Here is a 72089-nt window from a genome sequence, read left to right on the forward strand (position 1 = left end):
ACCAAAAACGTGGCACCATACCAAGGAAAAAGGTGGTAACTGCAGATTCTCCAAAAACTATTTTGCCACAACTTGGGCTCTGGGTGTGTTATACACTGTATTTGAAATAATTGGAACCATTTGTTTTCCTGAACATGGATATACCAAACCCAAACTAATTTGACCATTTTAGGTCAATATTTTCCACCCAGAAGCTGTTCTGATGCTGAAACGGCTGCTTAAAGTCTCACATTGCTAAGCTGTGTCAAGGCCCAAATTGGGAAAATTTATTTTGAATAGGACCACATGCTTTTCTAGTTATTGAATATTTTTCCACCACTGGTTGGATTATAACTTTGTGACATGAACAACAAAATGATGACATGGCATCGGCGATGATGTGAAGTTACAGAGGATAAAGTTACAGCTAGCAGCAGGGAGGATCAGGGGCAGGTAAGCAAAGCTATTTAAAACATCGCCTGTCAATTAGCATAATGCTATCTGAATGGACCTCTGAGAGGAAGTCCCGCCCCTGGCGGCTGACAGGTGTTTATATTGTGATAGCCTAGCCTCTAAATGTTTAATCTGTCACTGTTACCATTCTCCGGGTATTTTCTTTTCAATGCCATTTCGACCATCTTCTTTCCCCGGCTTTGTGCCATCTCAAACAAAATTTGTGTGAAGTTAGAAGTGTGAAATCGCAAATGTTAAAACCATCCCGTGAGGATGCCGCGAAGTCAGCTGTGTGTGTTCACCATGGAAACAGTAACTTCACTGCGCAGCAACACGGTTATTTTTTGTTAGGTAAAACATAACAAGAATACAGTAATGGATGTTACTGTACTCTTGCATTGTTTCACTAGGGCTTTTTGCAGTTACTGTACAAATGACTACCATTTTTCTCCAAAACGACACACATTTGAGATAAGATGTTTTGTCACATAACAAAGGATACCTTGAATGTCATGAAAATGATAATAACTCATTTTTGACCAAAAATGCAGTTACTGCCTTTTTGTTTTGTAGGGCAGTATAGGCCTACACACACACACACACACAAGTTCATATGCAGTACGTTTGCATATGAACTTGTGTGTGTGTGTGTGTGTGTATATATATATATTATATATCGTCACCTTCCTAAAATAATTGCCTAAGTCATTTTTTCACTTTTCTCAGAAAACACAAAAAACTGAACCAATAATTGAATATATGATATTTATTGATAAATAAATCGTTTCTAGATGTTTGATTACAATATGTAAGCCTATTCAAATCTTTCTTAATTAGATCATGTAATGTGGAAAAAATTAGACAAAAACTAGATGAAATATTGTTTAAAAATACAGAAAAGAGTTAACAGAAAGCCTAATGCTAGCTTGACTTAGCTATTTTTCTTGACTAAAATGCTGACTAAAAAGACTAAATAAAAAGACAAAAACACAAAATTTTTATGCAATATTTATAGTCTATATTATAGTAAACCTCATCACTTACCAGTAGGGGTAAAAAACTTGTAAAATTGTCTCATTGCCTTTTGACTTAGGCAAAATAAAACGGCCTAAGTCACACACTTGACATAGGCCATTATACTATAGGGGTAGAATTGCATGATCTGTTCAACTGAGGATGTGGGCGATTTTACCAAAGGTGGCCAGCATCATGAGGAGATGACTTATGCAAAAAAATCATTTTTGTCAAAAAATGACTTAGGCAATTATTTTAGGAAGGTGACGATATATATATATATACACATGAATTTACCTTTACTTAATGGAATTATATATCATACCTTCATGAATTCACCATCATCATCAATGTGACCCAGGATGTATGTATAGCATTTGTCACCAAACATTTTACATACTCCTCCTCCATCTTTAGCCAAGAGGTAATACAAACATTTAATAAGTCTTGGCTGTCCAACACTGTCTAGATATACTTCAGGGTCACATGAGGCATCACCTTCTATGTACCTTCGTTTCCTATATTACCATAAAACATAAACCATCATACATTATTTCTAGGAATTGGAATTACACTTGTGCCTCCTTGCTGTTGTGTTGATACTGAACGGGCATAGGCAAGCACGACCGCCTGCCATATGCAGAGTGTCAGAAGGAATGTCTTCATGTTGACTGTTCCGGGTCCCTCCTCAGGTCCTCCTAATTCGCAGATTCCCGGTTGGGCACTGGCGCTGCGTGTTCAGCTCCTCCAGTGCTTTCACCGTTCACCTTGAATAAGTAAGGCCCTCTTCTGGAGCAACCATCATGCGGCTTGCATGGATTCACTGTGGTTAAAGGTCAGTTAGCACCCCTGTTCTGGTCACCGCCAGTACAGTAGTTGGGCCCACTTTGTTTCACCTAACTTTGTTGGTTTCAGACACTTCACCAGAACCTGCTGATTTGGAACAAATGGATGAGTAGGGCTTTCTGCAGGCAGAGGGAGACAGAGAGATATCATCATTTATGCCATTTAATATTTTAATGAGGGAATCCACATATTCTGCAATCACCACCTCCTTGTCACCTATGGAGAGAAAGCCAGCGCGGCCTTTGACCCAAGGGGTCTGGAAAGGCTTACCATTAGTATTTCAAATGGAGAGATTAACAACAGAGGATGGTGACATTCTGAGCTCAGTCAGCCGAATCGCTGTATTATTTATTTTACCAAATTTTCATAATTTTACCTCACACACAGGAAAGCCTCTGTCTGTTTAAACGGCAGTTCCGGGTGTGGTAATGAGTCGTGATTCGTAGGCTATCTGTTGTTCTGTGCGCATATTAGACATGAGTCCAGGATACATTTTACTGCATTTTGCCTGTAACAATTTAATGTCAGTGTTTTTTACCAGTGTTGATTGTATCATGGAAAAAGTCTCTTCAGCTTGATTCAGCTCTGGGCTTACCATAACTTCCCTTGCAGCCCAATTTGCTACCTCATCAGCATACTTCGAGTCTGTGTATATATCTATTGATTTAACTTTAGCCAAATGGCATGCCCTGATCAGTGCAAACAACTCAGCAGCTTGTGCATATTTATATGGGTGAATAAGCTTCAATAATTATATTCGGGAGTTCCGTTACAGCATACCCAAACCAGTATATGGAATCATGTGGCTTGGAACAGGACCATCAACCATCAACGTACCAATGGTTCCCCTCCTCCAGGGCGGATGATGAAACATCCGGCCTGCATAAAGTACCTGTTTTTAGGCGATCGAAGCAATCATGTGTGTCATTAGAAAATTCACCTTGAGTCAGCAATTTGTGTAATTATAATGTCGGGCCATGTACAGTGGAAGTTGGTTTAATGGTCAGATAAGCAGTAGCCAATAAAATAACTTCATACCCCGATCAATGTTGTGCTGTCATGTGGTAATGTTGTGCATGATTGTTCCTACCTGGTGAGAGGTGTGCACAACTAATGGACGTGAGAGAACAATACGTTCTGCATGCTGTACCATCAACGCCGCAGCAGTCACTGCTCACAAACATGCAGGTAGGCCTTTGGCGACTGCCACTGAAATTTTGACAAGTACACCACTGGTCTATATGTTCCGCAATGGGACTGAGCAAGGATCGCTGCTGCTGTGCCTGCCGCCTCATGCACGTACATAAGAAAGGGTTCATCATGATTTGGTAGCAATGTCCATTTCAGCAGTCCACTTGATAGGTCTTCAGCCCTTGAGAGTGTTGCTTCTCTCAGGATGTTGTCATATAACGAGCAGTTTGGCACCCATGCTCGACAAAATTTCACTAAACCAAATAGGCTTTGCATTTGAGCCTTTGTTTTAGGGTATTGGAAGGTATTAATCATCTTCACTCTGTCTGTGGAGAGACGTACTGTTCCTTTCTGTATTTCATGACCCAGATTGATAGTTCAGTTCACCCATTGCATCTTTTCTTTTGATGTCTTGAAGCCAGCCTTCGCTAATACATTGCACACAGTAGTTGAAGTGGCTGTGCATGACTTGATGTCCAGGCCGGAAAGCAGAATTGCAATAGACAGGTGGCAGCTTGGTGTCCTTCAAAGTAGCGTGCACTACAGCAGAGAACACAGCAGGCGAGTCTCTAAATTCCTGGGGCATTCTGTTACTATTGGCCTCCATATGTGAATGCGAACAGCGGCTGCATATCAGCCATGACTGACACTGAAGAATGCAGAACACAAATTAATAATAGTAAAATGAGTGTGGTCTGCTTGAATTTAGTTAATAGTAGTGCATATATCCGGCACCACTGGTGACAATGGCATTAATTTTTTCAACTCTTGCGTTAATCGCCATGTATTATTAGCTTAGGATTAATTGGTGAATTATGTATTCAGAATAAAAACTTTAAAGCCTGCAAAACGTCTAGGATACGAATGTAACCTCCGTTCCCTGATGGAGGGAACGAGATGTTGTGTCGGAGAAGCGACACTAGGGGTCTCTCTTGAGCACCGAATATACCTCTGATCTATGAAAAAAGGCCAATGAAAAGTTGGCAGTCAGTATTTGCATACCCCACCCCCGGACATACGGGTACAAAGGCGAGGCAAATACTAGAGTTCATTCAGGATTTTTCTGAGGAGCCGGAAATGGTTCTGGCCACTACAGCGGTTCGGCTCAGCGACGTGGCCGGGAAGACACAACGTCTCGTTCCCTCCATCAGGGAACTTCAAACTGAATTGCGTAACCGAGTCCGGGCCAGCCAGCGAGTCGGGTTGGGAAGTGAGAGACACGCATCCAATCTCCGTGCTAGGGGCACCAAAGGGACGAGTATTTTTGACGTACCCGGCGGGGCTTCGCAGCGGGGCGGAGCAGGTAGTACGCCGTCGGGAGGCGAGGACGCATCCCGAGGCTCTGGTGCTGAGAAAAGACTCGAAGCACTTACCTTGCTCCGCTCACCCGGCAGGGGGCGGGTTAGTGACTGAGGAGGAGGTCTTGTAATTGCGTCCTCTTGACTCGTCAGAACCGGCAGGTTCGGAGGACAGTCGTGGGGCTGAAGGCGGGTCTGGGGCCGCGTCCAGCGTGCCAGGACTGTTGAGATCTGGTGGCAGAGTGCCGTGAGAATGGCATTTGCGGGCCAGATGACCCAGAGACAAAAGGAAATAGCTCTTATATTGAGAATTTGTGTATTGCTACCCCGGTTAAGGGGAGCGGCAAATTAAATAAATTCAAAAAAAGATTCTCCTCCCGGCCCTCCACCGGGGAACGGAGTGGTCTTACCATCTCTGGAGCTAACGTCTTGGGCTCATCCCGAGCTCGGACAGAAGCCAGCAAGCGTGCCGGGGAGGCGGGTGGTTCGCGGGGATTTACCCGGCGAACACAGCCCGTCATTGTCCCCAAATCGCCTTCATCGCGCGCGCCGCCTGCCCCAATTCCGTGGGAAAGAGGTGAGGCGCGGAGGGCGGCTGAAGTGGCTTTCTCTCATGACAAAAGAAAACCTGCGACCGCAATGCTGTCATGGCTATGTTCTCGCCCTGAAAACATAGACCATTCATAAAAACGGGAAGGAGATGGGGAGAAATCAACCGCATCCAGAAACTACACAGAGGCTGAAACACGTCTTTAAAAAGACGCGTCCTGAAAAGGACTTTCAACGCCGCTGTGTATAGCTCTTTTAGAGAAAATAACTCTTAGAACTCTCTTAGAGTCTGGGTTTCTGCACTGTCGAAGCGCCCAGGGGCTATTTGCACTGCCGTGCAAGAAGGAGAAATTGCCGCTGTAATGCGCCATCAATCCAACAGCATGCAGAGCGTCAGAGGAATACTGGAACTGGTGTGATTTCACACGAACAGCATGCACAACCATCGGCTCTGAATAAATTTTCTGAATGAACTCTAGTATTTGCCTCGCCTTTGTACCGTATGTCCGGGGGTGGGGTATGCAAATACTGACTGCCAACTTCTCATTGGCCTTTTTTCATAGATCAGAGGTATATTCGGTGCTCAAAAGAGACCCCTAGTGTCGCTTCTCCGACACAACGTCGAAGAGAGCGACTGATGGGGAACATATGTTTGAAAATGTCTACTGATATCTTACCTCAGTTTCTTAAACTTGTTTCTATTGAGGTAACGTTCGCCGCTGAACATAACGCTGCTGCAATAAAGAGTAACATAACACACTCCGACTTAGAATAAGCAGGGGGGGGGGAAATTAGAGTCCAAATAAATAAGTAATTACATATTTAGGAAGATTGCAATGTGATTCAGTATATGCAGACTTACAATTTTTTTTTAATGTGACTGTATAGGTAAAAATTACTCACCAAAACAGACGATTTCCCACTGAGACCCATAGGAATACAGAATGTTAGGGAATACCAAGATGGCGGCACAGTAGCTTCACTGTTGTGACGTCATGAGCAATCCAATTATATGAATAGATCAGTGGGATGAATACACAGGGGGAATGGAGGAAAATGACGTTTACTTGGTGGAGTGGCGCCAAGGCGTCAAAGAGCCGAAAGGGGGTTGGGTAGCCGGCCTATGAGGCCTCCATCATCAAGATAGCAGTTGCCTATTTTTATTATCCTATTTCCAATATAATACTCTTAGATTATCCTCTATTATTCTGTTTACCGCTTGTAGATTTATAAAAAGATGTCATTAAAATCCTTTTTTATTTTTTTTTTTAGTTAACATCAGGATCGTATGTAATTGTGACGTACTACAACTATTAGCCTTTTTTCTTAGCATTATTCTACCTCCTCAGAAAGGGAAATAACTGGCTGCAGAGATGAGAGAGGAACCAACTTGACATTCCTGATTGTTCTTGTACACTGCATCTGAACAAGGAATAGTCTGCTTTGTAAATGTTTATCTGATGTACAGTATTAAGTGACTTGTTTCTAAAATATGAATTTCTCTCTTACAGATGTCAAAGATTCCATCTCATGTTCCCATCTCACATGCTCCTAAAATTAGCTGCTTTTTATGTAATGTCTGTGCCACATGCTATTATGTCACATACGAAGCATAACAATTAAAATAATGATCATCGTTTTCTTGAGATCATTAGATAAACTTATTCTGTAACAACAATTGTCCAGTACTATTGCTAACATATATCCATTTACTGTATTAATTTTAGCCTTTCAAATGCATATTTCCTTGATTTAAGTTGTGCATTTTTAACTATTGTTTTTATTTTATGTTTTTAACATTCAAATATACTTGTACAAGTTAGGAACATTATTCATAGCATCTTAGTGATTTGAACATGACTGTGGTAGATAAAGAATAGTTCACCTAAATTAGATATTCTCATCATTTACTCACCCTTGTGTTGTTTCAAGTTTGTATGACTTTTGGATATATGGTGAGTACCGTAATTTCCGGACTATTGAGCGCACCTGAATATAAGCCGCACCCACTGATTTTTAAATAAAATATCATTTTAAACATAAATAAGCCGCACCTGTCTATAAGCCGCAGGTGCCTACCGGTACATTGAAACAAATGAACTTTACTCAGGCTTTAACGAAACACGGCTTATAACAAAAATAAATAGGCTTTAACGAAACACGGTGTGGCAGCGGGTGCGTGGTCAAGCGCCCGTCCGGGAGAGAAAAGTGGTAAGGGCGCTTACACCTTAGCTAAATTATGTCTAACACCGGTGTCTAATTTCAGTAAGGATGGGGACAGCGGCTTAAAAAGGCAGCAGCCACAGAGCTGAGAGAGTGACACACGTCAGTCTAGTGTTGGCGCATAGAAGAATTGAGAAACTTTATAAAATTGATTGTAAACATTGCTGTGGCCATTAAAAGCCTTACCTGGAACGTCAAGTGCCCTGCTGAAAACTGTCACACTGGTGCCCGTGTGACAGTTTTCCCAAGGACACGTGAAGCAGGGCACTTGAAATTAGACACCGGTGTTAGACATAATTTAGCGCAGGTGTAAGCGCCCTTACAGCTTTTCTCTCCCGGACGGGCGCTTGACCACGCCCCCGCTGCCACACACGGCTTGTAATAAAACATTTGCAGTAAATAGTAGCCTACCAAGAAAGTAATTGGTCACTATCTTCCTCGTCCTGGGCACTGAAACCACTGAAGTCATCTCCTTCGGTGTCGGAGTTGAATAGCCTCAGATTTTGTATTTTTGCACTGAGTCAATTCATCAAGCTGCTGTTTCCAACGTCTTATCATCGACTCATTAAGCCCAAGCTCCCGTGCAACAGCCAGATCAATCGCCTTCAACTTGAAAGCAGCATCATATGCGTTTCTCCATGTCTTTGCCATGGTGAGGGTGACAAAATTACTACCGTAATCAGAATGATGGGAAGTTTGAGCGCGCTCGATTTAATCTAAACAGTAGGCTAAACAAAAAAAGTTGTTTTGACCTTAACCCGTTCGGCAATTTCATTGGTCTAATGAAAGCTTCACGCTGCCGAAAAACTGAGCACGTCACAGAATATTTTTATTTGTATTTTTTTTTTATAACATTTGAAAGCGGGAAAAATCCATATATTAGCCGCGTCATTGTATAAGCCGCGAGGTTCAATGCGTGGGAAAAAAGTTGCGGCTTATAGTCCGGAAATTACGGTATATGCATATACAGTGCATCTGGAAAGTATTCACAGTGCTTCGCTTTTTCCACATTTTGTTACGTTACAGCCTTATTCCAAAATGGATGAAATTAATAATTTTCCTCAATTATACAAACAATACGCCATAATGACAACGTGAAAGAAGTCTGTTTGAAATCTTTGCAAATTTACTAAATATAAAAAACGACAAAATCACATGTACATAAGTATTCACAGTCTTTGCTCAATACTTTGTTGAAGCAGCCTCAAGTCTTTTTGAGTATGATGCTACAAGCTTGGCACACCTATTTTGGGGCAGTTTCTTCCATTCTTCTTTGCAGGACCCCTCAAGCTCCATCAGGTTTGATGGGGAGCGTCGGTGAACAGCCATTTTCAGATCTCTCCAGAGATGTTCAATCGGGTTCAAATCTGGGCTCTGGCTGGGCCACTCAAGGACATTCAAAGAGTTGTCCCGTAGCCACTCCTTTGTTATCTTGGCTATGTGCCTAGCGTCGTTGTCCTGACAAGCAGTAATGTTTAGATAGTTGTGATATTCTGATACTTCTACAAAGATTTTATGATGCTCAGTGTTATGTGTATTGTTTTTAATCTATCAATCTGCCAAAGGCTCCATCCAAGGTCTGGTTCTGTCAAAGTATGTATGTTGTTTTCAACTTGCAAAAATACATGGTGCAGTTACATTAGTGTCATTGCTTTGTTAATTCTTAATAAAGTGTGTAAATTGTAGGTAAGCTCTTCCTTTCCATTATAATTTACCAGCAACAGTCTGCCTGTAATAACATTGTTGACTTTTTTTTTTACATTTTATTTGTACTTTTATTAGTGTTCCAGTGATGCCAATTATGTAAGTACTTTTTGCTGAGGATTTAGGTCTGTACATACCGATTTGTTATGCATTTCTGTGATGGGTGAAATGGCTGAATAAAAACTTAAATGAGTTTTAATTAATTTAGTTGAAAATAATGTATATTGTAAATCTCTTTTTATGTGATCACAACCACAGGTGGAGTTAGCACATGACACAGGCATAACAATTCTAAAGCATCAATGGACTTCTGCCCTGCAGACCCAAACAGCCACTTCAATGGTACATGTTCTTTTAATGGCCTCCTTCCCACTGGAGATTCTGATCCACAGCAATTTGAAAGGTAAACAGATTCGAAGGCCAGGTCATATTCTTAGATATTAATCTGAGTAGTTTAAAAAAGGCTAATTCTACCTCTCCTTCATTATTTTCTTTACTGTCCAAAACATACCCATAAAAATATCTTTCAAATCCAGCATACCTATAGTTCATGTATCGTGTATTGTCTTTTGTAGGAGGAATGAGTTAAACTGACTGTGGTTCAGAGAGAAGGAATGCCCTTGACAAGGACACCATGGCAGCGATTTATGGTAAGTTAAGAGTTGCTGTATGTCCGAAATCGCATACTGTTTGAGTAGGTACTACATTTGTATTTGAATTTACTTCACAACCATTAAAAAAGTATGTTCTATATGAATGAATTTTTTTTAAATTTATTTTTATTTTTTCAAATACTATGAATTCGGAAATACTACCATGTTGGTATACTGTTTTTCGAATACTGTATAGTTAGAGAAGTATTTGATTTTGGATACAGAGTTTGTGAAAGGAAAATTTACTAGAAAATTCAGTTAAAGGGTTAGTTCAACCAAAAAATGAAAACAATTTCATAATTTACTCACTCTCATGTTGTTCCAAACCTATAAGACTTTAGTTCATCTTCGAAAACACAAATGAAGATTTTTTTTTAATAATTTTTTTATGAATTATTTTTTGAAGAGTTAAATTGGTAGTTAAATTGGCATGGACTGTCAATGGAGGGACAAAAATCTCTCAAATTTAATTAAAATATCTTAATTTGTGTTTCGAAGATGAACGAAAGTTTTATGGGTTTGGAACAACATGAGGACGAGTAATTAATGACAGAATTTTCATTTCTGGGTGAACCATCCAGATTTTTTGTCTCTTACAATGGCAGTGAAGAAGTTGTTTACCAATGTGTCCAGAGGAGCTTTGGGTTTTGCAGTGAATTATAATGTGGGGTAACAGATGGCTTGAAAAAAATGTGAATAATAATAATTTTTAGAAATGTAAAGGATGTTCCTTGCTAGATTTTTATTCAAATATAAAGATTTTCTTAAAATGTTACGTGTGTGTATTTTCTTGTATTGAAATATATGGAGGGCAAAATATATTTTTAAATGCTTTTAAAATATATTTTCTTGTATTGAAATATATGGAGGGCAAAATATATATTTTTAAATGCTTTTAAAATATATTTTCAAAAATGTATTTATGTAAATGAGTAGAGGACGTTGTTCTGACCAAAACTATAAGAGAGATACCCCAACCAGAAACCATGGGTTAACGGCGATGTTCGCGCGGCACTCACTGCGCAGACCTCCACTTTTAATTCTTCTAACACGGAGGAGCGTAAACGAGCCAGTTATGCCCTCCGTAAAACTATCAGTACAGCCAAACGCCAGTACAGGCACAAACTTGAAGGTCAGTTCAACACCACTGACTCCAGAAGTATGTGGCAGGGAATTAACACAATCACGGACTACAAACGGAGTAAAGTCTCCGCCATGAACACCGCTGCATCTCTCCCGGACGAACTTAATACATTTTATGCTCGTTTCGAGGACAACACAACCGCCCTCACAGAGAGAGTATTCGTGGCTTACGCTACAGAGGTTGATTCACTCTCCGTCTCTGTTGCGGATGTAACCCGATCCTCAGACGTCATCAGAGCGTGCGCGAATCAACTGGCTGGTGTTTTTACGGACATTTTCAATCTGTCCCTCTCCCTGTCTGTAGTCCCCACATGCTTTAAAACATCAACCATTGTGCCTGTTCCGAAGCAAGCTATAATCACTTGCTTAAATGACTGGCGTCCTGTTACTCTGACCCTCATCATCAGCAAATGCTTCGAGAGGTTAATCAGAGATAACTCTGATTCAGAGATCTGCTCTGTTCTGCCCCCCTCTTTGGACCCATTGCAGTTTGCCTACCGCAACAACCGCTCCACCGATGATGCCATTGCATCTACAATACACACTGCTCTCTCCCATCTGGAAAAAAGGAACACATATGTGAGAATGCTGTTTGTAGACTACAGCTCAGCATTCAACACCATAGTGCCCTCCAAGCTTGATGAGAAACTCCGGGCTCTGGGCTTAAACAGCTCGCTGTGCAGCTGGATCCTGGATTTCCTGTCAGGCAGACATCAGGTGGTTAGAATGGGCAGCAACACCTCCTCATCACTGACCCTCAACACTGGAGCCCCGCAGGGCTGTGTTCTCAGCCCACTCCTGTATTCACTATACACACATGACTGTGTGGCAACACATAGCTCCAATCCCATCATTAAGTTTGCTGATGATATGACGGTGGTAGGTCTGATCACTGACAATGATGAAAGAGCCTACAGAGAGGAGGTGCACACTCTGACACGCTGGTGTCAAGAGCACAACCTCTCCCTCAACGTCAGTAAAACCAAGGAGCTTGTTGTGGACTTCAGGAAGAAAGACGGAGAACACAGCCCCATCACCATCAATGGAGCACCGGTGGAGAGAGTCAGCAGCTTCAAGTTCCTCGGTGTCCACATTACTGAGGAACTCGCATGGTCCGTCCACACTGAGGCCGTTGTGAAGAAGGCTCACCAGCGCCTCTTCTTCCTGAGACGGCTGAGGAAGTTTGGAATGAACCACCACATCCTCACACGGTTCTACACCAGCACTGTAGAGAGCATCCTGACTGGCTGCATCACCGCCTGGTACGGCAATAGCACCGCAAGCACAACTGCAAAGCCCTGCAAAGGGTGGTGCGAACTGCCAGAAACATCATCGGAGGTGAGCTTCCCTCCCTCCAGGACATATATACCAGGCGGTGTGTGAAAAAAGCTCGGAGGATCATCAGAGACTCCAGCCACCCTAGTCATGGTCTGTTCTCACTGCTACCATCAGGCAGGCGGTATCGCAGCATCAGGACCCGCACCAGCCGACTACATGATAGCTTTTTCCCCCAAGAAATCAGACTGTTGAACACTTGATCTATCAGGATCAATAATTAGCACTGCACTTTATTAATCTATAATCTCACACTGGACTGTCAACATATTCTCCTCAATATACTACTTCATATATATATATATATATATAATTTCATATACTCCTTACTTATTGTATTGTATATTGTGTATTCTATATTGTGTGTATTGTATATAATTATCGTGTTGTGTATGTGTACATTTGATATGTAAATTGTGTTGTGTAAGTATGTTGTTTATTGTAATTGGTATATGTCTCGTCACTGTCATGACTGCTATGTTGCTCGGAACTGCACACAAGAATTTCACCTACTGTTGCACTTGTGTACATGGTAGTGTGACAATAAAGTGATTTGATTTGATTTGAAATGTATTTTGACAAATATTTTAGCAAATATATTATTTGACCATTTTTTGTATATTTTGAAAAAGCCTCTACAATAGTTTTGGGCAAATGAGTACAGAAATTAGATTGGTACTGCAAGTCCGCCCATAGAATATTAATTAAGATTAAAATGACCAACTGGTTACCAACACACAACGTCTAGATTACGTATGTAACCTCCGTTCCCCGATGGAGGGAATGAGACATTGTGTCGGAGAAGCGACACTAGGAGTCTCTCTTGAGCGCCGAAATATGCCGTTCAACGTGGAGAGAGCGACAGAAGGGGAACTATTGATTCACGACGTTGCCATAACGTTGCGACGACAAACAGGCATCGTCACAAAGTTATGTTGTGGTGACGAATCCAGGAATTTCACTTTTCCGGTTGTCACGACGAAAGATTCGTAATGTGATTATGTTACTGTTACGTAATAGTCACGTAATTTGGCTAGCTGGGATGTCTCTTGTTTTGGTTTTTGGTATGAACAATTCTCTGATTTCATCGAAGTTCATTCCTATCATGAAGAGTGAATCTGGCAGTGAAACTCCTAGTGGGATCCTCCGCACTTCATCCACAGGACTGGCCCTTTTAACAGTCTTCAACAACAAAGATCCTCACCTCACGTGAGATTTTTGTGAATTATCGTTCTGCGACTAGTGACACACCTGCAGTTGTGTCACAGACGGATCCAGACCATCCCAGAGATACAAGGAGTTTAACTGGAATTGTTCGTTCTAAGACTAGTGACGCACCCGCAGCTGTGTCACAGACAGATCCAGACCATCCCAGAGATACAAGGAGTTAGGGATGGGCATCGTTAAGAAATTATCGATATCGATGCCATTGTCGAGTCTGCTTATCGATGCGATTCCTTATCGATTCCAATATCGATTCCTGTACCATTTGCTGTACACTTACAGGGTGGCTTTGAGAGTTGTTGGCTTTGAATGTCTAATTTAAAGTGGTTTTAGAGAATGAAAACCAAGTGTGCAATATCAATACAGAAGTTGAATGCATTGAAATTTCTAAAAAAAAAAAGTAAACATTTCTAAAACAAAGCTTTGTATTGTAATCACACTTAGTCGACTCGTGTGTGCTAAACTATAAAAGAGTAAACAACGCATCATGGTTTACATTTTAACTTTTATTGTGTGTTCACAAAAACTTCATCAATTAATCATTTTAATTTTTTTTTTTTATTATTTTTTTTTACCTTTATTTAATCAGGAGCAGTGGCGGATACAGACTGTCATTAATAGGTGGGCCTGGTGAATATATGGAGGGGCCTCGGGTTTTTAAGCTTATTCACGCCTGATAAATATGTCAGCTATAGCAGATCGGAAGTGAATTTAAATACGCCTATTCCTTGTACTCATGTCAGTCAGCCCTCCCGCCTGCTTTAAACCATAAGGTCATCTATCTGTCATTACACGCAACTCGCATGGCGCATGTAGACTATCACAAAGGTAAGTCAGTGCGCGCACGGAGAGCGTGCTGTGGCTGACTCGTGCAGAAAAAAATTCACAGGAGAACGAGCTGACTCAGTATTTAAAAGGAATCATGACAGAAAAAACAGGTATGCTATGGAAATATACTCAGCTTTATTTCGAGAAACAGAGCCAGAAGTGCATTCACCAAACGTAACAAATGCCAAAGCAGGAGACGACAGTGAACATTACAACACAAAAAGTGGGCCGCCCCCGCAGAATAACACCGATAACAGCATGGCAGATGATGCCCCACATAAAATAATAAACAGCAACAGATCTAACATTGCATAAAACTCGTTAAAAGAGTTGCTACACCCAAACTAAACGTGAATAGGCTTTGTTTTAATAGCCTAGTATCAGAATCAGATCATCCTTTCAGAAAAAGCAGTAATGCCACGGCGGGCCAGCATAAAAAAAACACAGTGCTGTACAGCAGCCTACCTGAGCTCTAAACCAGGCGGAGTCTCCTGGGCTTTGAGTTGAAAACGTTGATTATGTCATCATAATCCGAACTGTCAATAAGTTCTCTTTCAAACGACAGAAGTGCCAAGTTGTTCAGGCGTCCTGTCAGCATTGATGATCTCAGGCGCGTTTGGATCCTGTTTGTTGCGGAGAAAAGTCTCTCTACGCTGCAGGATGTTAAAGGCAGTGTTATGATGGCAATCAACAAACGATTGATGTTGGGGAAAATGTCGGCAGGGCAGCTATCCAGTACTTCCATTAATGTGGGGAAGTTCTCCTTATCCATTTTCCATCTGATGAGCACCTCAACAAAGTCACCCTTCGAATCCTCTCGGAAAGTTGCATATGTAGCTTTAAGTGTTTCAATAAGTGAAATACAGTCCATCACACATAGCGTTGAGCTCTGCAGCCCCTTGGTGGCAAAATCGCTGTTTTCAAACAATTTGCAAAACGTTAAAAGCATGAAAACAAACTTTTTCGTTTGCACCTGCTGCAACAGCTGGTCTGCTTCGATTTTACTTTGTCCACTAGTTTCGGAAAATCCAGCCAGAGTCTCCAGTAGTACATCGAGCAACTGCAAAATCTTATGCACTGACCCTGATTTTGAGCTCCATCTGGTATCACACGAACGCTCCAGCTCCATAACCTGGCGGTTGGGATGCATCTCCTTTTGTACCTCCACCAAACGAGAGTGGCGATGGGCTCCGGTAAAGTAGCTGTGTATTTGATTCACAGTGTCAAAAGTACTTACATGTCCGGACACTTTAGCGGCGGTGCAAAGCACCAAGTTTAGCCAATGAGAGTTGCAATGCACATAGATGGCTTTAGGAAATGTTTCTTTCAAAATAAACTGTACCCCTCCCTTGTGCCCCGACATGACCGATGCTCCATCGAAACAGAACCCAACGAAGAGAGCAGGATCCAGTTCGAGTGGTTGAAGGACCTCCAGGAGTTTCTTTGATATCCCTTGCGCTGACAGATCTGCGGCCTCAACAAAGCCCACCGCCCGCTCTTTGATGATCCCTCCATGTATGAATCGCACACACACTGCAACCAGCTCACGTTTAGCTAAATCCTTATACTCATCCGCAAGTATGGCAAAATATTGCCCATGAAGTTCAGTCTTTATTTTACGGAGTAGGATCGATGCTGCAGCTTCAAGCAACTCATCCTGGATGTGGTGGCTCATGAAGGTGGCATTTCTGGGCAGCTTGTTCAGTCTATTTTCAATTTCTGGAGCATATTTTGACATGAACTTGAAGAGCTCTAAGAAGTTACCTTTATTAAGTGCATACTCGGTTTCTCTGTGGCCTCGGAGTGGGATTTCCAGCTTGGCACACAACATGGCAATGTCCAACAGAACTTTAACATGCTCCCTGTTTCACTCCACAAATGTCGGGGCGTCACTGTGCAGCTGGTTCAAAACTGTCCCGCGGCTTTGCGGTGCATGACTGACCATGTACGATTTTTTCTTAGTTAGCGCCATAGCATGGGGCTTGCTTGCTTCATGTTTGTCGCAGGCTTCTCCGAGACGTTTCCGGTTCTTGTAGCCATCTTTAATAAAAGTAAACTCTGTGTGCATCTCCGGAAAATGTTTACAAGCCTTGCAAAACACTGCATCCCGTTCTTTGCTGTATTCAATCCATTTGAATTTCTCATACCAGTTGCTGTTGAATGAGCGTGGTTTTCCACTTATAACAGTAGCTGGAAATGTTGACAGCTTTGGCTGAGTGGCAGGTTCCTCCAATGCCGATAGATCCGATGGCATCGCGGTTGTCTCTTTGGACACTGGTGGCGGTCTGTGTCGGTGGAGTGCAGCGTCAACCTTCATGTTAACATTAACGCTAGCATGACTTGATAAAAATGCGGCAGTTTCACCGGCATTCCCAGAGCCATTAAGTGTCTCACGACCATCCTCCTCCTCAGGTATGACATGGTCCAAAAGTATGTCATCATCTAGACGTGGTTTTTTTAAAAACAGTGTCAATGATAGCTGTTTAGCCATAGCTTAGGTAGGTTCCCGCTACTTTCTAAAGGTGCACGTAACTGCCAACTGTCGGTGCTAACGTTGCGTGATAGCGTAACTGGACTGACACATGATATGCCGACATATCAACTTTTGTAGCTATTTTTCACAGCAACTGTACATATTTTAAAATTTAAACGTCCTCAAGAAACTATTATAATTAAATAAATAATGAATTAATTAATTATTATTAAAAATTAAAAAAAAAATTGAATCTGAATTCTAAAATTTTAAATCTGATTGGGTGGGCCACCTGTCAATCTGGGTGGGCATGTGCCCACCCAGGCCCACCCAGAAGTCCGCGCCTGATCAGGAGAAGGCTTGTTTAACATTGCATACGGAGAAAACCGGCGTGTTTTGTTCAGCATGCCTCTTTTGGGTGAAAAAGGACTGCTGCTCTAGTTCTATCATTTTCGGGACAATTTGGACGAATTCGGAAGTCGGAACATTGGCTCTCGGCTCTCGGGGTCGGGGCTGTCCGATTTTTTTCAGGACGTACTGGTCACCCGTACAGACTACTTGATAACAATATTGTAAGCATTTCTCCCACCTACCGAAATTCGACCTGCTCTACTGTCATGAAAGGGTGCAAACCTTTCACAACGAACCTCACAACCTTGTGATGACATTCGTTCACCCTTTCCTCTGTCATCTTGGCTCCCTGAGCAGCTAGCGTGAAAGGGGTCTCTCTCTCGCTACTCTCACCAGGCTGTCTGTCACTGTCACCATCTACAATGAATTAAACGAGCGAATATTTGCACATAATTTGACTATTTAGTTAGAAAAGATCATTGGTTACTTATCTAGAATTAATGTTTTGATATAACTTATAAGCCTACCTACCACTGTTTGTGGAGCGCAGGCTGTCAAATATAGTGCACTGCTGGTATTTAATGCCATGTATGTTATTTAAGTGTTTGAGCATATTTGTTGTGCTCCCCCCTTACAAGCGAGAACCACTTTGCAAAGATTACACTCTGAATGTTGCTGATCCGTCTTTTTTTGTAAAATTAAGCCACACTCTCGATTGTTTACGTCTCGTAGCCATCGCGCTTTTGGGGGATTTAAAAATCCAGTCGCATACTGTAACGTCATGCCGCGACGCGGGAATGGATCCAGTCGCATACTGTGACCGACGTCATGCCGCGACGCGGGAATGGATGGAACGGAACATTAGGAATCGTTAGTGGAATCGTTAACGTGTGGACGTGTACGATTCTGATGGATCGGAAAGTTTGGAACCGGTTCCAAACCGGAACCTGGAACCGATTCCCAAGCCTACAAGGAGTTTAACTGGAATTGTTCGTTCTACGACTAGTGACGCACCCGCAGCTGTGTCACAGACGGATCCTTACAATCGTACAAGGAGAATCGTTTTATAACAATATTTAATTTAATATCTCACATACAGGCAGATAAATTATAAAAATATCTTACCTGTCCGGAGATACCCCACTTCTGACACCAAAACTGTTACTAAAATACGATTCGACTGCTTTATTCTGCCTTCTCGCAGTCACTCTTCGATCAGGAGATGAATTCACCGGTGGGAAGAAATACATTACATTTATGCATTTGGCAGACGCTTTTATCCAAAGTGACTTACAGTGCACTTATTACAGGGACAATCCCCCGGAGCAACCTGGAGTTAAGTGTCTTGCTTAAGGACACAATGGTGGTGGTTGTGGGATTCGAACCAGTGTCCTTCTGATTACCAGATTACCAGTTACGTCACACAGAATGTCACAAGCAGTTCTTCAATTTATTAAAAGCAAGCAAGGGGTTCATATGGTTCTTGTCACACAAGGCTGGTTACAACCCTCAGCTCGAACTTTCTCAATCCTCCGTATATGGGGTTGTTTCCTCTCACTTACAGAAGTGCATTCTTAACAAGTAGGCCTACATTTTGCTCAAGACAGTACCGAAAACATAAAAAGCAGATAAGCAAGCATCAAGGTCACATTGTTCCATCTCTGAGGCCTATTTCTCACATTTACTTTAATGAAATGTTAGATTTGAATTAAAGTTTTGAATGAAAGATCAAAAGCAGTAACAATTAAGACATGTCTACAGCTTTCTTTGCTCATATTTACCAAGTGTGCCAATATGTAACCCAGTGTTAAATAGGGTTAATAAATAATAGCACCATGTTAGAGTGATTTGTTAACATAAGTGTAATATATGAGGGTTGTTGTTGAAAATATCTCTTGACTAATATCTGTGATATAAATTGTGATTTGAGGGTGTACTTTGTTAAACACAGTTATAAGATATTTACGGTAAAAGAACCGAGAGCTCATGGGAAGGCTGGGGAAACCCCAAAAATGTATTTGTGTGAAATGCAGGTGCGAACATGTGGGAACTATCAGTTTGTATCCATCATGATGTGATAGGCTAATTCCTTGTTCACGTACGCCTTCTTTGATGCATGGTAAATGTTTAACAGTGCCCAGACGACATGTCAATCAAGGGTGTGAAATGTGTAGGCTATATATAGAGAGAGATGAGAAGAGATGTGAAATAGAAAATGAATGGAGAGGAAAGGTTGTGATCAGTGATGAGTATGTAAATCGCTGTATTGTTTAAAAAAACAATTTATGTTATATTGAGAAGAGATAACACGGAAGAGCTTTTGTTTTATTGAGTGAATTGACGCTAAAAATCCGGAATATTTCGGGTGTGATTTGTTAACTGACGGAAATCATAAAGATGGTTTGCATATGAACACGTAAAGACTCTGTATACTAAGCACACCTGTGTTTTAGTCATCGAGGGATTTGTAGGGAAGAATCCAGATAGCTCTTTGAGTCACCGGACGCACTCAAAGGTCCTCTGGCTACGAGGGAGTCAGACGGTAAGAAGAGGCCGAAATACTGAATCATATTGGTGTGTGATTCATCGCAGTTTGCTGGACACCAGGACTGTGAGCCTGTGTGAAAGCTGAAATCTAGTGAGTGCTTGATTATCGGACATTGAGGAGATTCAGGTACTCAATATGTGGTTCTGTTGGCTCTAAACGAGTGAAGAGGCCAATTTATAATTTCAAAGGCCACTCCGAACACAAGCTACGACACAGGCCTGCAACGTGTGTGTGTGTGTGTGTTTGTGTGAGTGTGGGCCCACTGTATGTACATTTGATCGATGTTTATTGTATAGTTACAAGGATTTAAAAGTTTAATATTAACACCGAAAGAGGTTATTTTTGTTAAGTGTATGTTCCTGTGAGTGTATGGAATGCCTACAGGGTGATGTCATTTAAAAGAGTGTTTCTCCTCCTAAAAGTTATATTTTCTCTAAAAGAGTCTTGAGTTTCCACTCACAAAAAGAGCAATACACAGCGGCGTTGAACGTCCTTTTCAGGACGTGTCTTTTTCAAGATGCCTTTCCGCCCCTGTGTTGTTCCTGGATGCGGGTGATTGCTCTCCAAGAACGACGGCCACAGACGCTGCCTCGTGTGCCTGGGTAGCGATCACACTGAGGCGGCGTTCGTGGATGGTTCATGTTCTCCCTGCGAGAACATGTCCATGGCAACGTTGCGGTCGCGGCTCTCCTTCCTAAAGGTGAATGCCACTTCAGCCGCCCCCCGTGTCGCTCCTTCCCACGGAATTGAGGACGACCCGGCTGGCGATGAAGGCGATATGGGGATAATAACAGGCTCAGTTTTGCCGGGTAAATCCCCACGAACCACCCGCCCCCCAACACGCTCGTGTGCTTCCGTCCAGGTTCGGGATTAGTGCGACTTGCCACACGGCCAGCCGGCATTCTCCCTCGAGCCCCCGGGCTTGGATGATGACATCACTGCTGCATCGGAGAGCGTCCAGGCATCTGACGTGGAAGACTCGACTGGGCTGCCGCCTTCGGGCCAGCCCGCCCAGTCTGAGGCGGATACTCAGATGGCCAACATGCTTTCCCGGGCTGCCGTGAGCATGGGCTTGGACTGGAACCCTCCCTCCTCCCCACAGCCTTCGCAGCTTGATGACTGGTACCTCGGTGCCCGGTGCCGCTCAAAGCCATGCCATGCCCCCCCCCCACCCCCGGTACCATTCATCCAGGAAGTGCATGACGAGCTGACGCGGTCATGGAGGCCACCTTTCACTGGCCGTAACTGACCTGCTTGCTCGTCCACTCTCACTACCCTGGAAGGCGCGGCAGCCCACGGATACACGGAAGTCCCCCAGGTGGATAGGGCGATAGGGATCCATCTGTGCCCAGAGAACGCCGCCACCTGGTGGGACTGTCCGGTACTCCCCTCCAAAGCCTGTAGGTTGAAGTCAACTCTGACCTCCAAAGCCTACATCGCCACCGGACAGGCCACCTCCGCTCTGCATGCCATGGCTCTCCTGCAGGTCCATCAAGCCAAGGCACTTAAAGATCTGCACCTGGGTAGTCCTGATCGCCGTTTCCCACGTCCGGCTTCACAACCCTCATGGTGTATTTGCCGCACATTTCCTCCCCCTGGACTGGGCAGGGTAGGGTGTGGCCTCCGCAGGGTCTTCCCCTCCTGAAAGAATAGGACATTTGCGGACCAGACAGTTACCTTACCTCCGGTCTCGCCTCAGCACCCGGCGCTGACGAGTTCTGGAGACGCCTCCTTAGGCCTCTTCCTCAGTCTCTAAGTCGCCCCCTGCCGGGTGCACGGAGCAGGGCAAGTGCTTTGAGTCTTCTCTCAGCACCCTAGCCTCAGGACACCTGTTGCACCTGACAGGCTCTCCTGCTCACTCCGGGGAAAGACCGCCTTCCCTGACTTATGTTGGGCCCCAGCCACTTTACGTCCTATGTGAGAGACATAGTGAGAGAGAAGGCCGTGGCTGCTGGGCTTGCTCCCATGCTAGCATGTAACACCTTTTTCCCCCTCAGAGGGGCGGGAAAACCTAAGGTGGTATGCGAAACTCTTTGAGGGGGTGTTGGGGAGGGCTACGTGCACTCTGTGCAGGTGCCTCTAACACGCAATAGCCTGCTTGCACCTGTCCGACAGTCACATAACACGGTCAATGCATGGCGTTTTTATATGGACCCCTTGTGACACTTCCTTCGACAAAACGTCGAGAGAGTGACAGAAGGGGAACGTCATGGTTACTGTTGTAACCTCCGCTCCCCGAGGGAGGGAACGAGACGTTGTGTCCCTCCTGCCACAGCACTAGACCTAGCACTGTAAATGGCCATGCATCATTTTTGGCTCCTCAGTGCAAAATCCTGACTGGCATTCGCTGACCCGCTTCAATTTATACCCGTATGTGCGGGGCATGCAAATTCTGTCTGCCAACTTGACATTGGCCTTTTCTCAGGTTCAGAGGTACGATTCGGCATCCGAGAAGACCCCTTGTGTCACTTCCTTCGACACAACGTCTCGTTCCCTCCCTCAGGGAATGGAGGTTACAACATTAACCATGACGTTTTTTTTATAAAGGGTAAGATAAATGTAAATATATATGTATTTATATATTTAGACTGTTTATTTTATTCTTATGATCTTTTTAATGTAAATAAATATAATTGTTTATTATATGTTTGAGTCCATGTGCATATGTCTGGGGAGTTAATAATTCTGAAATCGGGGTTATTATAAGGTGATAGTCGAGAGGCTAAAACTAAAAGAACCTGGTGCTCCTTCTGTCAAATAGGTTAGGTGCACGGACTTACCTAACGGGAAGGAAGCGTTACACACACACACATATATATATGTATATATTAGTGTTGTCACGGTACCAAAATTTCAGTAGTCGGTACCAATACCAGTGAAATTTCACGGTACTCGATACCATTTTTGGTACCAAAGCAAAACACAAAAACAGGTTACTAAACAACACTCTTTTAATAACAAAGTCTACAAAACATTAGCAGCAGAACTAAGAACAAAAATATGCCATTGAGCAACACTTTAATTTTAATATATTATTTTTGAATTATAACAAAACTGAACAATGTATGCTTAAAGTATTTTTAAACACTTATATAAGATTTGCTTCAACTTTTGCAACTTTTAATTTAAGTTTTTTCCAAGGACTAAAAAAAAGCCTAAATAAACAAGCATACAATAGAATTAATAAAAAACAATTTCCAAACTAATGTGCAAAGTGCTCTCTTATTAATAAAGCTGAATATTGCCAATTTTCTTCATGATAAGAAATGCACAGTGACATATGATTAAATAAGTCGTGAGCAATCGCGTTCTAATTTAGCTGCATTTAGCGTGCGCGCTGGAGGGATGATGTCCCCGAGGCAGAGTCTCTATGGCAAGCCGTTTTAACTTTTATTAATTTCCAGGATATGAATCCTCAATATCAACAATTCAGTTTTCACTAGTTAAAATGATAGTTATCGATATCAGAAATTACATTTCCACTAGTAACAATGCTAATTCTTGATATCAACAATTACATTTTTACTAGTTAAAATGCTCATTCTAGATATCAAGAATTGTATTTCAACTAGTAAAAACTATAATTCTTGATATCTGTAATTGTATTTTCACTAGTGAAATGTCACCAAAGACTGCCATTCAAAATCAATTGTTGATATCAAGAATTGATTTCTTACTTGTTGAAATTCCAATTTCACATATCAGAAATATAATTCGTACTAGTAAAAACCTTTATTTTTGATATCAAGAATTCAATTGTCACTAGTTGACATGTCTATTCTTGATATCAACAATTGAATTGCTACTAGTAACAATGTTCATTTTTGATATCAATAATTCCATTTTCACTAGTGACAATGTTCATTTCTGATATCATGAATGTGATTGTTACTAGTAAGAAAGCCATTTTAGATATCTGAATTATGTTGATATCATAAATACATTTTCAGATATCAAAAATTAAAATTTTTACTAGTAGCAATTCAATTGTTGATATCTAGAATAGACATTTTTACTAGTAACCACGTAATTCTTGATATCAAGAATAGACATTTTATCTAGTGAAAATTGAATTGTTGTTATCAAGAATTCATATCCTGGAAATGAATAAGTTAAAACGGCTTGCCATAGAGTCACTCTCTCTACCGGGTGCAGTTTCAAGCTCTCCCCATTAGATCGGGACATTCGCGCAACTCATTGAAGAGGCACCGACCACACAGAGAAATGCCAGTTTCTGAGTTTATAGTTATTAACATGACCTGATTATGTATTATTTGAACTTTAATAAAGCAATTTTACTGCATTTAAGAGGTTACGCCGGGATGTTTCCTATAAAGAGCTCTTCCTCCGCTTATTCCACACGGTACATGCTTCTGAATGTACTTCTTTTTTTAATCATTCTCTAATACTTAGGGATCTACATAAAATCAACTGTGAAACTTTAGAGTGCATCTGGACTGATCTGTGTAATTCTTCCTCCAAGCGTGAATCGCTGCTCTCACGCGATATCGTTACAGTACAATGTGATTTCATGTTACGCTACGTTAAATGAGATCAAACGGCTATTCGACAACGAACATTTTTCTCATCGATTTTGTATTTTCGACGATGTCGATAATGTCGACTAAACGTTTCAGCCCTAATGCAAATGATAATATGCTTTTAAACTCACTTGCTTTATTTGCTTGAATAAATCGTCTGTCTTAATTAAGTTTGACGTGTTTCCTCCTTTCGTCAGAAGCGTTTACAAATAGGTTTTTGATGATTTATGATGTTTCCCTTTTCATCAGCCTCAAATGCAAATAATTTCCAAACCTGGCTTTTTCCATTTTTCATTTCGACATGATTCAGTTGAGACTCTGCAGCAGCTTTGCTTGCCGCAATCTTTTGCTTGTTGTGAGCGTTCGAAAGTTCCCGCCTCTGCATGGGTACCGAGTAGACCCGGTAGGCTACTCGGTACCCCGGTACCTTCAGAAATTCTGGTATCGTAAATCATTTTTTGTTTGAGTACCGACTTGGTACCGGGGTACTTTTTGACAACACTAGTATATATTAGGGCTGTCGATTTAACGTGTTAATTCAGTGCGATTAATTTGACAAAAAATTATGCGTTAAAACAATTTACGCAATTAATTGCACCATAATAAGGAATATTCCTGAGAAATGCAAGCTTGTAATACCACCTGTTTGCTCCAGAGGACAGTAAGTGAAATTTCAGCTGTATGAGCAACGCACAGTTCATACAGTGAAGAAACACAAAATGTGTTACGTTCTTGGTTCAAAACACTTGAAGTAGCGCAAATGTGAACTTAAGGGATCTCAAGATGTGTTTAAAGATTGAGTATTAAACTATATTTAACTTGAAACAGTGAACTAAACATTTTATGTTTATGATGCAGTACACCCGAGACACTACACACGCATGTCTGACGTAGGTGTTGATTGACGGGCTCTTAAACAAGCCCTCATAATAAATCTCCAACTGATTGACAAATTCACTTGTGAAATGGATTGCTGCGAACTGTGTGCCAATGATTGACTTATGATCAATAATATGGTAGTAAACAATACATTGTAGGCCTATTCTAAAGCCACATTTTGTATTATGATTAAACTAAATGATTAACTCTTCTGCTACAAGAATGTAATGCATTTTAATTATCTGAAGATTTTTTATTTTATATATGTATATGTATATGTATATGTATATGTGTGTGTGTGTGTGTGTGTGTGTGTGTGTGTGCAGAGAGAGAGCAGAGAGAGAGCACAAGCACAAGTTGGTGAAACAATAAATTGTCTCATTTTACTTTTATTTAAATTAAACTTAATAATCTTAAATGTATTGTCAGTGTTGATGTTTCTTAGGAAAAGCCTGTTATCGAATGAAGAGAATGACGTTTCTACACCCACACATTTTCTTGGGTGTAGTGATGGAGAAGTTTTGTTCTTTAGTTGATAAGATACTGCAATTGAGAGCAGTGACATCACAGAATTATTCATGCACATGAAAAAAAAATTAAATAAAAATCTGCTGTAAAAGAGTCATTGGTGTATCATCTGCAGGCAAGCAGGCACACAAACCCAGTCTCCATAAGTCTTTTTAGTGCTAATAACACAGTTTGCCTGCATCTTTTTTGTATTGCTGAGAAGTCTTTACAAATTGATTTACAAATAATCAACATTCCATTGAGATTGATCTGAATAATTGTTCTAAGTATCCAGATTATAATTTGCCAGTGTTTACAACATGAATTAAAAAAACTACAAAAAAAACTGCAAAAATGTTTAACTCAATTTAAAAAGAATAAATAAATATACCAACATAAGAGGAACAAGAGTAGCAAATCAGGGACAGCATGGACAGGATGCAAATCACAGCATGTTAATGAGAGATTAAGAGACACAAATCAGTTGTACAGATTATCAAACTACTGAGATAAAGGTCAGAATAAAAAAGCTTAGTAAAACAATTTCTATGGAATATATCATCTGATTCCAATAAATACTGATGATATTGTGATTTTAAACTGATGTCCTCTTCTTGAAAAAAGAATGAAAAGGCAAAAAAGACTGATGTGGCATAATTATTGTGATACTGATCCTCTAATTGTGATGAGGTACTATTCCTGCACACCTTCTGAAACATGATTATGCAATATAAGACACTGAACATTGACCAACAAATAACATCCTTGGTTACCAAGGCTGAAGGCAGTAATTTATCTCTTGTCAACTTCAAGCATTGACGCAAAAATAACACCCAGTAGGTCATACAGATATAGGAATACTGAGTTTTGGCATAGTACTGTGAGTCACTGAATGGAGGTTGCGAGAGTGGGGTGTGATCTGAGCTACGACACATCTGTAGCCCATTACAAATCTGCATTAGGGATGTTCCATGACCTCAGAGTGAGCTTATAAGTTTTTAGGTCCTGAATGAGCATTTAGTTCAGGAGAAGAACCAGTCGACAGAGGTGCAAATAAAACCTGTGGAAAGGTTAGTTGAATTAAATGGGTACGCAATGGATTAGTTTTTTTATTTGACTATTATGTAATAACTAGTTTTGTTTCTGTACATATGTACATATTTACTCATTTATTACATTTTAATCTCTGTGATATAATATCGTTTACAATATTGGTCGTATTAACGCACAAAAAAAAAAGAGTTTACAAGCAGTCACCTTGAATTGGCATTACATCAATAAGAGTGTGAGGTGTATATGTGTTACATTATTTGTATTTTTTAAATAATAGAAAGAAAAAGCTAAAAAAAAAAAAAACCTCCAATTAATACTTTAAAAATTTCAACATATGTACTTTTATTTCAATCAAATTTGTTAGTGAAGAATGTTTCTGCATTACATTTTTTTTTCATGTTTTTCTTAGATACATTTTTCAGTTAGATGATGTATATTAATTGTGATTCTCACTCTAAATGTATTTTGTATTATTTCTAGCACTTTGACTGCGAAATGGAAATCAAGCCAGTATTGAGAAGATTTGGCTCACTGGTCCGAGCCATTCTCACATTTCTCTTTGCTCTCCTGGTACTTGGGGTGATGTTATGGGCATACATCGATGGTTTCCCAATAATGACATCCCAATTCAACATAATCTCATTAGGTTTCTACGGAGTGCTGCTCAGCCTCCATGTCCTAATTCAGAGCTTGTTTGCCTTTGTGGAACACCAGCGAATGCGCGCAAGACGCAAACCGTGCTCTTACACAAAGAACATTGGCTTTACAATCTCAGCCTATCAGGAGGATCCAACATATCTGCAAGAGTGTCTTCAATCAGTACGGGCGCTGCAGTACCCATCTGAGTTACTGCGCATTATCATGGTTGTGGACGGAAACTCAGAAGATGACCGCTACATGATGGAGATGTTCCGTGAAGTCTTTGGAGATCAGGATCCTGGCTGTTATGTGTGGCAAAACAACTACCACTCATGGAACCCCATACACGAAGAGGATGCAGATCAAGCTGATGGTACAGAAGGGAATGATAGGATGGTGTTTGAAGACCCCCAACGCTTCGAAGTTGAGGAGCTCATCAGGACCAAGAAGTGTGTGTGCATTATGCAAAAATGGGGAGGAAAAAGGGAGGTTATGTATACAGCATTCAAGGCACTAGGATCATCTGTGGATTATATACAGGTGAGTGGTACTTAGAAGCTTATGTCACTAAGCACAATCATTTCATCAATGCACTTCTGATCTAAAGAATCCTCAACAACAAAATTGGATTTGTATGAAATATTGTTTGCTGCCCATTGATCATTCTCTCTCCAACACAATTAATTTTCCCTGTTTAATCAGGTGTGTGACTCAGACACAAAATTAGACCCTCTAGCCACAGTGGAGCTTTGCAAAGTACTGGAGAGTAACCAAAAGTACGGTGCTGTAGGAGGCGATGTGATGATCCTCAACCTTAAAGACTCATATATTAGCTTCATGAGCAGCCTGCGCTACTGGATGGCCTTTAACATTGAGAGAGCCTGCCAGTCCTTCTTTGACTGTGTCTCCTGTATCAGCGGCCCCTTAGGTAAGAGACAACCTCTTAAAGTTACCAGTTTTCCTCAGTTCTGAACTTTAGCACTGTTAGAGATTTTCACCATGAAATATACAATGTAAAGCTTTTTATTAAGAAATCTAATTGTTGATGCCCTCTTAGAGTATATTTGTTGAGAAAAATTGGGCGCTTCTCAATCAGAAGGCTTCAGCCTAGTTAGGCTGTGTCCTCCAGACCAGTCCTTCTGAGGCTGTAGGCTAGTCTCCTCCTCAGCATTCAGTGCTAGAATAAGATTGTCTAGTAAGTGTGCATGCAAGGGAATATAGGAGATTGAAGGCCATGAAGGATGCATTTGAAGCATCCTCCAATATATGGAAAACAAAGGCTGTTAAATGAGGCTGCCTTCCAAGGGTCCTCACAATTGAGACAGCTTTCGACGGTGCTTGATGACATGGCAGTTAAGATATTCAGCATAACTAGGCTGAAGCCTTCTGACTGAGAAGCACCCATTGATTAAAGCATAGTTGTTGTGGAAGGAAGAGCAGGATTCCTAAGCCATTATTTTATGTTTATTTGATCTACTGAGTTTTAATTTATTGGCATGATCTTTGCTTCAGGTCTTTATAGGAATGACTTGCTACAGCAGTTTCTGGAATCATGGTACAATCAGAAGTTTCTGGGCACTCACTGCACTTTTGGAGATGACAGGCATCTTACCAATCGAATGCTAAGCATGGGCTATGCTACAAAGTAAGTACTTTAACCACTGTTACCACCATAGACATTGTGAGGGACACGTCCCATCAATATTCAGGGGAGATGTTTTCAACTCATAAATATATTTTATTATCTCCAGTGTTGGGGATAATTTTCGAGTCATTGTGAAGGAAAAATGTGAAGTGCTGTATGACTTACGTGTAACAATGAACAATAAAGAAATATAGACGTTATTTTGAATTTAAATTTTAATTAATTAGTAAAGTAATCTGATTACAATTACAATTAGATAAATAATTTGTAATTTGTTGTGGATTACTATTTTTATGTAACTTTCTCAAAACTGATTTTCTCTAAATCAATCTGAATACATTGGGTTACACCCAACAAAGCTCATTTTAAGGGTTAGCTCTACTAGAAATGGCTCCTTAAGGTAACAATTGCAGGATACCATTTTTTACCGTGTGTGGTCCTTTTTCTCTTCACTTCTTAGTTATGATTTACAGTTTAATTCAGAGCCATGTTTTAATGATCAATTTCTTGTGTTCTTATAAGGTACACAGCCCATTCCAAGTGCTACACAGAGACTCCTGCCCAGTTTTTGCGCTGGCTCAACCAGCAAACTCGCTGGACTAAATCCTACTTTCGCGAGTGGCTCTTCAATGCAATGTGGTGGCACAAGCATCACCTGTGGATGACCTATGAATCAATTGTCTCAGGAATCTTTCCTTTTTTTGTCACTGCCACAATTATCAAGCTCTTCTGGACAGGCACTCTATGGGACATTTTGTGGGTTTTGTGCTGCATCCAGCTGATTGGTCTTGTAAAGGCAGCATATGCCTGCATCCTGCGCCAAAATGTGGTGATGCTTTTCATGTCCTTATACTCTGCCCTCTATATGACTAGCCTCCTGCCTGCCAAGTACTTTGCCATTCTCACCATGAACAAAAGCAGCTGGGGGACATCGGGTCGCCGGAAGATGGTGGGGAACTATATTCCCCTGGCACCACTTTCAGTGTGGGCGGCGATCTTGTTGGGAGGCCTGGGGTACACAATCTACAAGGAATACCAGATGAACTGGACAACAGATGCAAAAAAAGAGGAGATCAAGTTTTTGACATTTGGAGCTGTAGCTTATGTATGCTACTGGCTTTTAATGATCTGCCTCTATTGGATGTGGTTTCGGAGATTATTCCGAAAACGCTCACAAAGTTACACTGTGAATGTATAGTACAGTTAACTGGGCACAAAGTTTTATTTATTTAACGTAAACCTGCACATTTCTAAATATAGTTTACATGTAATTTTATTTAAGGATTTGTTTTTACTGTAACTTTAACTTGTTGGTGTATTTATTAAGGTAAGTTACAACATGGAAGAAAAAAGTTTTGCAATTGTATGCATTGGAAATTGTGTGGCAGTAAGCAGTTGCACTGTCTGAAATGTGCTCTTAAATGAAGTATAAGGTTTTATCAGAAAGCACTGAACATGGGTTAGCATACAGGATTTTCTGAGATTTCTGCATTGTGGCACATTGTGCTGGAGATTTGTGACCTTGGTGCAGACAACAGGAATGCTATTGAATTTCAGATTTAACAAATATGTAGTATCAAAACCAAATAACATAAACCATCTTAAGTGATATTGGTTTAATGATGAGATAATGAATTTAAATGAACCCAATGAACAGTAAAACAGACACATTCTGTTACAACACACTTATTTATACTGTAGTGGCCAAAAATATTGGCACCCTTGGTAAATATTTTTTTTTTAGACTTTCTGACCCCAAGACCCATAATTTCTGCAATTCTCCAGCTGTGATCCTTGGAGAGTCTTTGGCCAATTGAACCATCCTCCTCACTGTGTGTGGAGACAATATAGACACACATCCTTTTCCAGGCCGATTCATAAGGTCTCCAGTTGATTGGAACTTGTTAATTATTGCCCTGATGGTGGAAATGGGCATTTTCAATGCGTTTGCTATTTTCTTATAGCCTCTTCCCATTTTTTGAAGCTCAACAACTTTTGCTGCACATCAGAACTGCATTCTTTAGTTTAACCCACTGTGATTGATGATTTAGGGAATTTGGTCTGTGTGTTACCTCATATTTATACCCCTGTGAAACAGGAACTGAACAATTTCATTTTTCTGGTCACCCAGGTGCCCAATTTTTTTTTAAATATGAATAGAAATATACTTCAGATATATTTTACTCATAAGAATTTCAAGAGGTGATAGTAATTGTAGCCAGCATGTTTTGGAGAAAAATATTTATTTAATAATTAGATATTTCCCCTCTTTCAATTGTTTTACTTCAATTAAATGTTGCATTTTTGTCAAATTTTTTGAATGAAAGATCAAAAGGATAAACAATGCAGATTTGTTTTCACAGCTATCTTTGCTCATATTTACCAAGGGTGCCAATATTTTTGGCCACAACTGTATGCTATTTATAGAATACAGATAAAGATGCAATACATAGACACATACCTAACACAGTGAACAGCATTGAACGTGTGCTTCTGATGACTTTTAGAATTTGCAAAATGACTACTAATGAAAACATGACAAAATATTTCATGAAAAACAAATGTTCAAGACATTCCAGATATGTTTTCTGATGAGTGTTCTTTCTGAGGTAATGTGACAGGGCATGTTTTGTTGTCTTTTAGCACTTAAACAGAGTACTTAAGCATAGTTTTGATGTTTGATGTAATACTTTGGCAGCGATATTTTGTAAATGTGAAGCCATAAATATTTGTCATTTAACTTGACATAAGAGATTAAATAAATTATTTTATAAAAAAAAATGTGCTGATCTTCTTTACGTGTCTTTATTTTGGGTAGACTTTTTAGAGTTTAGAATTTTTGCATGCATATCCCCCATTTATTTTACCAATCATAGCATGTACAAAATAGGAATAGATAGCCTGTTGATATTTTTTTGCCATTTCATTGATTGCCATTTTAATCAATGATTAAAACAACCTGTAGATAGATTAATTAATTTTTTTTTACTGTTGAAGTAACCATGGCATTTTAGATGGAGATCTCATTTGTTGAGCTATATATTGTGTGTGTGTATATATATATATATACATATACACACACACAGTATACAGCTCTGGAAAAAAATAAGAGACCACTGGAAAATTATAAATTTCTCTGGATTTACCATTTATAGGTATGTGTTTGGGTTAAATGAAAAAGTTTAGACAACATTTAGACAACATTTCTCACAAATTCCAAATACACATATTGTAATTTAGAGCATTTATTTGCAGAAAATGTGGAGGCTCACGCTATTTTCCGCGGCATCCATGCACAACCCACCACACATCCCACAGAGAGCGAGAACCACATTATAGTGACCAGGTTAACCCAACGTTATTCTACCCACCCAAGCAACCGTGCCAATTGGTTGCTTAGGAAGCCTGAATAGAGTCACTCAGCATGCCCTGGATTCGAACTTGTGACTTGTGGTAGTCAGCGTCTTTACTTGCTGAGCTGCCCAGGTCCCGGAAAAACAATCTTTAGAGTTGGGGAACATTGTGGGAGCAGAAGGAATCAAGTTTTCTTAAAGGATAACCTTGTAGGTGGCTTGATTTATGCGTCCTTCACAAAGACGAATCTGCCCAATTCCAGCCTTGCTGAAGCACACCCAGACCATCACAGAACATGTACATTTTTTATTTTTATTTGACATAATTCTTTGGGATAAACTAAACGTAAATATGGTATTGAATTTCCCAGCAATGTACAGAGGGTGGTCAGGATCTATTTCAGTGCAACTCTTAAGGCAATTATGCAATGACTGAAGGGTTCCCTGACATTTTTACAACTAAACCAACATGGATATAAATCAGTTGGGATACTTTACCTGTCATTTACAGCAGAATCAATAATTCTGTGGGATAACAGCACAAAAATAAGTTATGGATATTTATTACTGACATTATTGACTGGCATAAAGTATGCATGACCAATGCATTGTAATGTATTTACCCTTTTGCATGATTTATGGCATCTGGTCACATGTGAATGCAAACTGAATCAGAGTGGGGTGTGTGCTGTTTGAGGCTAATTGCTCCATATAAAACATTTAATTAAGAAAGTTTGTGTGTTGTACCATTTTTAGACTGTTCCTAAAGGCAACAAAGGTGGATCCCAAATATTAGACCCAGGCCCACCCACAATATTAGAGGTTATTTTTTGGCTTCAAATATACATTTGTAAAATAGTTTGCATAAAATTGCATAAATTCTGATTTCTGAAAGTGTGAAAGAACTGTTTGAATGCAGTCAAATAAATTTGGCCCGAAAACTTGGCCCATCCACTTTTATTGAGGCCCACCCAAAAATAATTTCCTGGCTACGCCCTTGTGTAATGATCTCTAAAACCTTTTTAAACAGTTTACAAATTTGCATGGTCTTTGAGCAAGAATACATATCAGGGCTGTCCAAGGGTTGTGTCCAATTGTCTCCTGAACCAAACGTGAGAATTATTACCTCTACTTTAGTGGGTTTATGATTATTTTGTTTGTTTTTTATATCAATCTACATGCAAAGATTCATTACTGGTGATCTTGAAATGGTATTTCAGCTCCCAGACTTTAAATGCTCAATGTTTAAATGTCTTATTGTCTATCCTTCTATCCAATCTTTCCAATTTTCAAACATTTATAGTACACATAATGGAGTCTAAATTACATAAATGTAGAAATAAAAACTAACAACTAATAATTATTATTCATTCCTTATAGTCAAAATATGATGTCAGATATTGTATACTTTATGAATTATGTTGCTTGTTTGATGTAGCTGTATTTGTGCATATGGTATAATATCTGTGAAATAGATATATTTACATTCTTGCTGTTGAATTAGTGACCATATGTCATCACAACAAATGTACACAATTGAACACTAATACAATATGTATAAATCTAACCCTAAAAAGAGGAAGCATATAAAGGTACCTCTGAAAATTTATTAATTGCTATTTTTCCACACATTAGGGCCCACATAATATTGCTTTTAGTTTCAATTGTATAGCTTGTAAAAATCATGAAAACAACTTTGAAACAATAGTCACATGCATTCTCAAAAGATGCTTCCTTTTTACTTCTAGACACGGTCATAACCACCATAGACATTGAGGAGGACATGTCCCCCCAATATTCATAATAGCTGTCTACTGACATGGGGTTTTTCCATGGTTCATTATTACATTATTTTAAATTCCTCTCCACAGCCTCTTACATGTTTGTATCCTCCAGGATATAATTTTTTTTTTTAGGGTTAAAACAGATTTGGAGCACTGTTGAAATTAGATTTTATGACCTCTAAGACTGTCCCATCTTTGGGTGTGAATATTTTTAAGACTGTAGTGTGGAAAGCTATGGGGATAATAGCAAGCATTTGTTTAGCAGCTCCCAGTGCAAGAGAAATGTTGCTTTCTTCATTAACCATATTCATAAACATTTTGAATAAGATATGTTTTGGAATAAATGACCAGAATTTACAAATTGCATATATTATGTTGAGATAATTGAGAATTTATGTTAAAGAAATGTTTTTACAATGTCTATAAAACTATTCACCCACTTGGACTTTTTCATGTTATGTTGTTGTCAGCAAAACAAACAAACAAACAAACAAAAAGATCCACGGCTCAGAGGAACTCAAAAATGTAAACAGTTATAGGAGTTAATGATTATCTGAAAAAGTATTGTAAGAGAACCAAATACTAAGCCATGTGGCACTCCAAACTTTACTTTGACTTGATCTAAAAATAAATCCTTGTTAAAATAAATCCTTGTTAAAATAAAGTGGTTGCAGTTGGATAAATAGGACCTTAACCCTGCTAATGCTGTCCACATATGCCGACATATTTATCATGATAAATCAGAATATCCTGATCTATGGTCTTGAAGGGAGCACTAAGATCTAAAAGAACTAGAAGAAAGATGCAGCCAGGGTCAGGTGATAAGAGCAAGTCACTTCTGATAAGTGCAGTCTCTGTACTATGATGGGGCTGAAATTCTTCACAGATACCATTTCTCTGTACAAATTTACATAGTTTGGAGGACATAGTTTGGAGAACACTACCTTTTCTATTATTTAAGACATAAATAGAAGACTTGATAAAATTGGCAAATTCTCCAGGATCAAGCTGTGGTTTCATAAGTGGTTTGATAGCTGCCAGCTTAAAAGTTCTGGGGACATGTCCTCAATATAGCGAGCAGTTAATACTATTAAGAAAAGTTTGTGAGATTACAAGAAACACCTCATCAGTAGTATAGTGGCTATAAGGTCTAGCATACAGTAGTTTAGTTTAATTATTTCCCATCATACAACTCAAAAAGACATGTAAATTAATAAATAATCCTAAATTTATACAAACTGATGGAAAAAGGTGTAGGCTGAAGTCTTAGCTTATTACACCTACCCTTTATACATATATTATTTTAAGCAGATCTCTTTAGGAACATACACATTATAAACATGTATATTTACCCCAAAAATCCAACAACAAAAATGTTCTTACACACTAGTATTAATACCTCGGTTTTGTGTTTGTTAATCATCTTATTTTTAAGTATTTTTTTTTAAATCTGTTTGGTGTTTTATACATTTTAATTTATCAAAGCTATTCCACAAATTAACTCTAACTGATATAAATCTTTTTTTTTACATTTATTCTAATCTTAGATTTTGTAAACATGCAAAATACTCTTAATTCATAATGACTCACTCTAATTTGAAAAAAAAAAAAACACCTGGACACAGTCTGGAAGCATCTTATTTTTTACTTTATACATTATTTGTGCAGTTTTAAACTCTCATCACATCTCTAAATTTGAGAGCATAAGAGTTTATAAATAAACTGTTTGTGGGTTCATAATTATCAGCTCCATTTATAATTCTTATAGCTTTTTTCTGTAAAATAAAAATTGGATTTGTGATTGTTTTATATGTGTGTCCCTGCGCAGATTTCTGCCCTAGGCAAGCAGATGTTGATTCGCTCAGACAACACAGTGACACTAGCGTAAATAAATCACCAGGGCGGCGTTTGCTCTCATCGAATGTCACAACTCGCCTGCCTCCTTCTTTGGAGTCAGCAGTGGTCGCTGCACACCACTCATATGCCGGGCAACCTAAACACCACAGCGGTCATGCTGTCACGTCAGGTAACGCTCAGCGGAGAGTGGAGACTCCACCCTCAGGTGGTCCAGCTGATTTGGGCTTGGTTCGGCAGAGCACAGGTAGATCTGTTTGTCTCCCAAGATTCCACCCACTGACTGCTCTGGTACTCTCTGACAGAAGCCCAGATACAGATGCGCTGGAACACAGCTGGCCCCGGGGACTGCGCAAATACGCATTTCCCCCAGTGAGCCTACTTGTACAAGTCCTGTGCAAGGTCAGGGAGGATAAGGAACAAGTCATTCTCGTGGCCCCCCACTGGCCCAGTCGGACTAGTCTCTCGGATTTCGCGCTCCTCGTGACAGCACCTCCCTGGAAAATTCCCCTGAGGATGGACCCTCGTCCACGCCTAGACCTCTGGAACCTTCACGTCTGGCCCTCGGATGGGATGCGGAAGATCTAAACGGTATACCACCAGCCGTCGTAGACACGATCGCTCAAACTTGAGCTCCCTCTACCATGCAGCTTTATGCCCTAAAGTGGCGGGTTGTTAGGGAAGCATGACCTGATCATCAGGTTCCTTAGAAGTGCCCGGAGGCTGACCCCTTCTAGGCCATGCCTGTTCCCCTCACGGGATCCCTCCGTTGTCCTCTCGGCCCTTCGGAAAGCCCCATTTGAGCCAATAGAATCAGTCGGCCCTAAAGGCCCTCTCCTTGAAGATGGCCCTCCTGAGGGTTAGGGATCTGCAAGCGCTCTCTGTCAGCGACACTTGCCTGGAGTTCGGTCCGGCAGATTCTCACGTCATCCTGAGACCCCGACCGGGCTACGTGCCCAAGGTTCCTATGACCCCATTCAGGGATCAGGTAGTGAACTTGTAAGCACTGCCCCGGGAGGAGAAAGACCCAGCCTTAGCATTGCTGTGTCCAGTGCATGCTTTGCGCACCTATTTGGATCGCACGCAGAGCTTTAGACAGAGCGGAAAGGGAACGCTGTCTCCAAACATAGGCTTGCCCACTGGATCGTGGATGCCATTGCGTTGGCCTACCAGACCAAGGCTGTGCCTGCCCCCTTGCGGGTTCGAGCACACTCCACAAGAAGTGTGACATCCCCGTGGGCACTAGCCAATGGCACCTCGCAGAGTGGCGGGCTGGGCAACACCCAATACCTCCGTGAGATTTTACAATCTCCAGGTTGAGCCAGTCTCATCCCATGTTTTGACAGGTCCAAACATGTAGAATTCGATAATATGGTGACAACACCTGGCCGGGTGTATCGCTTGTGCATAGCGCCTTTCCCCTCCCCTGCGGTGAAGACATGCGCTCTACTCCCCCAGTAGGGTCCACAAATAACGGACCCTGGGTTTCCTTCCTCCCTAGCCCTCTGGCTCTGAACTCAGCGGAGGAAGTTCGCAGCCAGACCCACCGCAGGCACCGACAGGTTCTGAATATTACAATATCCCCTGTGATGTATTTTCCACGGTACAGTCCCCATGTTGGCGGACCCGCATCTCCCTTGGTCACTGTGTTTGTAGAGCTCCTCCCCGTCGAGGCAGGACCTACCACGCGCTACTTACAAGCGTGGCTGGTTACATGCAGCCTGTTGCACCTGCTATTTTCACATGCAACAGCTTGCTTGCACCTGTATCAGCAGTCCACATAACACGTTCAGTGTTGTGCCATTTTTAGATAGGGACCCCTAGTGTTACTACGTCGACACAACGTTGAGTGAGTGACAGAAGGGGAACGTCTTGGTTACTGGGAACAAGATGTTGTGTCCCTCTTGCCACAACACTGTACTAAACCGCTGAAATGGCTGGGACCTTACTCTCAGCTCATAAGCTCAAAACCTGTCTGAACAGACTCACGCTTCCCTCCTTTTATACCCGTATGTCCGGGGGAGGGGCTTGCAAATTCTGTTCGCCAATAGGTTGGTTTCATGTGACGTCACGCTGCTGCATCGCGAGAGCGCGCAATTCAGATGGAGGGCAGGAAGTGAAATAGCTGAGGATCTGCCGTCTGGCAAAATGCCAATGTTTTGTGTAGTTTACGGCTGCTCCAATCGTTCTAATCGAGAAAAGGGAAAGGGTTTTTATAGAGTACCGAAGATTGTCACTCATAAAGGTGAGAAATGTAAAAAGCTCACAGAACAACGCCGTAAAAAGTGGATTTTTAACGTACGTCTGCGGTCGGGAGGAGCAGAGTCTGTTAATGCCCGTGTCTGCAGCGACCACTTCATCGGAGGTATGTTAGCTAGCCAACGTGTTTTTTGTGTCTGTGTTTATATAGCATTAGGTTGTCATTAAATGCTCATTTACTCAGTAATGCTTATTAAGTTACCGGTAGTCTAATATGGACTTCATTGGGGCTTTTTAGGTTGCCCTAGCACTTTGGGTGACGTTGAGTCAGTAGATTGGCTCCGACGGTCAACCTAGGTTACCAAAAAACTAAGCCCAAATCAGAGGCGTCTCTTAAACGAGAGCAAAGGATGAAGATCAAGGAAGACCAACAAAGACGGTCGGAATGTGCAGATGCTATGTTGGATCTCCAACAGACAGATGAGAGCCCGGATCTGATGCAGACAGCTGAAAGCTCAGAACCGAAGCAGCCAGCTGACAACAACCCACAATCAGAGGGGATCAGTGGGAATGGGACATTAAATGATAAAGGTAAATTATTGTACTAAGATGTGTAACCACCATTATTATTCATTGTTATTAATAATTATTAATTGTTACAAATGTTGACCAGAAAACTTTTATGTTTGTAAAAAAGATTACTTCACAACAATTCACATAATTCATATTCATGAATTAACTAATTATGCTCCCCACTGATATGTTGCAGGCTATGTAGATGCCGGATGCCAGACTGAGCTAACAATGGATGACATTGAGAAGATGGAGGATGTTCTGAGACAAAACACAACAGAGCTGGGAGATCTTCGAGCCAAAGCACTGGACACACAGTTCAACAAGGAGTCCTTTGAAAAAAACAAAGACAAGACAATGTTCTACACGGGGCTCCCCAACTTCTTAGTTTTAATTCAGTTTTTTGAGCTGTGCAAACCCTACATCAGCTGTGGTCCTATGTCTGTGCTGTCTAAATTTGAACAGTTCATTTTAGTTTTGATGAAGCTGAGACTATATCTCCCGCTGAAAGATTTAGCTTTCAGGTTCAAGATCTCTCTGCCAACTGCTTCTAGAGTTTGGCAGAAAGTAATTGACATACTTCATGAAAGGTTGGAATTTCAAATTGAGTGGCCAGAGCGACATGTTCTTCAAGCTACAATGCCACAGCTGTCAGCGTATGAGGTGGCGGACACAAGAAAAATAGCGAATTTGCGTATTCATGTTGAGAGAGTTATCGGTTTAGTCAGAAGAAAATATCAGATTCTGCAAAGCAGGGCTATGCCCATAGAGCACATGGCAACAAAACAAGGTGAGGCACTAGCATTGATTGACAAGATTGGGGTTATTTGCTGTGTCTTGTCTACCGGTAATCTTTCGGAGTCTATTGTCCCATTGGAGTAAGGAGGAGGGAGGGATAGGGATAATAATCAGTCAGTCCAGTACCTGAGCCCTCACACATGTAGTGTCCAATACCTGATCCCTGCTTCTTGGCTCTGATGATGATAAGTAAGAGGACATGGAGTAGTAGTACCTGAGCCCCGACACATATCAGTCTGTTAATATGTTTTCAACAAGTGTAATACTTTTACCCACTAGTCCAATTGTACTGGCTATATGTATTATATGTAATGAAATGGATTCTAATCTGTTATTGCACACCATGTTCTTGTTATTATAACAATTGTTGAAAAATCTAATCTTGTAAATAAACCACCATGTATAATTCTGTCTTCTCAATGGCATTTAATCTTTTCATTTAAATTATACAACAGCCAGAACTCACAAAGACCACACTCATAACAATAGTCAAAATGTAATCTTGTCTCATACAACCGTATTGATATAACAGCAATATCACACAGCCCACTTTCAAGAGTGCCTGGATACTTTCATTACATTACACATGTGAGTTTGTAACTTGCTGTCCCAGTATTTCTGGAAGTATACTGTGTCTAAAAAAGCACTCAACTTTAGGGATAACATCATCCCAAAGTTCAAGATAGGGCAAAATCCTTTCAACAAAAATGTCATTGTGGTTCCACACAACAAAATCACAGTACTCAGCGTCTACAATGTGAAGCTGTCCCTGAACTTGGTAGTAGTAGTCATGAGTCCGGTCCAGCATGACATTATCCCCATCATTGATGAGGCAGAAGTCCTTTTCCCCAGCACACAAGCACAGATTGGCTTCATCTTGGTGAGAGTGTGGACACTAAAATCACAGAGAGAAGGACACGTGAACAATAGATTAACAAATATATTTTCTGCCTTTTTGCTCAGTTTAGGACTTGAGACATGACTCCGACTCGAGATTTAGGGACTTTACTACAACAGAGACTGTAATACTACCTTAATCGTGCAGATGCCAGTTCCGTGACAGTCACAAGCAACAATCCCATCAGGGGAGGACCCCATGTATGGCCACTTGGGGTTCAGCCTGAGACCACTGTCCATACAGGAGAAGCCTGCATGCTACCGACCCATCAGCTTCTCATAGACTCCTCTGGCTTGTGCTTCATGTTTGCATCCATAACTGTACACAGTACACATGAAAACATGAAAAGGAAATGATTACTTAGTATTGGATGTGTAGAGCCAGTTCAGTGATTTAAATGCCATTACCCATGAAAGTGATTTCCCAACCTGGTTTTCAGTTGTCCTGCCATCAATAGAACGGTCAAGCTTTTTTTTTTGGCTTTAGCAGAGGAGAAGTCGATCAGCTACTGGAGCAGCAGGAATCTGAAAATAAATTATCACAAAGAAGATCATTAAGTCCACATTTCTGTGGTCCATAACCATAACATATCTATATGCAGTATAAATCTGGCGTTTGTCCTATGGCTGTGAGCAAAACAGGTAAGGCTATCATCACAGGATTGAGATGCCAAACTGTGTTTATGTGGGTCTTTGCTGTCTTAGCTTCTCTTTGTCCAACAGGGAAATTGTGACTGACCACATTGTCACAAGCTACACATATTAAGGCAGAATATAGAATAGAAATAATTTAATAATCCCCAACATTAGGTATGATGGAATATAAAGAAAATCCCCTAAAAGAAGATGAAATGTAGACGAAGACAAGCAATCTGCCTGATGAAGTAACCAGAGCAAAGACGTAACCAAAGGGGCACAATATAAACATTAATTTAACATCATAATTTAGCCTACAGTTACACAGTGTCCAAAAAATACAGTGTCACCTTACCTTTTTTACATGTGATGGCATCAGCCACTTGCACTGCTCTGTTGTGCAGGAAGCTGTATCTCGCATCTTTACCCCAACTTCAATGGAAAAAAGAACTGCCCCTACATGAGAACACGATTCTGATAGTCTGTGAATAGAATACAATATGATTATTTTTATTTATTTTTACCTCAAATGCAATCTACACCAGGGGAAAAGTGCAATCTATATCAGCCCATTTTGATGATGTGCGATATAGCCCAGAGCGTTCAAATCAGAGGCTAAAATCCGGCTAGGAAAAATGCATGTTATTTCCAAATTATGACAATATTTGATGTAAAAACTATACTATCATTATAAGGGCACTCCAGGCAACATTATAAAATAATAAAACAATCCAGTTCATGACCCCTTTAAAGCTCTCTCCAGTATGCTAGCAGTGTGTGTGTGTGTGTGTGAGAGAGAGAAAGATATATGGTAACGTTAAACATCCTAGCCTACATAAATTACTTACCCTGCCATGCAATTGCAATGAGCTGCAATGACTTCTCCATCCTCCTTCACAATAATCCAGGTCTTCAGAGATGTTTCGTCTGATCTCTGAGAGTGGTTTACCTTGAAACATAAAAGATTGTCAGTCTAACGTCGTCGTTAAGATGTGTTGCATGTTTATTGACATTATAGCCGTTACTGCTAGCATCTTAACACATAAAACAATATAAGAACAAACACTCACCTTAGCGAAGACCAAACGATGATCATCGTGGAGCCGTTTGGTACCGAGGTTGTGGACCCACCCGCTGACAAAAAAGTTGTACGCCTCCAGACTTTTATATGCCTTCATTTGCTGTCTGGTGTAGTACGATGTCTGAAGGACCAGATAGTTGGTGATGTCAACAGCCTCCACTGTCGGCAAATCTTCAAGTTCGACCGAAAACTCACTCATCTTCATGAGGAACGGGTCACGTCCAACATATGCGTTTACTAACTCCTTGTATCTATTTCTTGAAACTGGTTCAAAATTCGTACAATACGGACTCTCCGCAACGGTTTCCAACATAAGGTGCGTACACACTGCCAGCGACTTTGTCGCTGCAAGTCGCCAGTGGCTGGCGGTGAAGTAGCTAGTGGGTGTTCCCACTGCTGGTTGCCTAGTAACGTTTATAAATGACATTCACGGATGCCATTCCATTGCTGTTGACAGCGAATCTCTTTTCTTGCCACTAAAAACAAAGATTTTGGAGGGAAAAGACTAAATATAAATGGAATCAGTACATAAAATGTTTATATCAAAGATGAATGAGAAACCAGGTGTGCTGTTTGCCAGAGTGGTGAAAATGCAAATGCCGGTCTGTCTGGGTCCACAAAATCCCCGCGATCTCAGATACACCTTTCCACGCAGTATTTTTCTTAAAAATGTTCTTGTACGTGGGAAGAGACATATCATAGAGCATTGGAAAATTTCTAACAGCAAGAATTAGCCTTTCATCCACCTTTCCGTTACTGCAGGAGCTGAGAGAGAGAGAAAGGATCACGTGAGCTCTCCCGTCGTCTCTCCTATTGGCTGTCGCTTCCGTTAGTCCCTCCAAAGTTGAACTTTTCTCAACTTTGTCGCGTCGCTGGACACGCCCACATCTAGCGCCAACGGTCGCAACAGCTCGTGTCGCCGGAAGTCGCTGTGCTCGCATTGAAAATTAATGGTATTGAGTCGCTGTCGCGCGCGATGTCGCTGGCAGTGTGTACGCACCTATAGACGTATTCTCCATGTTTACTTCCTGCCCTCCATCTGAAATCGCTCCGCCTTCGCGCGTCATCATAATCACGTGACTGAAACCCAAGAATTCTCATTGGCCTTTTCTGAAAGATAAGAGGTAACCGAGGCTCTCAAGAGACACCCCTAGTGTCACTACATCGACACGAGTCTCGTTCCCTCCATCAGGGAACGGAGGTTACGAGAGTAACCGAGACGTTTTGTTAACTCTTCCTGAGCTATAACAGCAAAGGACTGAAGATCCTCTTAGGGAATAAAATGAGACACTGTCTTCTGAGGTGCTATTGAAAATGGTTGCATAATTACAATTTTCTTTCTTATGGTCTCAATTTTATCAGTAAAGAAATTCATAAAGTTGTTATTTATTGCTCCAATGTAATATCTGGTTGAGTTGAAGCTTTGCTCCTTGTCAATTAATGAATAAATACCTAGAATTGTTGTGGTTATTTTCTATAAGTTTACCCAAATATGCAGACATGGCAGCTTTTGAAGCCTGTCTGGAGCTAGAGACACTATCCCTCCATGCACCGCAAAATACCTCAAAATTTGTACTCTTCCACTTGTTCTCCATTTTCCGAGCTGCTCCCTTAAGAGCATGAGTATGAACATTGTACCACAGTGTAGGGCTTTACTCTTTAACTTTCTTTAATATAAGAGGGCGACACTTTCTAGAGTTCTCGAGAACACTATAAACATATTTTCTATGACTATATCAAGTTCTTCAAATTGTTTTGGCATACTGACTATACCACCGCTTCCTATATGCATATTATGCAGTTCGCATAGGGCACCAACTCCCTAGGGGACACCATATTACAGCAGAAACTCAACTGGCTGCCCTTCCTTGTACGTTATACGTTTTACAAGGACTGATAGCAGTCGCAGAACACAGTCGATCATGCTCGAACCACGCCTCGCCATGCTACCCTTACAAAAAAGTTTGGAAACTTGACGCAAACTTTCACACTCGTTATTTTCACATGCAAATGAGCATGTGATTCGCTGCAAATGTTGAGAAGTTGAGAATAATGATAAATGCTAGTCCTAATGTATCTATTTCATTATCTATGTGAATATTGAATGTGAATCAATATTGAATAATGCTTTACAATATTATTTATTATGCATTTTTACTTAATAATTTTAATGTTATATTATTCCTTTCTCTTGCTGTGCGGTGCTATTGCTGTTTAAACTTATTTTGTCTGCTGTATCATCTTCACAAGTCAAAGATGAGAAATGTCTCCATATCAAGGTCTTCAATATCACAATGTCGTCTCCTGCCTCCTTAGCTAGTAGGTAAAATGACAAAGCGTTGACATTTTAATAATCTGATATTTTCAGAGAAAGAGTTATGGAGAAAGAGAGAGATCTAGTAAAAAGACTGAATCTAACATAAGAACAAAAGCAAACCTTATTTATTGGTACTGTCATGGCCTTCACTTACGTAGCAAATTAAAAGTGAAGCAATCTGTCTGTAAACAATTGTTGGAAAAATTACTCATGTCATGCACTAAGTAGATTTACTAAATGACTTGCCAAAACTTTAGTTTGCTAATATTAAATTGGTGGAGAGATTAAAAAAATGTGTTTAATGACTTCAACCTAAGTCTATCTAAACTTCTGAGAAACCAAAAGGGGAGAACAGGTGTTTCAGATGATCGGCTAACAAGGTAATAATTTAGCCAGTGCAACGGGGCTAGGATCACTTTGGCACCTGCAAAACAAAGAAAGAGAGAGAGACATAAGGCAGGGCATGATGCAAGACTGAGAGACACGAGTCAATACAGAAACAAAACAAACCCACATGCTCTCACAAGACACAGACACCTGAATGGCACGACACCAAGACAATAGGCAACATGCGCTTATGCCAACCAACAGATAAGACGAGAGAATGCACAGCAACACCAACAAGGCAATGCCATGCATTCTCATATAAGACAAAGCCTGAGCGTACATCTCGAGGCAAACACCACGCAATGCACGCAACAGGCGTCAACACGACACAGGACACTTGTGTGAAAGTTCGGCCACAAATAAACCCGACACTTCAGACCGAAGTGACCGAACCTCATGAAGACAGATCTTGACCCGGGCGCGCAGTGCAAAGCAAATGCAACACGAGTCCACGGTTGCGAGAGAGGCATCTACTTCCGTGTGGGAGGTGCCCTCATCCTTGGTATGAGGATTGGAAGTTTTCTGAGGCACAGGCTGTGATAAACTCAACACATTTCATGGTGAGCCTGATTGTCTTGAGAAGGCTCCCATCCACACCCCCATCTGGGACACAAGATCTAATGGGTTCAGTAAGACCTGCCTTAAAAATCTCAATAAGGCAGGCCTGATTGTATCCCAGACCCAAAGACAGTGACAAAAACTCTACACGGACTTGTCCTCTTGCTGTAGCCCGCACAGCCTCTTGTCGTGCTCTGCAAGCTGGTGACCAGAAGAACCAGGCTTCGTCAAATTTTGGCCAGTTTGTTCTGACATGAATGAGTGTAAAAACCAAAAGGGTTTATTAATTCAAACAAATGTGTCTCAAAAGACACAGACACCCAAATGGCACAAGAGCATATCGCCAAGACAACAGGGAACATGCGCTCATGCCAACCAACAGATAAGATGAGAGAATGCACGGCAATGCTAACAAGGCAATGACATGCATTGTCACACTAGACAAAGCCTGAGCATACATTGCGAAGCAACCACATAATGCACACAACAGGCGATGACACGCAACAGGAAACCTGTGCGAGAGTTTGGCCACAAATAAACCCGACACCTCAGACCAAAGTGAACAAACATCAGCACAACTTGAAAACAGCTCGCGACCCGGGCACGCAGCACAAAGCGAGGGCAACGCCTGTTCGCAGTCGCGAGAGACAGACACAGATTATTGACGTGAGTGCATTCACCCAAGGTGACATAAGCGCAATGCACTTCACACCAATACAAGACAAAACATGGAACATGATAATAACAACACCGACCGAAGAGCGCTCAGCAGGGAAACCACAGCCAAAGCTGTGACAAGACAGACATAGAACAATGATGTCAAGAACCTGTCACACAAAAACCCAGACTGACAGAGTGACTGGACCGTGACAAATATATATAGATGTATATATTTTTTTTACAAGTAAAATTCCAGGAATGGATCTGCCCTGTATGATTCTTACTTGTTCAACACTGCAAGGTCAACAAAGTGGTCACGACTTACATCATACAGTGATTTTCCAACTAGTGGTTTCCGTTTTGTTTAATCATGTCTTGCTTTTTGTGTGACACAAATGGGCACTGATATATAATGACAAATTAGCTCATACTCTCATCATGATAACACTTGGCACAAATGAAGATACCTCTGTCTGTTACTTACAGTAAACTCATGGCAGAAACTATGCCTTGTAATCAACATATGTTTGCAATTATTCAGATCCTGCCCACCCAGTCTCTTGTTCCCTCCCTGCGTCAGAGGGGCTACAGAACTAGACCGCACATCTGGGAATGATTCAAGAGGAAACAGAATTCTGTGACTAAGAGTTGTGCTGTATAGGGCTCTTACAGTCTGTTCAGTCTCATTTCATTACTGTTTCACTTCACACACTGCACCAGTAATGCCACAACAAAGCAACCATACCACAATAGCAACAAGAACTTCCCGCTTATGACTCTAAAGCCGAGTCATCTTCACTCTAACCACCACCATTCACTGATTTTCATGTAAAAACCAGGACTTATTGTCACACTTTCTCAGGTTATGTTTACCTCTTGACTACAAAGAAGCCATAGAACAGTTCAATCGTTACTGCCCAGTGTGGGATATAGGAAATATAGTTCATTATTGTTGAACCTGCCTACAGTAGCCTGTAATAGGACTTTTGACAATATTTAAAAAGTACAACAATTATACAACTCAAAACAATTATTGTAAACAGCAAGAATGTAAACGGTTGCATTCAAAAATGCCAGGCCATTGCTTTGAGCAACAAATATTGTAATTAATACAATTTATTAATTTCTAATATTTAAAACACATGACTACTTGCAAACTTTCACTTTGAGAGCTTATTTTTCAAATAAGTTCTTTATATAGATGACTCTTACCTGAATGAATGCTAGTGTGGTTTTATTTTGTTCTCTTGTTTACATAACAACAAAAATATGATGAAATTGAAATTCTAGTGTTGAATATTTAATTAAAAATGAAAATAAAATAAAAAATTCTAATTTAATTGGGTTTTGAGCTAGTATTTGAAAACCAACATACACAACCACTACTAGAAAAAACACATTTGTAAATTTGACTTTTAACTTAAAACCTTTTAGTTACTGAGATACAGACCTTGTATATCTGGGCAACATTCTATATTTTTATACAGGGTTGGGAGTGTTACATTTAAAATGTATTCCACTAGAGATTACAGAATATACATGCTGTAAAATTTTATTTGTAAAATATTCAGGATTACTTCTTCAGCACTGGTAGATTTTTTTTTCACTTGTTTTGATATATATATATATATATATATATATATATATATATATATATATATATATATATATATATATATATAAATAATCTGCCATTACAGTAAGACAAATACACATTTTAAAAATACATTCTCTGAAAAAGGCCTAAATATCTTATGCAGTGTTGCTTCTAAAACAAGATAAATCCATTCAAACTGTTATAAGGATTTGTTGACAAAAATTCTCAAGAATATGATATTTGCCCTAATATCAAAGCTCTTACTAGAGAAAAAACATGACCTAACTTGTCCTCGTGGTGGTGCATTACTCACCTTAATGGACAAGTCTCAGTTGCCTTCAAGCATGTGGAGGCTCATGCTACTCTCCGCGATCCACGCACAACTTGCCACGTGCCCCATTGAGAGCGAGAACCACTAATCGCGACCACGAGGAGGTAACCTCATGGGACTCTACCCTCCCTAGCAACCGGGCCAATTTGGTTGCTTAAGAGACCTGGCTGGAGTCACTCAGCACACCCTAGATTTGAACTTGCAGACCCTGGATTCGGCCCCCGAACTTGGATTTTCTTTATAAAAAAATATAATTATGAAATAGCATTTTAGCTTAGCATAAAGCTAAATGTTCACAAGAATCTTTACACAAGGTTTATTTTTATTTTGGCTGCTTCAAACATACTTCAAACGTACTCCTATTCTGTCTGCTCGCATGAATGTATCTTAATTAATTAAAAAAGTGTTTCACCGCTATTCAAATGCTATTTATTTCACATAATTTATATGGATAAATGTTTTCCAACTACATAGACTACATATTAAATTAATCAAATGACAATAAAATGAAAATATTTTCAGTAATCTGATTGTAACTTTATTCTGATTACCAACTATTTAAATTGTAACTTAGTGGAATAAAGTTACTAATATTATGTATTTTAAATAAATATGTAATTCCATTACATGTATTCTGTTACTCCACAACCCTGTTTTTATAGTATGTTGTTACTTATTGGATTGGCTAAATATTTTTATTTTTAGATGGTTCGTCTGTTATTACAGGATTCATATTTTAAAATGTAACAGATTTTACTTTTACATGAACAGTTCCAATGCAGTAGATGAAATATATATATATATATATATATATATATATATATATATATATATATATATATATATATATATATATAGAATTTCTCATGCAATGTTTCGACAGCTTCATCTTAGATTGATAGTTTACAGAAATGCAGTGGAACAAACAAATACCTATCAAACCATTTTACAAAAAAAAAAAGAAAAAATGTAAACTGTCTTTAGACAAGTTAATTTTCCAAGTAACATCTAAGAGTTTGGGAAACTCTTCCCATAATGAACAATGGTTATTATTATTATTTGTAATCCATCAAAGGCAAAGATAAATGACAAGAACGTGCAGAATAAAATGTTATTCTGTATCTAAAGATCATTACAGATGATTTACAGTTGAGACTTTGACTGCCAGTACTGTAGGACTGTCTGTAGTTTGTGTCTTGTTGTGCTCAAGTTGTGATTCCACTCTTTTTTAACAAGCCTTGAATTAAGGAGCACTTCTTTAAACTCTATATACTGGCTGCTCAGACATGAAAAATCCAGAGGCACAGGCAGAGGTTGCCTCTTTGAATTAAATAACCTATTTTCCACATTCCATTTCCATTACATAGTTTTCTATTTTTGGTGTTTTTGCTAAACAGACATGACCTTACTCATTAGTTGTAGGATGTCTTCTTATCTCAGGAGTAGATATGGTAAGGAGACACCAAAAGAACTGAAAAGCAGAAATAAGACCAATTGTAATGGTAAAAAAATAAAAAATGTATGAATAAATGTATATTGGGTCTTTACATTTTTGACCAGGCATTGTGATTAAATTCTCAGCTCTTAGATGCACATTGTTCTTAGAGATATTATGGAAAATTGACGTACAATACAGTATATCAGTTTTTCCCATGCCTAGATTGCGTTCTTGTGTCGTTGGGACAACAGCAGCAAAACACTGAGTAAAGACTATAAAAGGAGTTACGCATTGTGTCATTTCTGGCTATTTTTAGTAGCATAAAGGAGGCTTTATAACTTGAGGTAGTGGTACAGCCTCCCTCACACACTCAGATTGCCTGCTTCTCCTATGTTCTTCTGGTCTCATTTCTAATTTTGCTGTAGTTTGTTGCCTATAAAGCCATTCAAATACATATAATAAGTTTATTATTAAGTTGCTGTGACAAAGTCAACATGCATGCTACAAACTTGGTTTAAGGTTTTTTCAAAATCCCTGAACCGAGATCAATGTTTTTTTTTACACAAACTCCTCCTGGAGTTTTCAAGCTAGCTACATCCACTAAACCTGGTACAGGCTTAAACTGTTCTGGAATAGTGTGCTATGACTTTTCTAACTGATTGAACTTACTGTTTTCACACAGCAAGTGATCAAATATGGGTAAAATTCCTTATGGTACATTCACGACATGTCAGAATTACTGTAGTTATGTAGATTCTACTCGGAGCTATTCACATCCTCAGACCTCGTAAGTTATTGGTTTCTATGGCAGCACACATAATGACAAATTACTTTCTTGTTAATAACAGCAACATTTTCATCAATACATGAATAGTTATTAATTAACTAACCTCGATATGCTCTGGCAAAATTTTTAAGGAAAATAAATTCTCCAGTAATCAATATCATAATAAAAAAAATGGAACATCACACAGAAATATGGGTTCAACTTCAACTGTTTAGGCCGCTGCCATATTGGTTCTTTTTACATGACGTCATGATTGTCATGTCAGAGCTTTCATAGAATACAATGTGAATTCAATTTACAATTTGGAATCTCATAACTACGGTAATTCTGACATGACGTGAATGCACCATTACATTGACAAAGTGTTCCTTATTAAGCTCCCCTCATGTTTATTCCGGTGTTGAATTGTTTGTTATGCTTTGTTGTGTGTTTCTCCAGTTGATTGGTTCCTGTGTCTGTTTATTCCTCTAGTCTTATTCTGAGTTTTTCTTTGCCAGTGTTTTAGTTCTGTCGCTTTTTCTCCATTGTGAGATTTTTTGGTTTTCACTTTGTTTGTTTATTTAATAAAGTCGTTTTCATTGCCTCCCTGCGTTTGGGTTCTGCCTTGCACTCTGTGACAATTTATACATATTTATAAGTAGGTGTTATGTATGTGTGTATATATACATGCATTTATTTGTATATATATATATTTTTTTTAAAAAGATTTTTTATTCTTGGTTTGTTTGAAAGAATGGATGGAAAAGCTACAATGAAATAGATGATATATTTGTTAGTGGCTTTTCTGAATAATAAAAGAAAAGAAAAGAAAGAAAGAAAAACCTAATCGTTTAGAAAAGGCTTTGTCAAGTCAACATAAAAGTTTGTCTTGACAAACTTTACTTTCCTACATTTAAATAATTTGGTCCTGATTCCAATGAGAATGGTCTATACTGGTAAAGAAAACCTTTGCTTTAATATTTATTTGTATTCTCACATGGATAAATCTCAGGTTTAACAGTGAATCACATATTTCTTCTTTTCCGTGTATTTTTTGTCTTGGTCTGGAACAGAATCATTGGTTCCTCTCTTATAGGACAACCAATACAGCACCCTATGGATAAGAACAGACAATCAAAATATAATCAATCAAACAATACAAACAAACAAACAAACAAACAAACAAACAAACAAACAAACCCACCAACAAACCAATAAATACAAATAAATTAAATATTAAAATATAGCCTTATTCACTTCTGTCTATCTTCAATCTGTCACTTCATTTTCCATTATACACAGACAAAATCAGGGCACAAATGGCTTATTTATAGTTGCCTCTGTCTATTAAGCTGGGATATGAGAGACAATTTTAACAAAACATTTTACACACATCATCTTTTAATACATTTTGAGACTAGGGCTGCAACTAATGATTATTTTGATTAACAATTAATCTATGACTATTCAGCGATTATTGCAGTGATTAATCATTAGCTCTTAACCGATTATTCAGCTTGTGCTCCGACTTAAAAGGTTATATTAAACGTGCTTACAAACAATAAATAGGACAAAATACATCTAAATAACATTCACTGAATTAAAAGGGGAAAAAATACTTTTTATTAAGTTTAATTCAGCAAAGAACTTCACAGCAAAACAAATCCTATTCTTATTCATTTTTTGTCTTGTTTTCTATTTATTTTCTATTCTATTTTGCTTCTCAGGTGAATGCATTTTTTTAAAGGATTTTTAGATATTTTAACATTTTTAATATTTTTAATATTATATTCAACATTCTCAGATAACAATTTTTCTTTTGCATTATATCTGCTAAAGAAAATTTATGTAGTTTTAAATGAGTTTTAGATATTTATATTGGGGAAAAAAGCTGAAACAAAAACAAATCAAAAATATATTTTGTTGCAGTGTATAATGGAGCAAAGACTACCCTCTCTCACTTTCTGTTCACTTCAATCCATCTTTAACTCACAAAAAACAAACTCTCTTTTATTAATAACGCTGTGTATTGACAGTTTTCTTCACAATAAGAAATGCACAGTTACACATATATTATTATTCAATAAGTCGCAAGTCATCACGTTGTAATCTAGCTGCGGTAAGTGTGCTTGAGAGAAGAGCATCCTCGTGACAGGGTGTGCATCAGACCGCACAGAGAAATGCCAGTAAATATAACTGCAAGTAAGATGTTACACCAGGGTGTTTCCTTCAAAGATGCTCGACAGGCAAGTTTTGCTTCAGTGGAGAGACAGTTCCGGCTCCACTTATTCCACAAAGAGAGTGCTTCTGTATTTACTTATTTAGTATTTTTGCATTAGAATTCCCTCATACTTTGAGATCTACATCACCTGAAGCTGTTTGGAAAGTTTAGAGTGCATCTAGACTGTGCGCTGTGTAATTATTCCTCTCCTCAGTCAGGTGCAAACTGCAGTGCTGCTCTTGCATGTCATCATTAGAGTTTAATGTGATCTTTGACAACAAATTGTTTTATTGTCGATCTTGTCGATAACGTCGACTAAGCGTTTCAGCCCTATTCGAGACACACTGAAATGTAACCATTTAAACATTAATTTACCCTAAACTAAGGAAGATCAGCAGAAGCATTGCAGCCAGACAGGTGGTAAGAATGTCAGTGCTGGGCAGCAACAAGGTGATTGGAACAGTGGGGGTTAGTGAAGAAAACTGTCCTCCTGGGAGCATTGCCTGTTCAAAGACATCCTGAAGCTCTGCTTGACCTAACTGCACCAGGGGGACCACTAAGTTGACAACCAGAGAGATAGATATTTAGTTTTAAAGGCATCCCTGTATGTGTACAAATAACAGCAACATTAGTTGAATATCTTTCTTTTTCCTGGGGGGGAGTGCTCACCAGTGAGGTAGTAGTAGATACGGATGAGCGAGTGCTCCTGAGAAAAAATTTCACATTGGTAGGTGCCTGAATGCTCCAGTCGAGCAGAAGGGATGAAGTAAAGAGGATCCACACCAACCGTGACTTCTTTGAACTGATCTATCAACATTGTTTTCCCCTGTACATTAAGAACAGAGGGAGTAATAAGTAAAGACTTAAATACTAAGACTAAGTATTGTCGGTAACACTTTACAATAAGGTTCTATTCGTTAACATTAGTTAAGGCATTCGGTATAATGACCGTACCATGCGTAATTGATTTTTAAAGCATTCATTAATCTTGGTTAATTTAAATTGTTTAACTATACCATTGCTCTTTGTTTGTTCATAATGCTTTAACTAATGTCAACATTAGCAACTATCATGTTATGGTGTATTCGTATATGTAGAAATTAACATTAACCATAATAAATGCTGTAAAAATATTGCTGATCTTTGTTCACTCATTTTATTTTTGCATTATGTTAACTAATGTGAACGTCTACAACCTTATTGTAAAGTGTTACAGGAATGTTCCAGGTTTTCAATAGACAGCATTTGTGGCATAATGTTGATTACCACAAAACTTATTTTGAATTGTCTGTATGTTGTGGCAGCGGGGGCGTGGTCAAGTGCCTGTCCGGAGAGAGAGAAAAGTAGTAAGGGCACTTACACCTGAGCTAAATTATTTCTAACACCTGTCTCTAATTCCAGTGATCACAGGGAGAGCGGATGAAACCACCCATGCCACCAGCAGTCAGGAGAGAGAGTCTGGGGCCTGAACAATTATTCTGAAGATTTAAAGTATTAAAAAGTATTATTGTGAAGCTGTAAAAGTATTATTGTGAAGCTGAAAAAACAGTATTGTGAAGCAGTGAGCACTGCAGTGGGTCCATTAAAAATCCTGACCTGAGAGGAGCAACCCGCCTTTCGTGTCCTCCTTGCACATCTAAACCTTATATATATATATAAATAATTGTAATATTAGATAGATAACTTTACACAGATAAGATTAGTAAATTATTTTATCACACTAAAATGATGTTAACACATAATGTTTATATCTTTTGACTATACTTTTAGGACGTAGTGTATTTTATTATTTATGGACTGGAGCCATTAAAGGAAAATTCTGGGTTCAATACAAGTTAGCTCAATTGACAGCATTTGTGTTTTAATGTTGATTACTACCAAATATTATTTAGACTATTTAACAAAAGTAAAGGGAAACATCAAAGTTACAGTGCAGTAAACATTAATGGCAGGAGGTCTGTACTTGAATGTGAATGGAGACAATTTATGGAGGGTTTAAAGGCAGAAATGTGAAGCTTATAATTTTATAAAAGCACTTACATTAATTTTGTTAAAAATCATGTATTATTTGAGCTGTAGTTGTTGAAAATGTAATTTTTACATTAATTGTAAGGTTTGTTGACATTACATCATCATGGCAACTAAATTATACAATTGGCTATAACTTTACACAGAAAAGATTTGATCACATTATGCGATTTTATCACACTAAAATCATGTTAACACACATATTGTTTATGTCTTGTGGCTATGCTTTTGAAATAGTGAGTATTTTAATGTTTACTGATTGACCCCATTCACTTCCATTGTAAGTGCCTCACTGTAAACCAGATTTTAATTTTTTATTTAAAGGACAGGCAAGTCAAAATAAATGTTTTTGGTAATCAATATTATGCCTCATATGCTGTTGATTAAGCTTAACTTGTATTGAACCCGGAATATTCCTTTAACTTCCGTTGTAAGTGCCTTACTGTAACTGCAAGGTTTTTCTTCTTTTTTAATATATGAGGTGAAAACTTTTTTTGTGGAAAACAATATTATGCCACAAATCCTTTTAACTGAGCTTAAATTGTATTGAAACAAGAACATTCCTTTAACATATTGTTACATTCATTACGCAATACTTGAAACTTGTGAAATTAATTAATTGCTACAACATATTTAAAACAATTTATTTTAAAATCAGTTACTTATTATTACACTTACTCATTGGTCATTTCATCCTTTGTCACGTGAACAACTTCATTGTTTGAAATGCATTTGTATGCAATCTACAGTGTATATGCATATCCTATGCATGTCTGACTTTCTACCAATCTCTGCAAAATTCAAGCATGTATAATTAAAGAGTAAAATCTGTTGCCCTAGCTTCTCCTCACCATTGCATATCTCCAGACTATCTCTACATCTTTGGGCAAGTGGAACGGGACCTCACACCACATCTGAGTCCTGTTGTTCTCCTCTACTTTGATATCCTTCACTGTGAAAGCACATATATCCCACATTACCAGGGCTGGGGAGTAAAGGAATACATGTGTGGCGGGGCCAGGTCGTGATTTCTCACACCCTGCCCCTAATCAGGCTAATTAGCCCTTGAGAAGGCCGACCGAAGATGGCAGTGCGACAGAGAGAGAGAGATTTACGGACAGCTGTCTGACACCTGTGTGTGCATTTGTCTTTTTGGTAAGTTTATGATTAAAATAATGTTTATATTATCAAGCTGGTTCTCGCCCCCTCCTTCCCATTAATCTCTTTACACTGGTGCTGAAACCCGGGAAGGAGGAGGTGAGAACCGGCTTGACGATATAAATAATAAAACTGAACCAAAAAGAAAAACACACACACAGGTTTTTAGGCAGAGATTTTACAGTTAAATCAATGAAAAAATATACAAATGCTGAAGAAGTAATCCAAAGTATTTCGAATATGTTACTGACCTCGAGTAATCTAACGGAATATGTTACAAATTACATTTCACAGCATGTATTCTGTAGTGGAATACATTTCAAAAGTAACCCTCCCAACCCTGCACATCACACACACACACACACACACACACACACACACACACACACACACACACACACACACACACACACACACACACACACACACACACACACACACACACACACACACACACACACATCTATAACACTTCACCTTGCAATTGAAAGCCTTTTGTCAACAGAAGAACAGGGGCAGCACAGTCTGCCTGCCATTCCCCTAATTATAATATTAAACGTAGCCTCTGGGGAAAGCAGTAAAGGAAATGATATGCTGAGCAGTAATTGTAGCTCTTCTGAGTGGAAATTAATACCACAGTGTGTGGTAGGGGTCCTGCCAACTTAGGTGACCCACAGGGCTATCAGTGCAAAATGTTATTATGTGTGAAAGTGTGTCAAAACCTAGGGTTTAGTTTAACTAACTTTCCCTGCTCTGAAGTACATTTAGTAGAGTTAAAAGCTACAAATAGATTTAGTAAATGCAGTTATGTAATTACAGAGCCAGTTCTGTCAGGGTGAGTTATAACATATCCATCATGTCAAGTGAACTAGGTGAGGGTGTGGGCTGCATAGAATGACATATCATAGTAGACTGAACAACTCACCGGGGCAATCAAGCGGGAACTCACAAGAGTCGAACTGACAGGTCATGCAGTTATAAACAGCTCCTTGCGCCTGGAAACCTAAAAAATAAATGTTATCCCATTTATGTGAGAATAAATGTTTTACAATCATATACTTTGAAACAATCTAATCAGATTTAAAAATAGATCAAGGTTAAAAGTAGATCAAGGGTGTAACAAAATATTCAGGATTGGGGGGCCAAATGTAAAAATTTTCCATTGAAAAATCCACATTGATCAATAAATATTCTTAATATTTGGAAGGATATGTCCCCCTCACTGTCTATGGAGATCATGACCCTGAAGTAGATAAACTAGACCCACTTTATATTAGTTGTCTTTAACTACTATGTACTAACATTAAACAATGTACTTATTGTGTAACTACATGTTGTTCTGTTAAATTCTCACAAGATTCACATTTGCTGCTACTAAGGTTGAAGTAAGAGTAGGTTTAGGTGTAAGTTTAGGGTTTAGATGAAAGGGTTGGGGTAGGGTTAGGTTTAGGTCAACAGTGTAACTACAGATGTAATTAAATGCTGGTAATTTAAATGTAAGAACAATGCTACAACACGTACAGTATGTACATGATATGTACATTGTATCAAATGCTTAAGTATATTGTAGTTAAAGACACTTAAGATAAAGTGGGTCCGATAATGTTGTTTATTTGTTTAGAAAACAAGTGTATACTGTAGAAGAGCTATGCCATATGTGATCAATGATAAAGGAGCGTGTCGCTCACCACAGGGGGGGAAGCATCCAGAAGCTGCAAGAAATGACAGAAAACACATCTTTAGATACTACAGTAACGTCATGTGCACAAGTCCACAAACTGTAAATAGTACTAATCATCAATTGTTAAATTACGGAGCTAAATTTGACCTGATCTAACCCTAAGCTCATTAAGAGATGTGAAATAATATGTATGACTTGAATAAACCCAGTTCATTTAGATTTGTTTGGCTAACATTCATTTTTGTGCATGAGAGGAATTCAGAGTAGGTTTAACAGTCATTAATTCAGTGGTGAATGAGTGTACTTATGTTCAAGGCAGGAAGAATGAAGATAAAGAAGAAACCCACAGCTGGTGGGGAAAGAAGTGTTTTATGGTATACCAAGCAAATAAATTAGAAGTGATAATGTAAGTCTTACCTCTAGGCAGACTCGAGGTTGCAGCAATGAAATTATTTGCTGCTGCCTGTAACCTGTTCTCATACACTGAGTCTAAAAGAAGGATAGAGCCATTTATCTTAATTGCACTCAATCTGTACATATCAAATGTGTGTGTTACAATCTGATGCTCTCCTTGATATTTCATTTTTTCAATCACGCATATTTTTAATATGACAAAGGAGCATTTCCTCCTCTTATTAGGTAAAACCTGTAATTAATTATCAGTAACTGTCAGATGTATAATTTTACAATTGCGTGCCATTACTTTTAGCATCTGACAAATCCGTTGTGTTTCTGGGTGTGGAGAGTGTAGGCACTCATTTGAAAGTTTTTATCTGTGCATACCAGTTTTCATGTTATGTAAGAAAGTGTACACATATTTGCAAAGAGGCCCCTTTGCAATCTAAGTACTGTTAGAGATCACTGTTAAGAGTTACACCTTCTAAAATACACATCTATTAGTTTTTATGAATCATGTCTAAAGGTAAATATTTACACTGTGGTCAGGGAAATCCACATTAAGGTAATAAAGCACTGTCACAGGGCTGGCCTCAAATCCTCATTCTGTAGTTATAACTTGGTTTCTGAAGATTAGTAATAAGATGCACCTGTTACCTTCATTTGTCCTCTGATCAAATTCCTCCACTATAGGCATAATTTCAGCCAGCAAGATATTCCTCAGCATCAGGTCATAGCCTCTTCCTGAGAAAGGAAAAAAGAAGAAAAAAAAGAGAAGAAGAGATGAATAGATCAAAAGATACCAAATGTATTAGCAAACACTTCAAAAAGTGGCAACCTGCAGTTGTTACCTTGAAGGGATAGTTCACTCAAAACAAAAAATCTCTCATTACTGACACCCTCATCCCAGATGTGGATGACTTTCTTCTGCTGAACACAAACAAAGATTTTTAGAACAATATTTCTGCTCAGTAGGGCCCCACAATGTAAGTGAATGGGTACCAAATTGTTTAAGCTTCAAAAGCAAATAAAGGTAGCACTAAAGTAATCCATACAGCTCCATTGATGAAATCCATATCTTTAGAAGTGATATAAGTGTGTAATACATACATACTATAATATATATATATAGTCCTTTTTTTACAATACATTTATATTTTCACATTCCTCTTCTTATGTTTTTGGAGATTCACATTCTTTGTGTATTTCACTACTAACCGCAGGAAGGATAATTTATAGTAATGAGGGACTTAAATATTGATCTGTTTCTCACCCACACCTATCATCTTGGTTATGAAGATATGGATTTAACCACTAGAGTCTTATGGATTACTTTCATGCTGCATGTATGTGCTTTCTGGAGCTTCAAAATATTGGTACCCATTCACTTACATTGTGGGGACCTACTGAGCAGAAATATTCTTCTAAAAATCTTTGTGTTCAGCGGAAGAAAGAAAGTCATAGACATCTGGGATGGCATGACTGTGAGAAAATGATCCTTTATCTTTTAAGGAGCTAGTTCCACCTGATCTGAACCTTAAAATACATTGGTTGGTGTAACCTAATATATTCAGGTTGATTCAGTGTTGTTAAATAACATACTTAACATTAATTAAACCTGTTAATTTATATGTTACCACATGAAGCACAATTGTTAGGTTAACATATTTTTCCAGTGTAGAGTGAAGTGAAGACAAACCCTTCTTTCAAATGAAGCATGTCTGTGACTTGTTTAATGTCTTTTATATTTTTATATTATAAATAGCTTAATGCATAATAAGGGTGTGATTTCTTACCCACTTTCCCTGCCTCAATTATTCTTGGTTCATTGTTGAATATTCGATCCACTGTTTCAAAACAAGAGTCCACATTCCTTATATTGTATTTGGTAAGAATGTGGCCCCAACACAAACGAAGACTGTCTTCGACATCTATAAAGCACTGATAACAATTCAAAGCTGGGCTCAAAATTGAGCAGAAAAACAACAGTTTCAACACAAACATTTCTCTTTTTGTGTTTCTGACACTGCAAAATGAAACTCAGTTTCAAAAGGTTCTAAGAATCTTTAGAAAATTCTTTGGAATGTTTATTACATCATAATCACAGATGAACCCATCAACACAAAGATTACACCTGATTGATTTACTGTGAAATAGAACTTGGTTTTCACATAGGCTATATGTTAAAATGAAGATGACTACAACCAGAATAAACAAAATTATTAAATGAAATAAGGCTTTTGTAACATGAATTACATCAGGACATATAGGTGTAATAACTCAATTCAGTTAAAACTCCACACAAAAGCAATAAACACATGTAGTTTTTAGTGCTTTTGTGCTTCGCTAATATTTCTGATTCCTCATTTACCCCACTGTCTTTTCAACTCTCTCATTTGAACCATTTCTGCTGCAAAGTAAAGAGATGGTGTGAGTCTGTGTGTGTGTGCGCGTGCGTGCGCATGAGAGAGAAAGAGAAGGTGAAAGAAGAGGGAGAGGGTGATAGAGATGTGAATGAATATGTGTGCCTGCTGATGATGGTGGTGGGGTCCTTGTGATATTACAAATGATCCAAATTGAACGAAACAAAGGAAAAGACCTTCTGTGAATGTAATCAATCAAGAACCTCTGGTGCAGCAGAAGAAAGAAGGTAAAACAACAAAACAATAAAGAAACAGTGGGTGCAATAATGAGACATGAGAACAAGCGTAAATGCCTTTTAAACATATAGATGTAATGTACACAAAGGGAAAAAAACATCTTATACAGTAGAATGTGGAAAGATTGTGTCTGAGAAAGCAAGAGACACTAGCGAACAAGCCCACAAGCTCATTGCGTTCAGTATCCCACACCCCTCCCCCCATTCCATCACCCCAAAACCCCCTTTCCTCCCTCCACTTTCCTTTCCAGTCTTTTCCGAAGCGTCACCATGGTAACGAGACAGGGTGCCTAATACATGAAGTTAATATATTTCCAGTGGCAGGAGCGACTTGGGTATCAATGCATTCATCTGTCTCTGCAAAGACAAGCCAATCAATAGCACTAAGGAGACCCACCACAGACCTGCTAGAGAGCAGTCAGGGTAGTCAGTCAGCTGGCCTATCAGTGAAGATCAGAAGACAGGTATCATAGCACTACACTGTCTAAAGATGCTAATTTTACAGTTGGTTCTCTGACAAGAGGCCAGGAATTCAGTAAGAGCAATCTGAAAAATGTAGGTTTCATGTAGTGTCCAATTCTTCCCCTAGGTTTATTCTTCATTTGTGATTCGCAGTGTACATTAGTTTCATGATTTTTTTTTTCAACAACACTGCCCTACAAAGGTAAAACACAGTAACTATGCTAACAGTGAAACTGAGAAAAATGGCTTCAAAGTTTTTTAATTCTCCAGTCAAATGCGTTACACATACACATATCGTAATGTACTCATTATAGTTGATTCAAACCTATGTCATAGATCAGATAGTCTGAAAGACATGATTTCGTTAGGGTATAATAAAAGGTTAAATTACTGTTTTGCCTCTAACAGCAGATGGGACTAAAACAGAGATTTGTAGAAGTTATATTTTGGCATTATTGACAGTAACACTAAAATGTCTATTTAACATTTTCTGGCAATGCTATGTTGGACAATTTATTTATCTTTCATTTAATGAAAGATAATAAATATTTGCATCTATGTCTAGTCTCTACACGTCCGTTATTTCATAATTTACATTTTGTCTCATTTAGACCAAATGACAGTACCAGTGATGGTTATATTTTGGGGTCACTACCCTTAGCTGTCTTATAATTGGACCGTTTCTTTGTCTAGAACACAAAGCCAGCCAATAGGGTGTGCCCCCAGTGGTCACTACTGCAACTGGAGGTCAATATTTAGGGTTAATCAAACTAAATATAAACATAAAACTGCCACTTTTCAACATAAGTTTACTCTTTAATTTAGGCACACAAGAAATAAATGACAAAGAATGCTCCTTTGTTTAATTTTTGGGGATGACAACGCATGCAGCCCTGTTCCTGAGGACCTCACCTGTGACCTTATTTGACCTAACAGGTTAAGGGTCTCAGGGACAAAGAGACATACTTGGAAAAATATGACCAAGTTGCTGGAATTAAAAACACATACATCTTATGTCATGCTTTCGATTCCAATGTTTTCATTACTTCAGATTCCAAACATTTAAACCACCTGGGAAAAAAAGGGCTCAGACTGCATTGCGCTGTACACATTCAGTCAGATTTTCACACTCAATGCATTCTGGCTGGCAGGGTGCAAAGAGAACAGTAAACACATAACTCCATATATAGAACTCAAAGAACGTGCCAGTTAATGTTTGCACTACACTGTGTCGTGTCAGTCATAATAAAACCATGGGGTGTTGTTGGTGGGTACATTTACTGCAATAGGTTTCACCGCAGAAGCTGTAAGCCTTCAAACGCAGCATTGCATCATCTGCTGCAAGATTGTGCCAGCAGCTTCAGTAAAACCTCATCTGCTAAAGGAGCTTTACCTTTGGAGAATTACAGATATATTTGCTGAGTCCCTAGACAAAGTATTTTCCATAATATTGCATAATAACCAGTAGCGTTGATTCAGAAAAAAAATATTAATATAGAACTAATTTGCGTAAAGCAATTCTCAGTAAATTAAATCAACAAACAGAAAATAGCCAGGAACACATTATATATATATATATATATATATATATATATATATATATATATATATATATATATATATATATATATATATATATCACAAAAACATGGACCGCAGTTTCCACTGGCTACAGGTAACATGAGAACAGGGCAAAATGGAATACCTACTGCTCCATGTCTGGAAGTAATCCAGATTTGAATTTAACCTGTAAAGATATAAAGGAAAAACATTAATTTGTCCAATGTTACGCATTTTAGGAGGCTAAATTTATAGGTGTGAATTTAAACTGAAATCTAAAACTGGGAAATGAACAGAGACTTAAGGTACAATGGTGCAATAGTACCCCCTATTGGTAGACAGCTGATAGAACTGACACAGTGATACACAAAATTGCTCATTCTTTGCACTGAACGTTAGTAAATGACAATGGTACAGATTATCAACATCAGAAATTAATCTGAAGATCAAACAAAAATAAATAATGAGAAAAACTATGAAAGATGTGATAGATGTGACTTCATGGAACACATGTAATTCTTCAGACTGGACTCAAAAATACAATCATGACAAAATGATCCTTGAAAAATCATGGTATCATGAATTATGAAAATTACTGCAGCAGTAGTTAGACCTACATTTCTTTAGTCTTTTCAAGGTGTCACAGAAAGAAAAAAAAAACACTGATTAAACCAAATAAGTGACAATAATGCACTTTAAAGCATCAGATTTATCAGTCTTCCATTCAAAATACATACACACACACACACACACACACACACACACACACACACACACACACACACACCAGTCCAATGTTCAGCAGATGCATGTGCACAGGTGTGCACACAAGCACCATAGTAAACTGTCTATGACAAAGACTTTTAAGTCTCTGCTCAGCCAAAAAACGCATAATCGTGTGTATGAATGGCGAGAAAAGCCAAAATGAGATGCAGAGAGCACTACCTTTTCGCAGGTCTGGAATCTGGAATATGCAGACTTTGGTGATGTCAAGTTTTTGGTGATGAAAAGTATTCATTCATGCCAATGAATGAAATCTCTTGAACACTAAGCATACAATGCAATTAGCTGGAAAACCAATTCACACACTCTTGAACAGCATGAGGGATGTGGAAATGCAAGTGTCTGACTTGAAAGTTAAACCTGAAAAGACAAAGAGAAACATAAATGAAAAAAATAAAAAATGCACATGAAATTCAGCAATATCCATCATCAGACACATCGTCTGTATATCCTATCTGAGTGTCTGGTCATATCTTCCTCTTTCTGGGGGTAAAAGAGACAGACAGTCATACAGCCAGACACACAGACAAAGAGCCCATTGGAAGGTAGACCAGAGACAATTGCAGTGATCCAATAATTAACACACAACCTACCTCCCCTACAGTGATCCTATAGTCAACAGGACCACAAGCACCTCAGATTGTGACCAGTCAGTCAGACAGACACACACAATCACACAAACTACACACACAGCTGTGCAGACACATTTTCTGTTCACCAGCATCACTGATTCTGTCTTCCATGACTCTGTCTCTTCTCAGCATCTCAACCACTCACATCCCTTGTCCCCTAATCTCAAACTCTGTCTACCTCTCTCTTTCTCTCTCCCTCCCTCCCAAGCCTATACTATTTCCATTTTCTTCCACCTCTCTCTCTCTTCCCTCGCTCATGTTTTTTCATGCATCGTGTCTCTGTTACTCCCCCTGCCCCCCTTCTTTTGCAGTCTGTGTGCCATGCGCCTGTGTGTGTGTCTGAAAGAGAGAGAGGAAATGTGTGTAAAAGACAGAGGGAGCAGGGAGGGGGCAAAGGGGAGAGAGAGAAGAGAGGAGAGTGGAGAATAGGAAGGAAAGGGAAAAAAATGGGGAGGGTTAGAGTTTCAAACAGGGTAAGATGCGAGAGAGCATCAGGCAAACAAAAAGATAAAGTGCTGGAAAATATTACTCCCTGTGTTTGCCGCAATTTTCTCTTAATCAATCTGCAGTATGCCTCATCAGATTTCACTCCATCTCTCCAACACATGCCACGCTGCTCACCAGTGTAACGAATCAGCAACACTTGTACGCTAACATGTTCGCACAGGTACTACATATATTTTCAGCACTTGAGGTAGTGCCTGAGGCATTGTGCTTAATGCAATAGAACCCACTGTGCAGCAGATTCAAATGCACAATAAAATACAATGGATAAAAAGTCAGCCATATGGTGGGCATTGCAGCATCATTCTACACTGCAAAAAGTGGTAACCTGCAATTGTTAACTTATGAGGCTATTATCTAACACCTTATGTATTCAGGTTGATTCAGTGATGTTAAACAAAATTTTTGACTTGAATAAAACCAGTTAATTGAGATGATACCACATGAAGCACATTTATAACTTCATATTTATTTTCTGTGTACACTTGTCTTTATGGTATATGACATGCAGTATGCATGTTCTGTGTCTTTAAGCTCAGTCTGGCTAGATCTTCTACATTTAGGTCATGTGTGACAGAAATGCATTGGTTTCTGAGCATCTGAAAAGTATACACACTCTCATGCACACTGCCAAAAATCAACAGTTTGCCAAAATAAAAACTTAGAAACATTTTCAGCTGGGTATCATTTCTCAAAGTTGAACTAAATCTGTAATAATGCTGCATTGTCCTCCCATGGCCTCTTTAGCAAGCCACAATATAGTCCCACAGCCTTGGTGGAGGTGTAGTCATTTAAATATGATTTATGACATGCTGGTACAGTGAGTGGGGGTGGTTACTCTTGGCTTGGTTTTGAGAAGGAACAGTAACAAAGACAGACACAAACAGGAGAGAAGGGGGTGATAGCTGCCCTGACCCACACAACGAGGGAGAGCTATGATGGTATAGCCCCATTCCATGTCATTTGCAGTCAGTGGGTAGGAGAGCCCCTTGTTCTAGTGCCAAAATGTCTGCCGCAGACAGCATCATCAGTACAGTTTGGGATAAAGATGGTCAGACATTGATGTGAAGCAACATGAAAGACAGCTTTTGAACAAGGGTGCACAAGTATGGATCAGCTATACCGTACATTAGCTTTACAGCAGATTATTCTGGGCATGCAAAGGGAATGCTTAGTAACCTCCATTTCCACACACAGCCCTATAACACAGAGGGATAGCAACAGCTGTTAGTGGCACTTTCTCTTCTGGCTGGAGGCAGTCTGGGAGTTATTTACAAAAGCTTCCATCTTTCTTAATATTTTTTCTCTCTCTCTCTTTTATTTATCTCTCCTCTCCTATTGAACTATAGTAATATTTTTATGATTCTCTCTATATCTGCATATGTTTCCCTCTGTCTAACTCTTCCCCCCTTACCTTTTCTATCTTACCTCTTTGTTTGTCTTATTAAGGTGAATTATTATATTACTGAGGTATATATATTTATATATGCAACTTTTAAAATATGTCTTTGATAATTAGGTTTAAAAAATATTTTTACGGAGTGTCAGAAATCACAGCATGATTTAAGCTGAAAATTCTGTCATCATTTACCCACCCTTATGACCCTCCAAACTCATAAACTAATATTCTCACGTGGTGCCAAATAATGCCAAAAATTAACTTTTTCATTAATGGGCCAATATTTGTCCCCTGGAATTGTGAATCAGGGACATTTTTATCTTTCTTTTTAGGGCCAATTTTTTTCTAAAAAGGAGGGAACATGCACAAGCATCCAATATTTCTTACGGCAGATGACGGAGCAAAGCATTAAAATACAAATGAAGAGATTCGAACACCGTTTCCCATTTACTGATTCAAAATAGTAACGTTTTGATCAACCTGATCTTTGTGCCAGTCAGTGTTGCTATTTTAATATAATAGGCCTAAAATCGAAAAATATCTGATGTTACAAATAAAAAATAGAGGAATTCATTCGGGAGACATTTTTGGCCCCAAATTCAGGGGCATCTTTTGTCACTTTTAGTGACATTTCTGCCCTGAGCAATTGATAATTTCTGTTCCTGGCATAACTTTTATATATGGCGATCACTCACAGGCATTCTTTGGTGGTTTGGAGTCCGATTCAAATGAACAGTCAGATCGCATTTGTATGTTTTTTCATAATTTGCTGTCATTTGCGGGTTAATTCGCTGGGTTATTTCGTCAGATGTTGCGACGAGAAGACATACTGTGTTCAAAATGGCATAAATTATGACTTCACAGTGCAATATGAAGGGAAAACTATAATGATGGCAACACAGTAGGATCGTTTGAAGAGAATTTTCAATAAAAAAATGACTTAAACGTAAAAGTACTGACCCAAAGAGATCCGCTACGGTAACACACACCATCTGCGTGCTACCACAATTTGATAAAGTTGAATGTCAGGGGCGGAGCCAGGAGTTTTTCAAAACGGTGGCCAGGCAGGGGCAATCGATCAGTTTGTGGTGGCACAGAAATGTTCAGGCAGCCGTTTTATATCATTGGACTGTGGGGGCGGGGGGTGTGAGTGGATACAATAGCTTATTTGCAGTCACATGATTCTGATGACGCGCAAAATTCAGATGGAGGGCAGGAAGTGAAAAGCAGAAAGGACGAGATGGAGGAAAGTCTGTACTTTCTAGTTTAGACGCGATTACGAGAGAAAGATATAAACAGAAAATCACAACATATGATGGATGTGATCCTTATATTATGAAGAGGAGTGATTTTTCAACTGGATTTAAATACTTGCCTGCCATCGAGGTGGGAGATATAAGAAATTACTTTGTCCTCCAGACATCTTTCTACTCCAGAAAACAAATGAAAGCATACAAAAGTATGGAGGCATACAACTTTTTTGTTTGTGGTTTGGTCAACGACCACAGTACCAAGGTGTTCCACAATGACTGTCGTTTGGTTTTTGCCAGAGTGAGTAGCATATATTTTTTTCCTGTGGATTAACCTAGCAACAAACATTAAACGCTGCAGCGACTCTCCTTGTTAGCATTACGGTTGTTTACATGATTAGGTTAACCACTCTCAAAGGTCCGCTGAAACCCCACTAAAAACATGTAACTATTACTTTAATGTTACAAAGTACGGAACCAGCTAACGTTACATAAACATAGCGACATAAGTTGTATTAACGTACCTTTGACAAAGTGCTCACTGCACACATGAGCATTACCGACTTTGCTCCTTCAGACCGCAGATGCAATTTACATTCCTTTTTTCCAGCGTTTTTCAGTCAATTTCTTGCATTTTCCCCCTTATGAACTACAACTTTTGGTACGCGATAAAAGCTCCTTGCGGTTTCATGCAAAACATAGACGTTTTGACTTTGTGATAGTGCTTTCCTATGTAGAAAATCATTTCCTGCCCTCCATCTGCATTTCGCACCACAGCAACGCAGTGCCGTGATGTCAAACAAGCTATGACACCCGGGACGGAGAGGTTTGGCGACCTTGGAGTGTATACATGTTAAGTTTGTACATTTGTACAGAGATGATTTCACCTCTAAAGAACTAAATTGTGCCAGAAAATATATATCATATATATATATATAATCATAAGTAATAGGAAGGAATATAAGATTGTGCTTGCCCAGCCTGCTCAATTACAAATTAATATATAATATATAATATAGTGTTGAAGTCATAAGTTTACATACACTTAGATTTAAGTAATTAAAACTCATTTTTTTTAACCATTCCACATATTTCATATTAGCAAACTAGAGTTTTGGCAAGTCGTTTAGGACATCTACTTTGTGCGTGACATGAGTCATTTTTCCAACAGTTGTTTACAGACAGCTTTTTTCACTTTTAATTGACTATCACAATCCCAGTGGATCGGAAGTTTACATACACAAAGTTAACTGTGCCTTTAAGGAGCTTGGAAAATTCCAGAAAATTATGTCAAGCCTTTAGACAATTAGCTTCTGATAAGAGGTGTACTGAATTGGAGGTGTACTTTTGGATACATTTTAAGGCCTACCTTCAAATTCAGTGCCTCTTTGCTTGACATCAAGGGAAAATCAAAAGACCTTAGAAAAAAAAAAATTGTGGATCTTCACAAGCCTGGTTCATTCTTGGGAGCAATTTCCATATGCCTGAAGGTACCACGTTCATCAGTACAAAAACAATAAGATGCAAGTATAAACACCATGGGACTATGCAGCCATCATACCGCTCAGGAAGGAGATGCATTCTGTCTGCTAGAGATGAACATAGTTTGGTGCAAAAAGTGAAAATCAATCACATAACATCAGCAAAGGACCGTGTGAAGATACTGGAGGAAACAGGTAGACAGGTATCTATATCCACTGTAAATCAAGTCCTTCATCGACATAAAATGAAAGGCTGCTCAGCAAGGAAGAAGCAACTCCTCCAAATCCACCATAAAAATGCCAGACTACAGTTTGCAGGTGCACATAGGGACAACTTTTTGGAGAAATGTCCTCTGGTCTAATGAAACAAAAATGTAACTGTTTGGCCATAATGACCATTGTTATGTTTAGAGGAAAAAGGGTGAGACTTGCAAGCTGAAGAACACCATCCCAACCATGAAGCATGGGGGAGGCAGCATCATGTGCTTTGCTTCAGAAGGGACTGGTGCACTTCACAAAATAGATGGCATCATGAGGAAGGAAATTATGTGGATATATTGAAGCAACATCTCAAGACATCAGCCAGAAAGTTAAAGCTTAGTTGCAAATGGGTCTTCCAAATGGACAATTGCTTAAGGACAACAAAGTCAATGTATTGGAGAGGCCAATATCACAAAGCCCTGACCTCAATCAGATAGAGAACTGAAATGGCAGAATGTCTCGGGTTACTTAACTGTAACCTCTGTTCCCTGATAAAAGCGGAACGAGATGCTGTGCTGATTTAGCGCTTTGGGAACGTCTTTAGGAGTGACAAGCTATGAATATGTGTGCAACACGTCAATTAAATTGACTAGAATTTACAGCCTCAGCCGGTGACATCATCAGGATGCGCCAGTACAGGGGCTATAAATAGATGCGCCACAGGTTAGGCTGCTTAGCATTGCTTGTTCTTATTCTCAAAAGTTCATCGTTATAATCATCGTTCATCGTTATATCCTTTGTCATTTTACTGCGTTTGAGGTTTTTCCTCTTTTCTACTGTTTCATCTGCGTGTATTTTACCTGTTGCTGCTGGCACCTAGCTAGAGACTGTGTTTGTAGCCTGCTAGTTTTTTTTCTTTTTCTTATATATCTGTTTTCAGCCTTTAATCCTTAACATCTGCCATTTTTAAGGAGCATCGGGTTTCCCTCGTATTATTCTCTTATCACGATTCAACTGCGAACACATTCCACCTCCATTGGCGTTCTATTTTTATCGCGATTAAACTGTGTGCATTTTTTCATCGCGCACCCGGTTTTTATCCTCTGCTATACACAGATTATTGTATCGATCTCAAAGCACCGCTTATCAAGAACAACCACCACCAACAACAAACAATTTTGTGAGGGATTCACGTCAATCTCAAACCCTCACCGTTCAGGAACAACTAACAACAAACAATTTGCGGTAAGTCATGGCATCCGCTCATGTTATTTCTTCCTGCATTGCATGTCAACATGTTTACAATATACTCCGTCAGCAGTGAGGGATTCACATGTGATAAATGTAAGGAATTAGTCAGGCTGACGGAGAAGGTTAATGAGTTAGAGACTCGCATTCGAACGCTAGTGGAGGTCAGTGAGAAAGAGAAACTGGTAGATACTATTTCGGATGCGAGTAATACAGAGAGCAACACACACACTTTGGTTCTGGCTTTAGAGCCCCTGCAGCAGGGCATTTGGGTGACGTCTCGGCAGCATGTCGGCACTAACGACGTCCGGCTTCGCCAGTCGGAGATCATGTTAGAGAGGTGTGCGAAAATGCAAAAACAATGTCAGACACTGTAATATGCTCTGGTCCCCTCCCTGCTCGTCGTGGTGACGAGGTTTATAGTAGATTAGTGTCACTGAATGGCTAGATGTCTGAGTGGTGTCTAAAGAATAAAATAGGATTTATAGACAATTGGAAGAGTGTTTGGGGTAGACCTGACCTGCTAAAGAGAGACGGACTCCATCCCTACAGGGAAGGTGCCACTCTCCTCTCTAGTAATTTGGCTCATAGTCTTAATAATGATAGTATTTGACTAACTGGGGCCCAGGTCAGGAAGCAAATAAACTGGTTAATCCGAACGTCTGTTAGCTGCCTTGAGACATCACACAGGTCACATAAACTATAACACATAGAGACTGTATCACCTAGATATATCAGAGACTGTGTCTGTTCCCCAATCTACCAAACACAATACCCTCACTAAATTGTTTAGAAAAAATTTTATTAAGGTCAAAACAAACAAATTAAAAGTACACATCATATAAAAATAGGGCTACTAAACATTAGATCTCTTTCTACCAAAGCACTAATTGTTAATGAAGTGATTACAGATCATAGATTGGATGCATTCTGTTTGACTGATACCTGGCTTAAACCGAATGAATATATTAGTTTAAATGAATCTACTCCCCCAGGTTATTGTTATAAACATGATCCACGTCTGAAGGGTCGAGGAGGAGGTGTTGCCACAATTGACAGTGAATTGACGGTGTTACTCAGAGGACAGGATATAAATGTAAGTCTTTTGAAGTAATAATGCTTAATGTGACACCGTCAGATATAAATTAAAAATCTATGTTGTCTTTTGTCCTTGCTACAATTATAGATCACCTGGGCCTTATTCTGATTTCCTTGGTGAATTTGCTCATTTTTTATCAGATCTTGTAGTTACTGTAGATAGAGCTTTAATTGTTGGTGACTTCAACATTCACATCGATAATGAAAATGACACATTGGGATTAGCATTTATCGATATTCTCAACTCTCTTGGAGTCAGACAAAATGTAACAGGACCAACTCATCGCCATAATCATACGCTAGATTTAATTCTGTCATATGGAGTTGATGTTGATAATTTAGAAATTCAGCAGCAGAGCAATGACATCTCGGATCATTACCTCGTCTCTTGTATGCTGCAATCAGCTAATGTTACTCAATATACACCACGCTATCGTTCAGGTAGAACTATTCTTTCGACCACTAAAGATAGCTTCACTAATAATCTTCCAGACCTATCTCATACACTCAATAAACCCCAAAGCCAAGAAGAGCTTGATGAAATAACAACAAATATAAATGCAGTCTTCTCTAGCACTCTTGATATTGTCGCCCCACTTCGATTAAAGAAAATTAAAGTAATAAGCCCTGCACCATCATCACAAATGATCAAAATCATGCTCTCAAGAGAGCAGCTCGGAAAATGGAGCGCATGTGGAAAAATACAAAATTAGAAGTATTTCGTGGTGCATGGAAGGATTGTGTCTGTAGATACAGACAGGCACTAAAAGCTGCCAGGTCAGCCTATTTTAGTAAACTCATAGAAAATAACCACAACAATCCTAGATGTTTATTCAGTACTGTGGCTAAATTGGTTAGGAATAAAGCCTCAACAGAACCAGACATTCCGTCACAGCACAAGACTAACGCCTTCATTAATTTCTTTACAGATAAAACTGAAATAATCCGAAATAAAATTGGAATTATGCAATCATATGTCATAGCACCTCAGAAAACAATGTCCAATAATTTTCCTCACATGCA

At 39.3% G+C, this 72089-nt stretch overlaps 3 protein-coding genes across 5 annotated transcripts in view; 1 reads left to right on the top strand and 2 right to left on the bottom strand.

The window, feature by feature from the left end:
- The first annotated feature begins 26772 nt into the window (after positions 1-26772).
- has1 (hyaluronan synthase 1) lies at positions 26773-31823 on the top strand. Its single transcript, XM_052143369.1, has 5 exons — positions 26773-26809; positions 27273-27971; positions 28134-28359; positions 28944-29076; positions 29599-31823. Exons 2-5 carry the CDS (start codon positions 27288-27290, stop codon positions 30272-30274), a joined length of 1719 nt encoding a protein of 572 aa, XP_051999329.1. The 5' UTR covers positions 26773-26809; positions 27273-27287; the 3' UTR covers positions 30275-31823.
- An 8207-nt stretch (positions 31824-40030) lies between these two features.
- LOC127655511 (uncharacterized) lies at positions 40031-44856 on the bottom strand. Its single transcript, XM_052143380.1, has 6 exons — positions 42241-44856; positions 42019-42119; positions 41526-41652; positions 40943-41059; positions 40670-40853; positions 40031-40532 (listed from the first exon to the last, which is right to left on the bottom strand). The coding sequence occupies exons 1-4, from the start codon at positions 42676-42678 to the stop codon at positions 41018-41020; spliced, it is 708 nt and encodes a 235-aa protein (XP_051999340.1). The 5' UTR covers positions 42679-44856; the 3' UTR covers positions 40031-40532; positions 40670-40853; positions 40943-41017.
- A 6439-nt stretch (positions 44857-51295) lies between these two features.
- Positions 51296-72089, bottom strand: part of spaca6 (sperm acrosome associated 6) — a 91567-nt gene continuing 70773 nt past the window's right edge. Inside the window, exons 1-11 of one of the 3 annotated variants that reach the window (XM_052143376.1) lie at positions 63847-63988; positions 63416-63613; positions 62620-62657; positions 58447-58533; positions 57811-57882; positions 57401-57424; positions 56638-56715; positions 55406-55506; positions 53196-53352; positions 52902-53082; positions 51296-51419 (exon numbers count right to left, since the gene is read on the bottom strand). In XM_052143376.1, coding sequence (XP_051999336.1) covers positions 51320-51419; positions 52902-53082; positions 53196-53352; positions 55406-55506; positions 56638-56715; positions 57401-57424; positions 57811-57882; positions 58447-58516 — 783 coding nt within the window. In that variant the 5' untranslated portion in view covers positions 58517-58533; positions 62620-62657; positions 63416-63613; positions 63847-63988 and the 3' untranslated portion in view covers positions 51296-51319. Of the gene's footprint in view, positions 51420-52901; positions 53083-53195; positions 53353-55405; positions 55507-56637; positions 56716-57400; positions 57425-57810; positions 57883-58446; positions 58534-62619; positions 62658-63415; positions 63614-63846; positions 63989-72089 lie in introns of those variants that run through there. The other 2 variants (XM_052143377.1, XM_052143375.1) reach the window with 2 other exon arrangements.

Source organism: Xyrauchen texanus, chromosome 15 (assembly GCF_025860055.1).
Source record: "Xyrauchen texanus isolate HMW12.3.18 chromosome 15, RBS_HiC_50CHRs, whole genome shotgun sequence".
NCBI classification, from domain to species: Eukaryota; Metazoa; Chordata; class Actinopteri; order Cypriniformes; family Catostomidae; genus Xyrauchen; species Xyrauchen texanus.

Bases quoted from the DNA above. Each gene is read 5' to 3' on its own strand.
- LOC127655511 (XM_052143380.1), bottom strand. From the start codon at position 42,678: ATGTCATTTATAAACGTTACTAGGCAACCAGCAGTGGGAACACCCACT. The intron at 41,653-42,018 runs GTAAGTAATTTA...TTCTATTCACAG, and splicing joins CATTGCAATTGCATGGCAGG to ACTATCAGAATCGTGTTCTC. The intron at 41,060-41,525 runs GTAAGGTGACAC...ATTTATTTTCAG, and splicing joins TGCCATCACATGTAAAAAAG to ATTCCTGCTGCTCCAGTAGC.
- has1 (XM_052143369.1), top strand. From the start codon at position 27,288: ATGGAAATCAAGCCAGTATTGAGAAGATTTGGCTCACTGGTCCGAGCC. The intron at 27,972-28,133 runs GTGAGTGGTACT...CTGTTTAATCAG, and splicing joins CATCTGTGGATTATATACAG to GTGTGTGACTCAGACACAAA. The intron at 29,077-29,598 runs GTAAGTACTTTA...TGTTCTTATAAG, and splicing joins AGCATGGGCTATGCTACAAA to GTACACAGCCCATTCCAAGT.